The sequence below is a fragment of the Megalops cyprinoides genome, chromosome 14, assembly GCF_013368585.1.
Source record: "Megalops cyprinoides isolate fMegCyp1 chromosome 14, fMegCyp1.pri, whole genome shotgun sequence".
Taxonomy (NCBI): Eukaryota; Metazoa; Chordata; class Actinopteri; order Elopiformes; family Megalopidae; genus Megalops; species Megalops cyprinoides.
This window is the reverse complement of record NC_050596.1, coordinates 18,387,735-18,459,823: the sequence shown is the minus strand read 5'-3', so window position 1 is coordinate 18,459,823 and position 72,089 is coordinate 18,387,735. Positions and strand designations below refer to the sequence as shown.

Here is a 72,089-nt window from a genome sequence, read left to right as displayed (position 1 = left end):
CCAACAGATAAGCAAATCCAAAAGCTAAGATTATGGATTATGTACTATGGAAAAAAGGCAGATATGGCATAGTTATTTGATGAAACCCAGATGTAATTACAGATAACAAAAAATAAAGATTATTATTGGGTGGATCAGAGAGGAAATTGTGCTTTACATTATACAGCACAAGGATGGCAATTACAGAGAATGAGAGCCCATTGAAGTTCTCACCAGAGAGCACTGAAGTGCGGAAGGCCATTCAGTTTAGAAACTCAAAATCCTTTCCTCTAATCATTAATGGAGGAGAGAATGGGCATCCTTAAGCAAGAGCCATGTATGTGTTTTCTTAGTCAGTCCCCTCCAATGGCCCTGTACTAGTTTTCAACATAGTCCAGTCCAGGCAGGGCTTCTGTCTTGGACTGCATCCATGCAAGGCACATAAACTCTAACCATTTTCACAGCAGTACTGATGCAGGACAATAGTTCATTCTAGGAGCAGTTTTAAAATGATTGAACACAGTGTTTTTTGTCCTACAGCTAAAGATAGACTCTCTTATAATGGCATATCAAGCACAGTGACTTCTGCAACTGGAGTGAGATTTTCCAATTGGAGGACTGTGCAGAACATGTACCTTACTTAACAGTAGGACAGAAAAGCCAGAGAGCACAAAAATAACAAGAATCATGAATGCACTTCATCTATCATAAAATTAATATGTAATAAATTATGTGGATTTTCATTATGTGCTATGTCAGTTATTATATGACATTATGAAAATAAACACATGAACAATATTATTATTATTATATTATGTATTTTGATGTCTTGTGAAGCAGTTACACATTAATTAAGCTGTAGTACAGCATGCCTTATAACCAAACGTCCTTATTCAGAAAGTTGTGGTTTTGGGGCCTGAAAATCTCTAGATTGCTGTAAAGTTCCTTTGTGAATAATTGAATCTTGTGCATCTTCTTAGTCTGCGAACAGATGGCCTTGCTTTGAGGAGAGTTTCATAGTGTTCTCATTAATGTCACTAACAAAGTGTCACCTTTAACTCAGTTTCACTTCGTCAAATATGTGTGTGTGTGTGTGTGTATTTAGAGAGAGAGAGAGTTAGTTATTTAGTTGATATATATATACATATATATGTTTATATACAGTATATAGTTGGCATATAGGCAGTTAGTTTGTCATGCTCTCCTCAGTTTTGACCTTTGCATGGAATTTACCTTTTGTGTCAGATAAACTAAATCAGGGTTTGTTTGTCAGTGGTCCAATACAGTAAATCAGAGTACAGCATATCTAAAGAAGGAAAGATGAAGTGATGCAGCATGTGCTGAGTACAAATTTAATAGGCTGTTACTGCCTTCTCTAGCCCCTGGACCAGTTAAATGCTGAAAAAGAGTGAGTCACATTAGCACCCATCCTACCTTAGCAACCATCACAACAACGGCAACACAATTTAAGAAGAAACACGATCCAACTTTGGTTGCACATGTAACAATCTAGTTACACTGTAAATGAGTATCAAGAATGTTACAACATCACACTACACAGTAACTACATTGTAATAGTGAGTGAATAGTGAGTGAAAGTGGAACAACATTGGTAATGTAAACTTAATGTAAATGTTGTGCAAATATTTTGTATTATCTGTGTGTGGTTGTATGCATTTGATTTCAATGTCCTCCATTTATATAATCATTCAAGAGATAAATATACTGCGGAACCTATTAGGTGTCCTCAGGGGTGTGGGACAGCAGGTTTACCATAAAAAACATACTCACATACATATATATCCTTTTCTATACAACATTAAGATTGCCATAATATGTCAAAAATATGAGTTTATAAGTCACCATGGACAAGAAATGAATAATTAATGAGGTAACTGTCACATTCAACTTCCTGTAAAAAGAAAAGAATGTTCGCATGCCAGTTACATTTATTCATGAGGAATGTATTGGAAGGAACTTTCTCGAATGTTTGGAATACCAACCTGTCATTTTATCCATGGTACTATGCTATAAAGTAGTGTTGGGAGCGTGAGGCCTCACATACCCTATAATTGGTGGAGCTACCATGTGCTGTCAATCACCTACCTGTTTGAACCAATCAAAAGACTTTGCTCCTAACAGCAAAACAGTAAGATTGGTTGAAATCAGTGAGCCATGTGGCAGTTAATGATACCCCACTCTCACTGCCATGAACTTCGGAGTACGCTCACACTGCCACAACAACATAGCAGAATGTCAAATATGAGATACTGGAATGCGGCATTAGAGGAGCACTGAAGATGAGGAGTGGTCAGATCCTTGGGGGGGGCGCGGGGGGGTGGGGGGGGGGGTCACTGGGGTGAGAACATCCCAAATCAATTACTTCAGAGCCCAATGACTGTGGCTGAGTCCACGCAAGAATCACCTATTACTTAGTGAGGAGTGGTAATTAAATTTGAAATTCAATTATGTGTATGGCAATGTAGTTTCCAGTGGGAAACCTCTTAATCTATTCATTGAAGTGTTTAATTACAAGCAACTGTGTGAATGGGAGATATGGTGCAAAGCTGGATTTTGGGTTGGAAGGGGATTATTGTGTGCCTATTTGGGTATAGTCAGGCCTTTCTACACTATAAATCAGAACAAAAGCCATGGTTAATGTTACCCATTCAAGCTGAGCTTATACACTAGGATAATGCGAGTAAAGCCATTTTTGGCAAGCATGGAAGAGTCCATGTTGTCATTTTTAAATTTGCAAGAGTACATTTTGTCCATGCTTTTGGGGCCAGGTTTGTTTTTGCCTTTTTTTCTGAAGTCAAAGAAGGGAAATATATGGTTTTGTATGTCTATCCACACCTTTTCCAAACCACTGACATTATGAACATGTGCCAGTTCAGTTCATACATATGTAGGTTATGTGTTTATATTTTGTCCATTCAAAGTAAGGGAGAATGAACTGGAAAAGCAGTGCAGAGCCATGCAATAAAAGTCATTTCCAATTTGTGGTAAATTCGCTGATGTGAATGGAGTGTAATGCAATTTACAGATTTAAATATCTAAAATCAATCCATTTGCAATATGTCACAAGGGATATTGTTTTATCTGTCCTTCTGAGTACACTTTACACACATTTTAATATATCTGATAAGAATAACACAATTACACATAAGCACACAACTGCTAACAAGGCTCATGACATTTGATTACATTTCAATGAGTTCTCCAAATGTTTGTAAACTCACTTCCAAATGCAGAGAATTACAGATGTATGATGCTAAATTGCATTTGTGATTCCAAGTTGCAAATAAGCCCACTTATGTCACACTCAGTCCATATATATTTCAGTAAATTTGCTAATATTATTGGAGTTTTGAGTGTGTTCTGTTACTCTTAAAAGTGTTAAAGACCCTTCCCTCAAAAATTAGGAAATTCTAGTCCCGGGACTCAGAACTAAAGGAAAAGCCTAATTTTGAATAGCAGGTCATGTAACACTGATATCAAACACCCATTACATGGCAGAATTTGTTAATTACCTGATCAATTATTACCATGAGTGATTTTGCAGGTGTTTAAGAAATACAAGTTATAAATAAAATGTATTTTTATTTATATTATTCCGTATTTTTAATGTTTTAATTGTTAAAAAACAGTGACCCAAAGCAACACTTCTTCCATCTCTTTAATGTTGAATCGTCCCCCTTTTTCCCATGGGTATAAATAGTAAAGACACAAACACACAGCTCTCTTTATTTGGCCCTCCAAAAGAGCACAATCTGCCCTCTGTGTCTTTACTATCTGGAACGAAAGGGAGCTCTGAGAACAGGCCTCTTCCCAGATATTGCCCCTCTCCCAATTTTACAGCGTCAAGGTCACATGCTCTTGACCGCAGAAAAGCCACCAGCATGTCCCCAGTGCAGAAATAACGGTTCGGCAATTATCACACCCCTTGGGAAATGTAGGATGCAACTGTTCCAAATACAGCAGCATTGTGCAAGGGACAGAGATACACACATAGATAATCTGGCCCTCGTAATTACTAAACTAAACAATGCAAAAGGAGGCAATGGACCTCCACTGGGGTTCCATGACTCATAATGCTATACTTTACATACCCTTACAGGGAAAGGGTTGTGGGTCTTATCCTCATCTGAGCAAGCAGAGGCTAGGTTCCAAGTGACACACGTTACTTTGTGAAATAAAATTCCATTTAATGACTGTTTATCATGTGCAATGAAGAATCGCTGTTGCCTGTTTCCATATACCGGTTGTCATACAGAGGTTGGAGTCATAAACCTCCACTACAAGTTCATCATTTCTGCAACTCCCCATACTTTTTGTAATTTCATATGACTTTCTGAACAGACAGGCGAACACCAGTCATTTGCAAGACAGCAATGGAATATAAATTCTCGAATCACCATCTTAATTATCAAATTGTCATTGGAGCGTAAACTTGTCCCCAGGCAATTGTGTTGCCCCTGATCGATACATGGGTGAATTGGCTGATTATACAAAACAACTGGATAATTAGTACACCCGGCACAGTGTATATGGCACAAGTTAAATTCTTGCTATTGAATAAAGATGCAATGATTTTTGAGTGCTGCATCCTTTTAATGAAACACTTGGTTTTTGCTATTTTTAAACATGAACAGCAATGCCACCTGATTTTTTTCCTTTTCATTTTTGTGCTTGGAATGACAAGGGTCTACTGATTGTATATCCACCAAAGCCAATTCCAGCATCAGTAATACATGACCACTAAAATAACTGAACTTTTCGGCAAAGGAAAACAGACAGTTTCCCTGTTGGATGCCAAATGCAATGTTGCGTTTGGACAGTGAACCTATACACTGTTTGCTGTTTCCAAGAAATTGTCCCAGCAGCTTCTGAATACTGTGCCTGGGTATCCTTAAGGATACCCTCATGGAATTTCTCACTCCAGATGAATGTTTCATCCCGTGTGACTTATCACCTGCCAGCTAATCACTCATCAGTCATCACCAGCCACCACTTGGATTCCTTACTCCCCCATGGATCAAGTCATTAGTTAATATGAAAGGGAAAATAGATTCATGAAAAAGTGCTTGTAAAAATCTAAAAGGCATTTGCCTATAAGGCTTATGTCAGTGAAATCCAATGGCATCTCACCTAGCAATCACGCAGGGGTCCTGGTGCCCAGATGACATCAGGGATGTGATTGCTATTCCCCATACTCTTATTGCATACATACGTACATACATACTTCCATACAATGCCACTGAAAAGTGTCTGTGGTAGCCTCATAATTCTCATCATTTTTATCATGGTACAACATTGCCTATTGATGCCTGGGGATGTACAAGCTAAAACTGTGATCCTAGAGGAAAAAACTGCTTTTTCTGGGATTAGAGATGATTATTTTGATCTCCAGGCAGGCTGAAAGCTGCACACTGTGTTCCCCTGTTCCCAGAAGAGAACCCCTCACCGTGGCTGTGGCAGGGGAGAGAGGTCCCAGGGTGGTTTTATTGCACTCCCCTTCAGTCCTCCAGGTGTGTGTTGCCCCACCACGAGGAGATGACTGGCGGCTCTTTGAACCCCTCACATAGGCCATGGTGTTGGGGGTGACGGGGTGGGGGGTGCGGTGAGCTGGGGGGACGTGCAGGCTAATACTTCATCACATTTTTTCACTGTTGTTGTTTTTCTGCCTCATTAGAGCTCAGCCTTTGATCAGCGTGGAACAACTGTAAGGGCAGGTGGCACCATCTGCGGAGGCTGCTTGAAAGCCTATTACAAGAAAGGCCATGAGTCAAATTAAGCATGTCCCTTCATGTTATTGTGCGCAGACCCAGTCTCTGAGGGGAGCGGGCGCCCATAAACAAGGCGCGGCCATCCATCCTGGCATGACCTGGGTGTCAGCTGCCCTGCCCCCGTTGCAGCCTCTCTCTGTGGGTAGAGCCAGTACTGCCATGCAGTAATGATGAGGATGATGAACACAACTTATAATGTAAACATGTTATTATTATTATTATTATTATTTTAGAACTATTATATGTATATATTATTATTATATATTAGAACTGAAGAGTATACTGTATGATAACACTTATATACCTACTAGTGTGGATAAACTATCACTATGAAAAATAATGACTTTACATGAAAGGACAATTCCTGGACAGTTGTACAATACATACAAGATTCAAAAGTAAAATCACCTTCAGGATGGACTCAGTTGGAAGGAAGGGACAGGCACATCTGCAAGTGTGGTGATGCATGTTGAGAACGCACACAGGTCACTTTCCTATGCTAATCCTACATTTTCTCTTAAAAAGCCAATCTATTCCCTGCAGGTAGCCACAGCAGACCACTGCATTATGCACTCACAATGCACCCTTTTGTACAGCACTCAACACCCACACCCGGGGGCCTTTGGAGAAAAATGTTTCTGACCGCCATGCTTCATTTTCAGGAACAAATTTTTGATAGTTCACAATTACACAGTTGACAATCCTAAAATTAGCTGTCCCCCTGTAATCTAGCCTTTACTCTCTGATGTTAGAGGTGCTATGTTGTGTCCCATTTAATTAGCACCGGATATTTTGCCTCCATTAATAATAGAATGCTGTTGTAATTACAGCTGCAGAATGTGTTTGTATCTGCATGTCGTGCAGGTGAAAGACATCTGTTGTCATTGGGAATTCTTGTAGTAAAAGCAGCGCTTAGCTATTAGGACTAATTAGAGCACTGACAATGCTCTATGAGTGACACAGGCCACTCTTCACAGCTGTATAGATAGATTTTGTCCCCATGCATTGACTCTGGATTAGTGTTAGACCCTTTTTAAGAACAGTCAGGAGTGGGGTTAGTTTAACTGACTCTGAATCAGTAGTATGGGGCTCAGAGCAAAGAGAGTGTTAATTTGGTAATGTGTGGGAGAGGAACTGGGTTTCGTGGCCAGGAAAGCTAACTATCTTGTTGTAAGATCAAACGTAAACAATTCTCTGAATCCAACTGATTATGATTTCAACAATTCTGCAATGATCCACTGATGGATGCAGCAGGCAATCAACTCCCCAAATCCATGTGTGTCCTAAAAACGCATCCAAGTGCTTTTTATGGCAGATTTAAAAAATCCATTTCTATGTCCCACTTATCAGAGGCATTGGGACATTGTGAGTGTACCTGCAAATCCTCACCCCTCTTTTCATCAGGACCGCGACCGAGTAATTCCCCAAAATGAGTTTGTGATGAAAACAAGCAAACATCATAATCCCCCAGTTTAAAGTTGCCTTGTAATCTCTTTGTGGTCTGATTGCGCTGGCTTCGGTCCCTGGTGTTCTGTTTTGGAGGATCTGAGGGCCGTCCCCCCCAGTACAAGCAACAAGGGATAAAGTCAACAGCTGTGGCGTTTTCCTTACCGCAGCCTGTATCTAAAAGACCCAGCAGCATAATCTCAAACCCAGGGCAGGTGACAGAAGAACACTTTTCCAATTGGGATCTGAACCTTTAATGCTGAGGGCCAAAGACCTTGAAACACTACATCGCACGTGTCTATTCACTATTCACCGCTGGGTGGGGTAAGAAGGAGGGTGATTGTGGGTAACTGGGGTTAGTGAGAAGGGGAGAGGGTCTTCAGGGGATAGTATCAATCGACCACAGAAGAGGTTGAAGGATCACAAAAGGGCTTGGTCTGGGCCAAGATGCACACGTACAGCAGCTCTGAACAGGTTGCATACCAAGGATGCTTTCAGTCCTGTAACCAATAACCAATAACCCTTGTTCCCAATGTGTATGAGTTTCTTTTCTGTATACATTTCAAAAAGCTTTCTTTACTCCATAGAGTCGGCATGCCCCTGGAAAATGTGCAGTACACATACGTTATCCATGAGTCACATTTCACTTTTTTAGGTCAAATAGGGATTTTTTTATATATCATGTTCATATGTGTTAACATTATTGAAAATTTACATTCATTCATTACATTCAAAATGTACAGTCATTTTCTATTTTCTATTCACAAAACTTTGTTGTTTTGTGTCTCCATTCAAAAACCTAATGTCCCCTCAAGTGAATGATCCATAATTTATCAGGAAAAGAAATTTCACTTTACTTTAATATGGGGGTAGACAGATTTAAATTATTTTTTAAAATGTGTTTTTGCTAACATCTAAGAGTAATGTTTTATGAAGTATAACATTAATATATTAATAGTCCATTTTAATATAATGACTGACTAAAGTAAGAATTTAAGTCAAAGGTAAATATTTCAGCAGACCTGAGATACAATACAATTCCCGTTATCTTAAAGGCCTCTTTACCAGCGACACATGACACAATGAGGGTACACTCTTGCTGCACATCCAAAGTGCACGTGGCATAAGAGGTGTCCGTCTAACCACTAAAACATTTCAAACTTTTACCCAGGAATTTACAGAAGTATCACATTTTTTCACCTCTTACGAATCATCACAACTTTGGTGGTCAGTGACCACCAAATAAAAACAGAGGGGAGGGGGACATTACACTTGCTTAAATTACTTGTTACATGTGAAAGATAGAGTGCCATTACAGTTAGATCAAATAACTCTACTGGAAAAAAAACAGCAGAGGCACATCTGTACCAGACACGGCATATCATGTTCATACTGTGTTGTATGAGTGTTGATGTTTCTATGGTAATTCTAAGCATTCTAACATGCTCAAGGAGGTGGGTATGAGATGGCCCAGGGGCATTTTTTTACTTTCACTGTCTAAGGTCCAGCTACTTGCAGGCATAGTTGTGTTTTTTTCCTGCCCTGAAAAGAATGAGATGTGCATCAATCCCAGCTGTTCACCACGACAACTGCCTACCAACTCCAAACTTACCACTTATGTTGCCCTGACATGCACATATGTCTTCATGCATAACATTATTAACAGCACTTATTGAACAACTGGTTGAGTAAAAACACTGTTATCCTGCAAGTTGTTTGTATTGGAGATGTATTCTGATGCAGCATCCCTGGGTCTTTCTGCACTGCAGGGTTTGGACACAAGCTGATGGACTGATGGTGATGTGACTGATAGTGTGTTGAAACCGTGACACAAACAGAGCCTTTGAAACTCAGAACTCAAGCCATCATGGTGATGATCTTAATGAGGGGTGCTTTTCAGAAAAGCTTTCACAATATGTCATTTATTTGCTTGACAGATGCCTTCTTCCAGGGTTCTTTGCATAGCTTATAATTTTACATGTCACCCCTGTACAGCTGGATGTTTACTGAGGCAGGTTAAGTACCTCGCTCAAGGGCAAAACAGCACTGCTCAACCTGGGACTTGAACTCTCAACCTTTTCTAGTCCAGTTCAAAACCACATTGCCACAATGCTGAACGTTTAAATACGTGGTTTGTGTGTGGGAGCCATGAGAATGGAAAAGAACTCCTCATCAGCTTTTAGTGTTGGGCATCTGCAGTCTTCTAACATGAAAGATGCTCCATCAACAAGGCATTTGGCTCTGGAGTTCACATCAGAACTCTGTATTGAACCATGGATCATGCATCTCACATTCATTTTAATGGGATCCCTTTTATAAGTCTGTAAAATGTGGCTAGTTTGATTTAAATAACTACTCTCTTGTATGCTCTACATCACTAGAATGCAAGAAACTCTCCTTACAAATGCCCTTGACACAATGCTCCAAGTGAAACTGAATGTTTATTTTCCCGTTCATTAATATTCCAGCTGAAATGTGTTGTGGATTGATGTATAATGTCATTCTCGTCACCTCATTATCTGTGTTCTCCTACAAGAAAATAACTATTTAAATTTTCAATATTGTTAATGCATGTGAGCACATATGAAAAAAAAATCTCAATTTGACCTAAAAAAAAGGTAAACGTGACAAACTCATGTATAATGTATGTGTACTGAGTATCTCACATTGTAATGTTCATGTTGTCAACCGAATTAGTATACAATATGTTTTCATTCCTGCATATATGTCATATGCTGGTCCATACAGAAGCAGTTGAAACAATGCATAAATTTGGAAGTGAATTTGCAATTGATCGACAGCCTGTGACACTCATCACCTTGGGCTTTAAAAGGTGAAACAATCTGCGCTATCTTTCACCAAAATGGAGCAAATACAAACAGTGTCAACGTAGTCACCTTGGGGCTCTGTGAATGAAATATATCCCCCTACTTAACTCCTGTAAAAGATACTGGTGAAAGCACAGAGAAAGCTGACTCATACCAGTTGAGACAAGTCAGTGTAATTACACTGAAATCAGCACCAAGAAGAAAGCCCCCCCCCCACTTCACCCAGCCAATCAATCTCTGCTGAATGGCCTCCAGTATAGTCAGTCAGCCAATGGCAGCTTTCCACCCCAGGGCAAAGTCGATACTATCTAATATGTTACGATTTTCAGAGGCGCCTGAAAGGAGCAGATTCCAACGTTTCCGCACCACGTGGAAAATGTTTTGAGGGTTGCTTGGTGAGATTTTGACAGGCCACAGATGCCTGTCATGAGGTGACACTGATCCTACCCGTTTCAGTCATACATTCCCACCCTGTCACAGCCAGTTTTTTGGCCTATTCTTGCTTCTGAAAAACAGCTTACAGTTTCAAAGTGCAAATGCTGTATTCTAGTGGCAAATCAACTCACACACTCGTGGGACTTTGGATGCATAAGTACCATCAATCAAAGCTGGAATAACTGAGTAACAACTTCAGACAAAAATTATATCTGCCTGAGCAAAGCATTCAGATACTAAACTTTTCTTTTTCTTTTTTACTAAAATACTACTTTTCTATAAAGTTAGGCATAAATACACTGTGCCCTAAAACTCTCCAAAGATTTTTGTTCTGTTTGAGATCATTTCAACTAAGCTTTTTGATAGCAGTGATTGGTGGCATCCAGTTGGCATGCAATTACTGTCATTGGTTAGGTAATCAGGATTGTAAGGGTACATATTCTGCCATATTCTCTCAAGTGCTGATGCTGGAGCAGTATTCACCTTTTGTACAAAATGGCTGTGGCTTCAACGGGGGTGACAGTAAAATGAACCTAGAGAGCAGGAAGTACCCAGAGCATGACTGGGGTACATAAAATAGATCCTCAATCAATATCATTGTGAATGTGAGAGATTCCATATTAGTTAAAAATGCATGTATCTCCTACTGTGCAAGATATGTTTGAGCACAGCATGAAATCTTGTGTTTGTGGAAGCATCAATCAGCAATGCTCTGGGTATAAGGCCTGAATGACAAAATGTCAATGTAACTCAAACTGCTCATTTTCCAGCACATTTTGTACATCAGTTTCAGATTGTTTTGTACTTGATTGACTAATCTTGGTTCCTGAATAGGACCTTTGATTTAACTCGCTTGAGCAAAGATATTGTCTGATGGAGATAGTCTAGCTATGAAAGTGCACCGTACTGTAATGTGCTATTAATATGTCACCTAAATGCAGCAGGATCCAAATACCATAAAAATCGATAAAGGTAGTCCTAGATTGTTTTCTTGTTTTCCATTTTGATAAGAGACAAACCTGTGAGATTTTGATTGTGTCTTTGAGCAACAATACGCTGCCCTTCAATAACAAAACCATCGTTATTACGTTCTGTGGCTTTCTTTTATGGCTTTCTCGGTCAGCTAGAGAGCAATGGAATCGCTATATACATTAAGGAACCGCTCTGTTACACACATCACAAAAAATATCAGGCAGCAATACCAAAAGCGTCTGGACCAGACACTCAGGAACATCAGTGCCAGGAGAAAGGGCCCAACATTCAACCACACACCTCCACCATTGGGACCTACACCATGCCATGAAAGCCTGGGGCCCCAGAGGTGAACTGAACAACATGGTGCAACTGTGTTGTCTCATTAATTTGCCCATTCATATGAAGCCTGACCTCACACCCCACAGACTATACAATATTTCCTCTGGGCAATGCACTTCTGTGACACCCAACTCTAACACTTTCGCCAGCTCTTGTACAGATTACTTTGAACTGCTCCAAGACAAGCATGGTTGAGCTGGTAATGTCTTGCCTACAACAGAGATGAGGCACATTTCCATAAAAGCCACACATACATATTCCTCACATCAAAAGAACCATCAAACACATAAGCAATGAGCCATCTTGATACATGTAGTAATATGTAAGAGTTTTGCTGCAGGGAAGTTGGATAAAACACAAGGACATAAACATTCAGTTTGTTGCTGGGAGTTTCATAGCTCATGGCAAAGCTAAGCATACTACTGTGTTAATTCCATTAGTCAAGGATATTTTCATCTGACAGGATATTTTCTCTTTGGCATCCAAATTAGCACTTGAACAAAGGCAGCCTTGGGACCTTTCTCCTCCTGTTTGCTAATTGGCTCGTTTGGGGATTGTTGCTCAAAAAAGATTCCCCTCTCAGGAGTTGGCAGCAACGAGGAAGAAATGCACACTATAAAGAAAAGAGATCACCCACACACCAGACCAAACGGCACAGGTGCACAGAAGAATGAATATTCTGATAGAAATGAATAAAACTCTAGCAATGATAACACTTTTTGTGGTCTTTACAAGACATAAGATATAAGACATAAGAGAGCTTTATTGTCATTGTTCAGGACAACGAAATTCCATTTGCTCCCCAGTGTCAGTGCTGTGACAACATATAACAAGAATTAATTACAAATCTCTCTTCCTTTGTCTCTCTCTGGCTATACATATATACATACATATATATGAAAGCTTCACTTTCTAAAATAAGATTTACAAGACATACACTCAACCTCACCCTCCTCGTCTCTTCTGACCATTTTAATGACGTACACCTATACATACCCATACACACACACACACACACACACACACACACACACACACACATACACACATTTTGTGAAGATGTTGACCCCTGGGGCCATTCTGGATTTTAACAGCAGGTGTATTAGGACTATATTCTACCTTGATTGCAATGGTAAATTTTGTATAAGTCTAATTCCACTTATTCTTGTCCCCATAGGTCTCTATTGTCTTGTTCTTGTCCCCATTGTCTGAGGTCCCCATAAAGTTAGTGTGTGATTTAATCAATGACCAAACAAGAACAGGAATTCAAGCACATGAACATGCATGCCTGCACATACAATGTTTGGCTCACACATGCACAGATCTCCCATTGCAGACATCCAATCATTCACGAGCTACACTCCCTGCAATGTGCTGGTCTGTCTCCCTCTCCCTGTACCTGAGGACATTCACTCAGGCTGATCTGTGTAATAGTTTCTCCTTGGGGACACATCTCCGCGTGATGAATCCATCAACATGCCCTGCCAGAACCCGTCAGACTCTGTCATCATCACCTTTAGCTTTCATATCCTCACACCTCAGTTCACCGTGTGCTTCTATGAAACCTCCCCCAGGTAAACTGCAGGATTATAACAGCTGCAGTTACAAAGGAGGAAGGAGATGAGGGAAAGAGACAGGGAAGCGGGTGCTCGCAAAGTCTACTGTTTCCCTCAAAATAATTTACCTGGAGTGAATTAATCAGAATCACTAAAACGCCTCGGGATTGAAGAGCCACCAAAACGGCATTTCCACATTTCAGTTTGCGGCTAATTTTTATTTAGACTTTCTTTTTCATTACAACCTTGTCCTCTTTTATTATGCTTGTACAGCGTAGCCAGATTGCCACATCCAATAGGGTCTGTAAAATTAGCTTGTCAACATCGCTCTTGAGAGAGGGCTGCGAGTACTGGACTCTTTCAGTGTGGAAAGTCACAGTCAAGAGATCGAATACCGTTTGTTACACATGCACATTTGGGTGAGGAATCGTGCTCTGTCTAAACCCCCAAAGGCAAGTTGTCGATCTGGATTTCTCGTTACATTTGTCTTGTAAAACAAGACCTTAGATGACCTGCAAATTTCCTTGTAAGGACGGAACCAAGATAAACTATTTTAAATGGTTTCGGATAGTTTAGAATAGTTTTATACGCTAAAGCAACAAGTCCGCGTCTACATTTCTATTCACATACAATGCAGAATATAAACCGCGGAAAACGAGTGGTTAAAAATAAAAATTCTAGTGAATACACCGCCTCAAAAATAACATACAGTACTGTTTGTTAATGATACACGTTATGCTGGACCCGTGCGAAAAAAAATCCAGCAGGAATGGACATAAAATGGTAAAAATAAGAGCTAGTTTTATGAAAACAGCCTTTGTGTTTTCTTCAATCGAGCGTTAAAAGCAAAAAAGGAGGAATGCACAGAATGTATCACGAGTTCCGGGATGATTAATTGAATTTTGACACCCAGTTTGGCTTGTGCTGAATTGAAACCAAACACAATAACGCGCTTGTGCTGCCCTGAGCATTGCAAGCGCTCGAACATGTACCGCTTACCGACGCACATCGAACCGCGAGGGTGTACGTATAAGACGTACACTCTATACCTATACATATTGATCCTTTTGTGCCCCACCATCGTGAGCGGATCAGTTACGACCAAGAATACACGTCGGGTGCCTAAGACATCTCAATACTTCTAGAAACGTAATACAAGAAGTCTGTGGCAGCAGGTCGGGATGTTCTTTGGGTAGTGTAGCCACACTATTTCAAAGCAATAAAATTATCTGAGTTAGAGTTGAATAAATCGATTTCCATGACACACAAGGACAGTACCCAATTGCAACGCTCGTCCCAAGGAGTCATTGGTGACTTCTTGATACTGGTCTCCCTACGATTGATCGCTGTGGACCACTGGCCGGTAATCTGGACCCTCGCGCAGTCCTGCATCCCACTCAACCAATCAGAGCCCTATAATGACTGCTCCCTCCTCTCCTCCTCCCCTGACAAGCAGTATAGCCATGTGACCATAACCAGGCTGGAACCTGCCGCTCGCACAAGTGAAACAAATCGGCGAGATTCAGAGCAGACGACAGAGAGCGCCGTCTGATCCAGCAACTTAGAGCGCGGCAGAGCTCAGCAAATCCCGTGTCCGCAAGGCTTCTATCAGCAGTGGATCTTACAACTCTTACCTGTGGGATTTATTCTGATTTCTGCCTTTTCCCGCATTTCTTTATTTTAACGTTTTCCTCGTCTTGAAGCACCTTTGCTTGCCTGCTTTCCAACCTAACAACTGACCCTCTAAATCCCTACCTGCCACCCTCATCGTCTCCCATAACCTTAGACCTGAACCCCGTCATATTTTAATCTGTACCCGGTGAGTCGGGGGGATCCGTCGGTAGACAACAGCTCTTCATGGGGCTCACAGCCTTTCTCGGAAAATGTTACTTTCTTCGCAACTGAGCGACCCGCTGCTTTTGCTTGTGCAAGGATTGGAGTTGGCGGCACACGTCTGCAATTTCTGCTCGCGTCGCGTGTCTTTTAGGGAGCCGCTGCTAAATTGAGATGGGTTTCTCAGAGGCAGCGCTACAGGAGCTGAGACGCCCGCAGCAGTGGAGCAGGACACTGGGAGACTGGGTTTTGGTCGCGGTGGTTTCGTTTCTAGCGACTTTACCTGTGCAGCAACTTCGAGCTTTCCCCTCCTCCTTGAGCGATTGTCAAACGCCCACAGGCTGGAACTGCTCTGGTAAGAAAGCCACGGACCCGACTTCTCTTCCTCTTTAAGATGTCTTTGTAACCCGTGCGTGTGCACGTCTGTAAGATAATATGAAACTGTAATTGCTTTATTGCATAAACCGTGTGCTGACATGCCAGCAGGTGACTGATGGATCAGATTTGCATAATAGCAGGTTTAATTATACAGTAAAGTTGACAGCGTGCATAAGCAGACCACACTTTGTTTACAGAATTTGCCCTAGGTGTGTATCCGAACAGATCGCTGCAGACAAATAACGCTTTGGATTCCAAAACAGGGAGTTGGAAAATGCCAGCGGTCCGTAAAGCTAACTTGCGCCTTTACAAAGTAGAAAGCTTCAAAGACTGGTTAGGAAATTACAAGCCAGGCAATTGTGTTAGTGACGCTGCGTTTTACTGCAGATCTCGCATGTTGTAGTTAAGTGTCAATTGTTGGATCGTTTGTGTGTGTGTGTGTGTGTGTGTGTTTTTAAGGATGTGCAAAGTTGCGTTATGGTTCTGTTGACTAGTAAATGTAACTGAGGTAACATCTGCTCCCAAGCACGACGATAATCGTTTGTCTCGCTGTCTCGGTCAGAGGCTGTGTTGTCAGCGAGTGAAGTTCGGCCGGTGTTGGGTCTCTTGTCTGCTCTGAATTCGTTCCAGGTGCCTGATTTGTAGGTGTTGTTCTCTGGGATATCGTTAAAAGGGTCTCACGAGTTATGAAAAGAGATTGTGCTCAATTTTCGACTAAATAGTGAGAATCAGAACGAGCAATTTAATGCCTACATGTTCCTGGTTTTATGTTTGGAATTATTTTCTTTGCCTCCTGCATTTTAGCCGTGTAATTTCTAGGTACCACAACACACAACTCGTGACACCTTTATTGTATGCAGTGCTACCACAGAAAAGTATCTTACGTGATGCATGCTGAGAAAGATATCGTCTTTTAGAGTTACGTGGATTTTAAATTTTAAATCTTGAATTATCTAGGTCGTTTAATTTTCTCTTAGGGGCCTATAGATTTCTATTCGTCTGCCTTGCTGTCCATTCTGTCATTCGCTGGACTCATTGACTGACTGGTACCGCGTGTATGAATCTCGTTGCCTTCATAGTCGATACACTTTAAACGTGTTTTCCCTTTTCCCTGCTACACAGATAAAAAATAACAGCGTCTGGTCCGGTTCCTTAAATCATTTACCGTGCTGTATTGTATTCCCCTTGCAACAGAATATTGTCCAAGTTGTCGGAAGCAAAAAATAGCCTTTGTGAATTTAATGAGGTTTGGGGTTATTGCGCGATAGGCCAATTTTCTAGTTGTCCAAATCTGAAATAGAAATAACGGTGTATGTTTTATATATATATGTATAGCAATCAGCTTTTTGATAGTCATGTGGGTTTACAGGTCAAGAATTAACAATTGTGGGTGGATAACCTCCACAAAGGCACTACCAATATTTGTAGAAAGATGGATGTGACAAGTACGTATACTGCAACACTTCAACGTGGTGGATTCAGCCTAACTGAAAGACTCTTCTCAACAAACGTGACGTTGAAGACCACTAGCTTGTTGCAGATCTGACTTAACTATGTCAAGTTACTCTGAAACAATGTTAATTGCTCCAGTGAATGCAATGGTATAGAGTGAGTCCACCTACATTTTGCACCATTCCAAGTTTAATGAAGGATATGAGTTGTTACTAGGCTACTGTGATAATTAGGCCTACCAGACTCCATCATCCATTATGCTGCAACTTTTATTTTGTAAATAGAAACTTAGTGTCTCAACTCTGCTCCCTAGCAAGAGCTTAGAAAACAAACTTGTTACTGATCCAGCATGTTTAAAATGCCTGTCAGTTGAGCAGAGTATGAAAAGGTTTGTGTATCTGTGAGTAAGTTGTGGGCCAAAATTAAGGTTTAATCTATTTCTTTGTATGGCATATGACCTTATGGTAATTTATTCAACTTTATAAATGACAGGAACTATACAAATAGCAACAAATTAAGCCAGTGCGGCATGTTCTGTCGCATGTCTGTGATTATCAGTGCATCTCGGAGAAATCACTGAAATCTCTGTGTTGGTTGCACATTCACCTTTTCACTCTGTCATTGAAAAATGATTACTCTAAAGCTGACAAATTGATTATCTTGTAAATATCAAGTATAGGATGACCAGATAAAAATCTAATTTATTCTTGATAAATTACTTAATATGTAAATGACACAAAATCAAACCTCCTTCCAATTATGCCTTTTGTGTAGCTTGAGTAGCCAACAATATAGCCATGTGGTTAGGGGTGGTAGAATACAAATATCAATCTCCTATAATCAAATATCACCATAAACATAATGACAATGGATACCTTTTTTTTTTAGCAAGAGTCAGATTGTTAGCATGGTGATTAAATGAGAAGATGGGTCTTTTGACTGCAGTGCATTAATTAGTACCCGTTAGACATGTGTTTTTGGTTTATAATACACTGTATATTCAGTTTATAATTACTGTAATCAGAGAGATTCAACAGAAGTAAACAGTGGTCCGGCTTAAATGTCGGAAAAATAATGGCTGTTGTTAATGATAAACTAAGACGGGTTGAGTGAACTGCTATTCATATTTACTTTTGTTATTTCTGTATTTTTTCAAATCTAGAGCTGTAATATGATTTTGATTCATCTTGTACTTTAAAAAAAATCTATTTTTTCACATATATAAAGCATAATAGAAACACTAGGGATGTTTAACAGTTATTTAGTTCCTACTAGTTTTTTAGTAAGACTTTGGCTTAGCCAACTTCGATGCTTTTCTCCTCTTTAAGTGCAGTGCCTCTGTAATTATACATCTAACAGAAACATCATTCATTCCAAATGCTAATTTTAGTGTAGCCATTTCCCCTCAGCCAGTATTGTACACTGTGATCAGAATATTTCTTATTGGAGGTAATGTAAACACATGAGAATTCAATGAAAACATTCTCAACCACAAAATACTGTGCATTGAAACAAATAAACTATACTGGTGGCATACATTGAAGTAAAACATACACAAGAAAAATAGTAATTTGATTTTCTTGTCATATGAACATTTTTATTGTAATAAAAAATGGCAAGCTTTATGAAACTGACCTCTAAAATAGAATAAATACTGGCAGCACTAATGCACTGTGATAAAGCTATCAATGCTTTATATCATGACAGTCAAGCTGATTCTGCTCTGCACGTTTGCATGAAACGGTACAGTGATCACACAGATCAGACTGGCAGCTACACTAATGGGAAAACATTACAGCTCTGGGTGAAGGTACAGGCATAGAATGCTCCCTAGTAAGTCGCATGTATCCTTCCACTTAATGATTTGATTTTGGTATTGCTTGTGAAGAATGATAGTTTTGTTTTTTTCTGAAAAAAAGGCATTGAAAGGCAAATGATTCATTGATTTGTCTGGTGGAAAAATATATCCGGTATATTTAGAATTTTGAGAAAATGTGGGGCAACATTTTGATTGTGACAGGGAACTTTATTTGGTTCACTCAGGTCAAGTGCAAAGCCTTTCAGGAACATTGTGTAGCTATCAACCCAGCAGCTATGTTTTCCTGTCAAATTAATAAGATTAAAAATGAACAAACTATGTTTGTAAAACAAATACAGCTTTGCACTACTCCCTTTCAAACAATACTATATCATATATATCACAGTTTCTGCTGTCAACATTTTATGATCCTTCAAAACCATTTGCTAAGACATGCCTGTCTGTATTCACTGGATCTTCCTCTGTAGAATGGTACCAGAAGAAGAGGTACAACATTCACAATGCACTTTTTTAGTACTAGTAGTAGTCTTCTCTAGACTGTAAAACAGGAAACAACAGATTAAAAACTCACCCTGAAAATGCTGGGGTCAGAAGCTTTAAATATAATTATATAAGCTTCAGAGGACTGAACAGTGCCAGTGTTTCGAATGAGGTATAACAATATTTTCAACAGGCCTCTGTAGCTGTTTATTGTCACAAAATAAATCAATTTTATGAAGCCTTCCACATTTTGAGAATAATTTCAATCATTTCAACGATATCCTGGAGAGATGTCAAGTGCTTCAGGCAAGATGTCTTTTTTTTTTTTTTGCTAACATGTTTTTCTTGGCTAATAATTTTTGCCTGTGTTGAATATATTTTTATACCATATGTGTACCTTGCCTTTCCTGCCAGATCAGGAGGAGTTGAAATATGCTATAGACTCACTCTGCATCTTGACACGCAAGCATTGATGAACCACATAGACAGACTGTCTGCGAACTGTAAAACAACTCCTAGGCCTAACGAAAAAGATGAAAAATTGCTTAACTGCCTCCATGTATCAGGAGGCCGGTGTCCCCACACCACAAATGGTTTTGAGCGGATGGACCTCCTTATACTTTGGCGTCCTTGATTTATTTAAAGGCAGTGCCCTGCTGGCTTCGTCCAATTCGTGTTACGTATCAGATGTCTGAAATGGACTGCCCCTGTGGGTCATCTGCCATGCTTGTGTGTGGAGCAGGTAACTGGGAGACAGCACAAAGAAGGGGTTTTGAAATCCTTCATTCGGTGGCATCTGATGTTCCCCTCACTTAGGGGACTGAGAAATATATAGTTTCAAGTCTTTCTCACAGGGTACTGCAAAGTGTCAAGAGGCCTCACCCTGCCCAAAGACCATTTACTAGAAATACAAATCAGAGCCTGCTTGGTCTTGGTATGAACAATATGGTTTGATAGACATCTTGAGATTTCTCAGCAAACCCTTTTGCCTCTCATACATCGTGAGGTTAAGCCATAATGCTCAGCCATTACTTATAAAGTTCACTTTCCAACCACATGTGTATGCTAAAGTATATCTGACAGTTAGTCTAAACTGTGACAAGTTGTCTGCTGAAAAATGTTTTGGTTTTCACTTTAATGAAATTTTAAGAGGAGAGCGTTTATTGAGGATCAGTCAAAGGGACAGCAGAAGATTTGGGTTTTAAATTTGAAATAATAAATGACAAATTTGCACTAATGGACAGTGTAACTGGCAGGAAATGACATTAATAATTTGAGCTATTTTAGTGTAGTAATGTTTATTAAATGTCATGGACAGGATGCAGGCAGTCCAGCCTTAAAGTATGCAAATACACGCTTGATGCAATGAGTCACAAACATATGTACACTTGCAGTCCTTATGTTCTCAGTTCAAGCATTTAGTGTCTAAGCACCTGATAGTTATAAGTAATAATAATACAGTACAGTTTTATTAGTACAGTAGAGTAATAATAATAATAGTTGCATGTAACTAAAACCTTAAAAACACCTTACAGGGAAGGGTAGACAGCTGCCTTAGCAACCACCTGGGTGCTGCACAGCACCTGTTTCGTGACCACTCATCACACACCATGGGGTATGAGAGGTGATTAGATGGCCACACTGAGAAAGCTATAGTAGGAATTCGTACACACCCACATATATCCAAAGTTGTGTTCCTTGCATCACAGAGAGGAGACAGAGTGTTCAACTCAGTCATAACTTAGTCCATTTATCCCTCTAAACCATTCCCAGTCGGGTTTTCAGAGCATAGAATTTTTGGCTTTGAAACATTTTCTTTTAACTGAGCAGTAATTCAGTGCTTCTCTCGAGTAAGTAATTATAAACTGCTTTTGAGGAATATTTCTGAAATGTTCATGAGGTAAAATACATCCATTCACTTTTGTATTTATTTGTCTTGTTTTTAGACAATAACAGAAAGCAGGATGGGCAGAAATTGCCTGGCAACTGGTGAATCATGCCACCGCCATCTCAGACCCTGCAGCTGGGGTAGCTACTTGAGGAATTAGATATTGTGATATCATTGTGTTATTGTTTGATGTTTGCCAGCTATTTGTCTTTCATCATTCACTTCCCTTTAATCTCTGAGTCAAGTCATAGGTACAGTACCTAGCCTCTTTCTCAGTGCATATCCTCAGATGGATTTTGCTGAGTTTTAAGGGCGTTTGTCTGTGTCAGTTGGAAATATCAGCCCAATACCACCTCTCTCATAGATCAAACAATAAGAGCGGGTGCTGTGTTTTCAGCTTAACTTCCCGGGCCTCTTTGGAGCGGAAAATAAAGGACTGCTATGAAGAAATTCCCAATAGTGTTTCTTTGTGTCGGCCGCAGTTTAATTTGGACTGTCAGATTTTCCTCACCCAGTCGTGGTGCTGTATTAATGTATCTCTGTAAACCCAGATGTTCAGATCATTATGTCATATAGGATGTTGGACAATGGCTACATTGCAATCATGCAATTTGTTTGTTGCATCATGTTCCTTATTTGCATCATGAAAAATATAATTTGCAAAACAGGCTGTCACAATAGCAGAAGCCATTCCAAGAGATGATGGAAGCATTGATTCAGCTCTAGAATCTGTCTTAATGCTGTTCATATAAACACCGCGGTAAACTGTCTTGAGGTGCCTAGAAGGTTGTGGTTCAGGTTGACGCTCCCACACGTAATGTGTGATTCCAGATAATTTCCCTGTTGGCTTGTAGGGGATTAGCGACACCTCTGTCTTTGTAGCAGTAGCACTGAGGGGGTCAGTGGCGATTAACCTCTCATGCTCAGAGGTGGGGATTATTCGTCAGAGGTGGGGATTATTTGTTCTCTCTTAACCTTCATTGTGAAACAGTTGGCAGTCTGTGTGACAATTAGTGCCCTTTTTCCACTCCCTCTGATAAAGAACCAAAATGGCTCTCTTTCCTCTTGATAGGGAATAAGAAAGGCAACAATAACTCCCTGTGATTGGATTGCACCATCTGCCCTGAAAGTCTGTGAAGTGTCTCAGAATGGACTTCACCAAAAATGAAAATACGTAGCGGTCCAAAGACTTCATATCAATGGAGCACAGAAGAGGCCAGAATGGCCTGGCTTGATTGCAGGCAGCAGAGTTTCAGCTGATTAACGTTCAAGAACTCATACTAATTATCTTGTCCATTACAGTAGGCAGCAGTTCAGGCAAAATTTCATCACACAGGACAATATAGACTTATTCTGAAACATAGTGCCCCCTACAGCTCAAGACCTGCTTCTAATAGTAAATCACTCCTCAATAAGACTGTAATACAAAAATAGCTTAAATGGCTGCAGTTGGTCATTAAGAACTTTTTTGACTCAGATGGTGAAGCTGGCCCTTTTTGAGTTTTCTGTTGAGTGGGATTGACTGTTGTTTCCAATCACTGTCCATTCAATCAAGTTTAACTCCTGATTGACAATGGCCTGGGGAACCTATACTATATTACTCCTGCATGAGTAGTATATCCAAATGAGGCATCTTTGGTATCTCCATCATTTTACTTCCCAAGCTGCCACAGAGTAAAGGTTGTCACTGGTACAAATAAATGAGTTCTACCCAGACTGGAAACAAACCCAGCTCCATTGAGGGTAAACAAATAATTATACACACAGCCACCCCAATATACATAACTTTTCACTAATTAGCACAACAGCTGCATTTAACTACACCTATAACCTATAGTTTTTGATGTAACATCTGTATCAAAACACACTGGAAAAAATCCTTATTTTAAAACAAACATCATTTCTCTGTAAAAATAAGAAATATGTAGGTACATTTAGTTAAGTGTGAACTATTTTCTGAATGCCAGAATCAAATGTAGATTATGCTGTTGTGTACACATAATACAGGATATAAATTGGTAAATTAAATACATATTTATCTTTCTACACTTTCTTCCACACTCTATAACCTAAAGTATACATATGAGCTCAGACGTTAGTTAGCCCTTTTTTGCGTGATAACTGGCCCAATCAAATATTCCAGACCCAAAAAATCTGCCCACAGACACATGTTGCCTTCAGTCACGGTTCGGTCTGTTCCAGCGCGACAGCAGGCGGAGAGAGGACACCACAGACGTGCCGTCCACATTGCGTGGTCGGAGGTGAGGTGGCATGGGCTGCGGCACAGTGTGGATGGAGATGACAGTGTCACGGTTTGTGTAAGAGAGTTTGAAAATTAATGTGTCATTAGTGCTCCATCATTATGTTCAGTCCATTTTCATGCCGAAGAAAAAAATACATTTGTTGCAAGTATACATATACAGTATATACATATGAAGTATATACATCATATATGTATAACCAAAAGTAAAATATAGATATGGCATAGAAATCAATGAAATGAAATCAGAGTTAGTGCACAGATTCCATTAAGAAAAGATATCACTAATATTATAAAAATGAAAATCACCACACTCCAGTCTCTTGATGAATTGCCAAAGCCTCGCTAATAAACAATATGCAATTGAGTGGGGAGCTGTACAAATCAGTTTTGTGTATGCAGCCTCCAGTTGACTGGTTTTCTGTCGCCATTTACTCCACAGTGCTTCCTGCTACAATAGAGTATGGCAAGCTCTAAAGCTCTACACGGGGGATGGCATAAAGCTGGAGAGTCTTAATCTACTAAAACTGACATGTGATATCTCTCTCCAGATGTTTCACTCTAATGGAAATAATGAAATATTCATTAGTGCTGTTATTTATGTTTTTCTAATGTGTTGCTCTAGAGACCCTTAGAGTGACGTGGCTGCAAAGATGGGGGGGGGGGTGCTGCAGATGGTGGGGGGGGTGAGGCTTAAGTGTGTTTTGGCGGGTGTGGGTGGAACTCTGCTGCCAGTTGCATGGCACAGGTTTTGAATACAGTGGGTGTAAGTCCATCACTAATCAGAGTATGCCTGCTTTGCTCCAGGGCTTTTTCACTTCCTAAATTCCTGGGATGTCCATTAATGTTTTTTTGTGCTTTGGACAGCAGATTACACAAGAAGTTGTTTATAAGAAGGCACTACATGAGGCCACAGACCTCAGGTCCAGAAGGGCCATAGTTCAGCTGCAGAGTGGAGCTTAAGCAGTCCAGTAAAGGGAAAGGATTAGCTGAATAAGGATGAGTGCCCGTCTGGAACAAAGGCTGGGAGAGCTCAGCACCCTCCAGGACGAGGGTTCAGCCACCCTGACTTTATAGTTTTACTGCAGCTTTGTGCCATTGAAAGGAAATTTATGTGAGTTCAACTCACTTGAAATAGAATAGACTGAGTTACATAGTGGGTTTTTTATTGTTTTTTTTTTTTTTGGTCACACCACCGATGTTTGATAATTTGAAATGTTAAACATCTCTAACCATCATCAGTTCTGCTCTTTTTTGGAAATGACTGGATCGCACCATTCTGCGGAGTGTAGAACCGTAGAGGCACATTGTGTGCAAGCATTAGTCCACTGCTACGCTGACCCGTTGGGGGCCAGAGTGACGCTGATAGCTGCTGACTGAGGGGCGGGAGACAGGCTCGGTATCGATCACATCACAGAGCAGCGTAATTCAATGGCCAAAGAGAGGATCCATCATGCTCCCCGACCGTGAGCGTGTCGGGGAAGGCCTCTCTTGCCAGGCTGAGTCCGTCCTCATTACTTGTCACCAATCTCCAGTCCGCCCACGTACGGCGCACGTCAAAAATTAGCACTGATGCTGGAACCGTGCTTAGGGGACTTCCTGGGTTTGTAGCAAATCTTTCTTTTTTGGGGAACAGCTGTGAAATGGCTGGGTAAACAGTAGTCTCTCTGAAGCCTGTACTCGCCAATCTCACATGAAATGTTTTTTAACACCGTTGGAATATTAGTCTTAAAGATAGTGATTTTTGATCTGCCAGAATTTTACAGTGGGTTGGTATTGCATGATAATATTTTTTCATGCACACACTCTTAGGCAGGAAATTTTGCTTTATAAAGATATATTTGCTATGTAAATTAATTGCATTATTAGCTTTTATTTTCACGTCCATTTATTCACAAGTATATTTACTAAAGCAAAGTAGGTCAAGTTCATGGACATGACATCAATGTCCCACCTGGGAACTAAATTTGCAGCCTTTGGGTTAAAGGTCCAACTTCTTAGCCACTGCAGCATGGAACCTGACTTACCTTTTGGAATCCTTGGCTGAGCACTGTTGCTGTACCCTTGATTAAGGTACTTCATCAGTTGCATTGCGACTGCAATGCAAATTGTAAGCATCTGAATGAGGAAGCCTGCCAGGCATACCCTCAGATTGAGACATTGCTAATCTCAGTGCTAGGTTTAAACAATAGTGGAGCATAGATTGATGCATACAACAAGCAGTAGCAAACTTTCATGATATTATCAAGCTAAAAAGGTATTTATGTGATATCAGCTTGTTGTCCATCATTTTGATATTTGACAAATATTTATATTTGATATTTATCTCTGTCTCATCTGATTGCCTTGGCCTGGGGCCTGGCATTGGGTACGAGTGACACAGTGAGTGGATGCTGACATATTGTCTAATTTCATGCTTGACACATGCCACATGCCATTCTGTTTGGTATTGATATTGATATATTTACTGTAAGAGTAATTGCTCTCTAAATAAATACTGTGCGCTTTGCTTGCATGATGATGCCACAGTGTCATTTATCAGTGTGACCTGAACTCCGTTTAGGGCTTCAGGTGAGAAAATTCTCTTTTTTTGAGGTGTGGTAGTAGGGAACTTTGTTTATAACCAGAAGGTTGTACTATGGAATCCCAGGTGGGGAGCTGTTGTTGTACCCTCAGGCAAGCTCATTTGCTTAAGCTGCTGTGGCAAAAATGCAATTGTGTGTATTGTGAAAATGTAATGAAATGTAAGCTGCACAAGATGCCCTAGGTAAGGCTGTCTGCTAAACAGATGAATATTGTAATATAATTGAGTGATCTCAGACATGTTTCCTACATTACAGAACTGTTTAGTCTCAAGAATGAGCTGGCCCGTGATAGTGGCTCCTTCCGCTGTTGGTACACAGCACTGAAAAACTTTCTGCAAGTCGGAGTGGTCAGCTTTACAGCCAAACGTCTCATGACTTAAATTTCCTCTCAGAGGAGTTTAAAATAGCAGCATCAGCTCTGGTCTCCATGTGTCACTCTTACCAGCACGGCGCATTCGTTGAAATGTCTGCTGCAATTTAGCTGTCAACAGCACCAAATCATCTCGGAGGGCTTCAGCCAGGGCCTGTTCTGCAGTTGTCCCGTACAATGTTCCCAGGCAGCTGCTCAACCCAAAAGCCTTAGAGTCTTAGTCAATGATCCTGATCTGTCTCCCGTGCCTTATTAGGTTGTGCTTTGGTCTCACTTTCTGTGTGGAGAATGTCATTGGGAGGTTGCAGGTAGGAATGAGGGGTAGGAAAATCCCTGAATTCTTAGAGTGTATTCAGCTATGCACATGTGTGAAATGCAGCCTAATTAAGCTGCTCTTGGAATGTCTTGTGCTTTGTGGTAAGATATCCAATTTCCTCTTTTAGTTACATTTTTTAAATAATTGATTGTATGTATCTGGATCCATTTGAGACAGTTTTCACATAATACTTTCAGTTCATCCCTTCTTTCAGGTAGCTTATGGAATAATATCACATCACAATATCACATCAATGTTAACCTCGTTTGCCATTTCTGTATCTTGTTGGCTTCATGCAGCCAGTTTGCTATCTGCAGCCACAGAGGACGAGCAAGGTCTGTCAAACATCGAAACAGTCCAGCTATTTCAGGTCTCAGGTCAAAAGAAACCCTGGAGGCTAAAATATCTGCAGAACAGAATAAATACTTCAACTCATAATTTTATTTCAGTGTTCAGCCAATTTATTGGAACAGTTTATTTGAGGTATTGCAGAGAGGTAGCCTGAATTGGTCCAAATTGCTTTGCCATCAGGTTTAATTTCCCTTCTTTTACTTGCAATGCCCCCCTACCCTTTTGGCTAGATTGGTGCTCACCGCCAGGCACTTCTTCATGCTTATGACAAAGTAATAAAACACACTGTACTGTAAAACATTTTGTCTATCAGTATGTTGGAAAGTGAATAATAGCTGCATAATGTATTGACAGCTCATCCTAAAATATGTTTTCAGTCATATCTGGCATTTCAGTTTCAGTCATATCTGTCATTATATTCTTGCATTGCTTTAATGGCTTTCTTATGTTTTTGGTGGCAGGTTTTGATGACCGGGACACAGACCTCTTCCTCTGTGACACCAACACATGCAAGTTTGATGGGGAGTGTCTGAGAATTGGGGACACAGTAACATGCATCTGTGATTTTAAGGTAAGACTTTATTCGCTGCCATTTACTGTTGCAATGTGACCAGGTCTCATTTTCGGTAGATTTTGAAGATAATATTCGATGGGGGAGGGGAAAGAAAAGTAATTAATGCACAAATGTGGGTTTTTTAAAATGGATTTTACTCACATTTGTTGGACAGAGATGTTTGTTTGCACACATGGGCTCTCCATGAAAGAAGCCAGTTATTCTTAAAGTATGCTTTGAAATCTCCATGGAAAGGGTGCTTAAAAAGGGACCGTATCAGCTATTGATAAACATATCACAATGAGCAGAAACATATGTGAACTAGACGTATCTCTTTATGTGGCGAGGCCTACACTCTGATGTTCTAAAATTGGTTCGCATAATTACATCATGTCATTATGTGGTCTGGCGAGCATTTGCCGCACGTTGCAAGTGGTCCAAAAAAGATAAAATGTTGACCGACTGAGCTAAGCTGATAGAGTAGCGATCATTGCATTTCTTTCAGCAGACACTCTTATCCAGACTTCCAGCTGCTATCTGGACTTTAAATCACAACTTATATTGGAGAATTAAGTAGGAAAATAAAGTGCATCTAAATAAATAATGAACAGGCCACATCCGAACGTGAATGAGTCCCCCACACTGTGATGTAATAACTACTGTAACTGTAAACACATGTGACCGTAAACACATACAGTGAATTCATGACTGCTGCACATAGGTGTTAAATTCATACAGTACAACATACGCTGCAATAGGACAAAGACTACACAAATAATACAAACATTACAGAAATAAATCGGATTAGCTCAGTATGTCTGTGTCCTGTTTCTTGTGGGCAGTATTCGAAGCAGGCAAAAAACATTTTTGGGACTGTTGGTGTGTGTGTGCATGCTATCCCATTAGACACAGTTCTATATCAAATGTGATCCGCTTATTGTCTGTGTCCACTCTTCTCTCTATCTCTGGTACGCCGTGGCCCTGCTAAACAGGAAGTGGGTTTGTTGTTCGGGGAATGAATCGCTGCTACTTGGCCTTCGCTGCTTAATTTAGTCACCGGGTCGATACGGATCTGTCTTTCTCGTCATTGGCCTCCTCTGGAAGAGATGCCGTGAGAGCCTCCGCCTGCAGCGTGACTCAATCTGTCGTGCCTGGCACGCCTGCCTCGGATGTCGACTCGAACAAAGCCTCAGAGATATTAATAGGGTGTGATTATCATAGCGTCCTGGTGGTGGACCACTTCCAGCCTCTTGGTTGGGGTGTCTCCGTCCTGGCTCTGGTGGAAGGGTTGGAGGGGGGCTTTATTTATAACACCCTCTGTTTTCTCTGCTTGGCACTCGGTGCTAAAAGAGATGGATTGGGTGTGATGGACTGGCTTTCCCTGTCCAGGGGGTGTGCTTGTGTACCGAGATGCCTGAAGCTACAGAGATCAGGATTAGGCAGTGCATCCGGACCAAGCGGTTGTGAACTGTGTCAGGGCCAGCTAGATTCATGGGCTGCAAAAATGTGTCAGTGCCATCTAGACTGAGGGATCATGAAGTGTGAGAGGTTCAACACAGTATCAGGGATCAGGGGCAGTGTCAGGTGTGTTTCAGAGGCCAGAGAGTGTGTTAGAGGCAAAGGGAGGTTCAGTGATTAAAGGACTGAGGGACTTGAGCTTGAGGGTCCAGTGAGTGTGTCCAGGGCCAGAAACCGGCTATGGTGTGTGACAGAAGCCATGGCTGTCCCAGAAGCCATGGCTGGCCAGGGGAGTGTTATCGGAGTGGGGTCATTGTTATCTGTGTGTCAGCTGCTGTTTCCATCACTGTTACTGCAGGGTCATCTCTAGTGATGTGGCCCCATAGACCTACAGAGAGAGTGAACCTAGCCAAAATCAAGTGGACACCACCAAAACCAACAGTAACCACAGACAGAGCCCACAGTCATGGTTTCTGCCTCAATCCCCTCACAGAGCTGCCACAGAGCACCACTATGTCCATTCGAAGTCCAGAATTAGTTGCTCAAGAGAGTCACCTTTTTCACTTGTCGCATGACTAGGGTGTTTTTCAAAAGAGCACAACCTTGGAAGAGAGTTGTGACAGCCGCCTTTTAGGCCTCTAACCAGGATTATGACCAAAATTGTTATTATTATTACATAACATAGCAAACGCCCTCTACGAGGGAGACTTGCAGTATATGAGTTAATCCCAAAAACAAAGGAAACGTCAAACAAAACTGATTTGATTAGGAAGTGCATTTGAATGAACCAGAAACATGTTACACGCTGCACGTATGATAAAATATGCACCCCTTTCCACCCCTATTTTTGACTGCTGGCCTTCTGGTCACCCTCTCCCTCCACAACCCTTCAGCACAGGCTTGCTCACTCTCCCCACTGGCTCCAGTGTGGTGGAACAGGCTGCCGGCTGCTGTCAGAGCAGCCAAATCCCGGCTCCCCTTCCTCTATTCACGCCAGGCTGTCTTGTTCAGGGAGTATCTGGGCTTCCCCAAGCAAAACCAGCGCCGCCACATTTTCCGCTATTGACGTGGACTCTCAGCGCAGCCGGTCCTTTAGGATTTATTTTGAAGGCTTTAATGGTGTTGGTGTTGGCGCCTTGATCGTAACTACAGAATTCGCATTGATCTTGTGCCTTGCTGTATTTTGCTGTACTTTGTTAATGATTTAACTTGCAGTAGCCTTTGAATGTTTAACACTGTCTTTAGCTTTAGCTACACCATCTGTTCTGCCCACCTAGGTTCAAACAGTTTTATTATTTAGTATTTATTATTAATTTTAGGGTTTTTTTTTTATTTTATAGATGCATCTTATGATGATGTAGTAGAAAAGCCTTAGTTGAAGATACAGATTCAAATAAATTAAAGACAGAAAAAAAAAAATTCATCATCCCCAAATGTATTCAGCAATTCGAAAATAGTTAAATAGGATGCATCCCAAAAATGATCATTAATGTGCTTACTTCTTTTTTTCCTTTATTTTTCAAATCAGTAATTCAAGAGTTCAGCCTTTTTCAAGAATAAAATGCAAAGCAGTAACACACTTCTATGTAATTACAGAAGACAATGGATCTCCTTAATGATTAGGTAAAAATAGGTAAAATTAGTGAAATTAAGAAAATAAGAAAATGTTTAACTAAGAAAATGTTTAACTAAAATGTTTAACTAGGTTCATGCACACATTTTTCTTTATTTCAAAAAGTTAATATAATTAGAAAGCAGTCAGTTACCAAGAAGTCAGAATTAATCAAATACATCAAGTGGCAAAACATGATTCAAATAGACAAGAGAGAATCATATATTATTCTCTTTCCCAAGGCCAAGTAATACAATTCAAATAGTAATATGCTGATATGGTGTCTGTTGTTTTAAGATATCTTGAACGCTGCAAAAGCAAAATGAGAATGGCATGATGATGTAACCACAAAATTGCTCTGTAACTCAGAACTGGAAGTAATGGGGGGCCCACGCTGGTTCTGGGTCGTGGTGTTCTGACAGCGAATGGTTCATAAATGACGAATCGGAGCAGAGTTCATCAGGAGCCGCGGCAGACGGACGCCGTCAGCCTGTCTCTCTGCTCGCGCTTCTGCGTAAGGTCAGCGCCTCCCCAAAGCATGGAGTTAACGAGCTGACAAAACTCCCGATTTTCCGCTTGTCTCTCCCGCACTCTGGGGCCTGTCAGAAAACGGAACCAGACGTCACACGCGGCCTCCCTGCGGCTGCCGAAAAAGGAATCACCGTCCACGGGGCCACGTGATCTCCCTGGAAATGTCTATATGTGTCAGAGTACTAATGCACTTAGTGCACCCATCAGTTTTAATTAGAACCCCAAACTTCAGGCACTAACTTTGCATTCGATTCATACAGAAAGGAGCTGATTGTGGGCGTCGTGACTGATGAGTCCTTGCTAGGAAAACTCAGTGAAAATTTAGACAGTTGGCTCCAAAGAGATGAACCACTGAATTAAACTTTTGATCTGCCTGCTAATGAAGAATCACCAAGCTGTGTCTTGCTATGCCATCTTCCTCATGAGGAGCTTTCTCTGCACACTGAGAAATTAATAATACTGTTCATTACTATAATTTCAACTCAGTGTGCACCCGTGCTTTGGGCCAGTGTATGCCTTTAATTTCATTGAATTGTTTTGCTAAATCTAGTGCTGGTGTAAATACGCATATTTATGGCTGGTGTGCATGTGTGTATGTATGTATGTATGCGTATGTATGCAGGTGAGAATCTACTCAAATGTTTGTGTATATCTGTATGTGTGTTCGTGTGCTTGAATGTGTGTGTATGTATGTCTGTGAGTATACAGATGCATGTGTGTATGTATATATGTGTCTGCATGGATGTGAGTGTACGTATGCATGTGAGTGTATATGTGTATATATTTGAGTGTGTGCATGTATTTGGATGTACAGAACTCAACTTTTATTCTTTATTTTTTACTATTTTTCACATTTTAAATTAATAGTAGACATGAAATAACACAAATGGAATATGAAATAACACCAATGGAATTACCAAAAAAGTGTTAAACAGGAAACTTTTTTTTTTAGATTCTTCAAAGTAGCCTTTGAAGACAAAAAAACTTTTGGAAAGAAATTCATACATAGGCTTCAACTTCACTATTTATCTAGGAAACAAATTTCAAGCATTTAAGCACAAGTCTTAGATCAAGATGTCTTTGAATGCAGGTTTCCCATTATCTTAACCAGGTGTGTCCAAACTTTTGACTGGTTTGAGTATACATGTGTACATGTGATTATGTGTATGTAGACCCCCAGGGCTTACAATGAGGTGGAGATCTCGCACAGAAATGGCAGATCACAGACCAGAGGGGGTGAACGGCTCCCCTCCCGGTGTCATCACAGAGTGGGGATATCAGAAAAGATCTTTCGCTTCTCTCTTTTTTCCTCTTCGTGTTCTCTCTTGTTTTGAAAGCCGAACCGCCGGCACAGGCTGACAGCCCGAAAGCACTGCGTCTTATCGGCGGCGACGAGCGAGTGGAGAGTCGCTTTTCATTTTCCGCTGGCGATAAGGCCCCTGCGACTGCTCTCAGAGAGGCGCGGGAGCCTGCGGTCACGTGACTGCAGGCGTAGGCGGGGAGGATCTTATCCTCGACGTGAAAAGATGAAAGAGCCTCGGTCGCCGTTGCACCCTCTGAACTTTGGAATCCAAACTCCGAGCACGAACAAAACCGCTGATCCTTATTTACATTTACATTTGGTTTAGTTTAGCAGACACTCTTATCCAGAGAGGCTCATATAGCTTACGGTTTTTCCGTGCTGTCCAATTTATTCAGCCGTGTATTTAATGAGTGGCCCACCTGGCTATCGAAGCAACAGCCAGCAGTGATAAACTTTGATACCTTAATCACTGTGCCACCCTCCTGCCCTTATATGACCTTTCTTCACTGTCATATGCAGGGAGGCTCAGGCTAAGGCCATTTGTGTGCACTGTGCAGCCCCTTTTCTGGGGTTTCATTGGTGCAAATCCTCTGCACCTGTAGGGAAAAAAAAAACTTTTAGAATAATGACTTACCACACTCTCATTTAATTTGCAGAATAAGATATCCAATTCAACTGTTCAACAATGTCACGAACTGACTGTCCACAACATCAGTAAATTAATTCATTCCACAGGAAAGTTGCAGACAGAGTGAGTCACAGGTGAGTGGACGTGAGTCTTTCTCTCTAACAGGAATTGTACAAAGTCAAGTGTGTAGGAGAAACAAAATGAGAGAGGAGGGAGCAGTCCCTGAAACCCACAGTGGGCCCCAGTGCAGGTGCCTGGAAAGATGAACAACCAGGAGTGCTTAACATCCAGGACACATGCTCATTGGAGATGGGGCATTTCCCCCTGTCTCTTTACTCCTTTGCTGACATATTTCGCATGGAGATTCCATCAGTCAAAAGCCAGAGCAGCCCCTGCAGGCTGCTTGTAGAACTGCGGCTGGACCTGCAGCCCACAAGGCTCGAGACATGAACTAGCACGCACACACAAAAACCTCTCAGGCAAAAACCAACCCACTGCTCAACAACAGGACACTGCCACTCTTAAGACAAACCAATCCGTTGTGTCTTAAAGTGCATGAGCTAGCCTTTGGCCTTAACCAACGCGGCAGCGAAAGACCGCGCTCCAAACAGGTGTGCTGCATGTGACGGCCTGGCCCGGATGCATTTTCCGGTTCGCTTTTGTTCACCATGAAAGCCTCTGTCATTGAAAAGGTGCTGAAATTGCAACCCTGTGTGTGTGACAGCCTTTTGTGTGTTTCCCAGCGGCTCCCAGCGCTGAAACAGGGCTCCTAGGAATGCCTGCTGCCTTGCGCGAGCCATCAATCATACTTTGGATTAAATGAAACGAACGCGTCAGCTTGTTTGCCGAGCAATTAAAACCAGCCCTCAGAATTTCACAGCGCTTCAAGCACACATGGGTGAGGGAGTTGGAGGGGGGGTGTTAGTGGGTTTGAGTGGGTAGGGGGAAGAGCAAGAGGGGTGTGGGTGGCATGGCTGCATAGCACGGTCTTGTCATTCAGTGCTTCGGAGCTTTTCACTTTGCTGCTTCTGCACCATCTTCTGAGGACTTGCGCTCCCTTGAGAGGCAAATAAAGAACACCACATAAAGGGCCACTCCGCTATGTGCTTTGGTGCATGTGACCAACAGCCCAAACAGCCTAAATAGAAGAGAGATGAAGAAAGGTAGCACTCCCCTCATTTTAGTTTAAATTCCTCTGGAGTGTCATTTCAAATGCAGAAAGAGACAGGTGATTCACTAGAGCGCAGGGGCAGTTCAAGAAGACAAAAAGCCCTGAGGAAGAGGAAGAGGTCTTTCTATGAGTTACATCATATTTCTCAGATCTTCCTCAGCTTTGAAAAAAAAAATGGAAGATGAGGAAAGAGGTTAGTAAAGAGAGTCCAACAAGAGGAAGAATCACACAGCGTTGTTTGTATTCTCTCTCTCTCTCTCTCTCCCTCTGTCCCTCTCTCTCACTGTTTTCCCATTCCCTGTCTCTCTTTCTCTCTCTTTCCCTCACTTTGTTCCTGATATGTGTGGGATCGGCAGCCAGCTGGCTACCTCAGTTGCTGCCTTGCGCTGCCTCTCACAGCTGATGAAACATGGAGCCAATGGTCCTCAGGTCCAAAATCAACGGTGTGTTTATGTCTGCAACCTGCTGTGCCTTCTCATTGTTCTACTCGAGTGTGCTCAAAAGAGAGCCGATGAAATGGCAGCCACTTAATTGCACGGATCAGTGCTGGACAACTAGAGCGGCCCAGAGAAGACACCGAATTCCCACTGTGTCCCCAACTTCCCTAACGCAGAGGGAGAGACACTCATCACTCACCACAGCGTCATGCGATTATGTGTGCCAGGGCGATTGATGGCATCTCCTCTAATATCCTCCAAAAATATCTCAGCTTCTGTGCCAGTCCTGGGACAGTGAAATATGGGCCTGCCCTATTTCACTGATGCCCTCTCGCAGAGTGGGCCACCTAGTTTCCCACTGAACAGATTTGGGTTAGGATGCACAGAGGTAGACATACTGGCAACCGGTGCACTGTACATAGCACATGCATTATTTAATTCATTCATGTTATAATATTAATCAAAAACGCTTTTGATGGGTATGTTTGTGCTTTGTTTCTGTGTGTGTCCGTGTGTTTGCACACTCCTGCATGCATGTTTGTGTGTGTGTGTGTGTGTGCACGCATGTGCCTGTGTAAATATTCATAGCTATGTCTGGTAGATCCTTTTATTTGCATTTTTTGGCATGTGTGTGCAATAATGTGTTTTTGTGTGTATGTGTGTGTGATTTTGTGTATGTATGTATTCATGTGTGTATATGCTTATATTTCCATATGTTTTTTGTGTTCTCTTTGTATCTGTGGCTTGTGAACTGGTTTTATACCAGAGGTATGAGCACCCTTAGGCTTAATTACCCTTCTTTCAGTGGGATGACTGCATATTTGTCAATGTCTACTTGTGAAGCATGATCAAAGTCAACATGAACAACATATATAATCAGATTTATATAAGCATTACTCTTGTTAATACAGAAGCATGCCATGTATATGTAGTTGCGGTTGTCATGGGTAACTGCGGGGAGGTTATTAGCATGCATTTGCACACGATGCTCCATGCAGTTCAAGTGCTCTCACCGAACCAGTGAAAATAGAGGGGTTGGAAGGGGATGGGAGGGGGTGGGAGATGGAAGAGAATGAAATATAGAGGAACAGCAAAAGCAGAAACAAGGTGAGAGAGCAGTATAGTGTTTAAGGATCTGGGCTTGTATCCAGAGTGTTAGATACTCCAGTAAGATACTTAACCTCATTTGGTGGGATAAATTTCCATCTATTCAAACAGAAAATAAGAGATGTGGTACCTGTTCAAACTGCTCAACCTGCTCTGGCCTGGACAAGTGTCATAGAAGAAAATTCTTAAAAAAAAAAAAATAGACAAGTACACATAACACGCTCTGTGGTACTATTGAGGACTGATATAACATGCTGACATGCTAGTAACTGATCCGATGCAGACTGAAGACCCACCTCTTAAGACTTCATCTCGGTTCCACCTCAATCCCTGTCCCCTAACACCTGCTACTTCTAGTGCTTGCTGTTTATTTTGCATGTAGCTTCGCACTGTGTTTTTGATTCTGTGATCTAGTGGCTGATGTATGGTAGTATACCTGGCTTCCCGTTTCTAGTCAGGTTGCACAAGTTAACTTTGGATTTTGTTATCAGTGCGACTATACATAATACATTAACTGTATCTTAATAATTTGTGGCATTGTGTATCAGGAACGCATAGGCAGGACTCACATGTATCTCTGATTTGATATGATTCTCATGTCACCATCTGCATGCTCGGCATTTATTGGGTAGATGGCTGGCTTTGTGGTGAGTTAAAGAGCATTAGAAACTACACTGCAACATGCTTGTTTAATGACCTGAGTCACAGAGCTCTTGTAGGAGTGACCTTTACATTTTCTTTGCAGAAGCCCTTATGCTGGGTGACTTGAACAGCACTCTTAAAGCTGGATATGAATTGGGGCAAATAAGTCATGACTGTGTTCAAAAGTACAGCAGTTATGCCCTGCATGGGTCTGAATCTCTGATTACTCCGCCTCGCCGATAACTCAACACTGCTGAACATGTGTGCCTGTCTGTAAACAAACCCATTGTAATTACAGCTTTGATTGCGCTAATTGTCCATGCCGTGCCTGAAACCATGCCCTCTGTAATCGCAGCAAGGCGTGACACGGTAAATTCGACTTCAGTGACGGCGCCTCTTCTGTCAGCCCGGCCTCTGTGTCACTTGGCAGTGATCCGTCCTTTTTTGCATGATTAATGGCCGCAGCTCTGAACCGTAATTCGCCGTGGCGACAGAGGCTCGTGGCTCCCTGTTCCTGACCCGCTGTGAATCTCTGACTAAACTGCTGCCTCCTGACCTCAGCTTCCTTTTCCTCTGTTCCCCTGCAGTGCAACAGCGACTATGTCCCTGTGTGCGGCTCCAACAACGAGAACTACCAGAACGAGTGCTTCCTGCGCCGGGACGCCTGCAAGCAGCAGACGGAGGTGCTGGTGGTTTCTGAGGGGTCCTGCCCTGTTGGTACGTCCCAAGCTGTCGTTTCTCCCCCCCCCGTCTATGTCCTGCTGGACACAGAACACAAGGAGAGTAGAATTGCAGATACACAAAATAGGAAATTCCATCCCTTTGTCAGTTTGGTCCGCCACATCAGTAAGTATATACACAGTCATTAATGAATAATAAAATTAGTTTCCTTCATACAGGGCCTTGCAAGGACCTCAAAGCACTTTACAATGAAAGGGAAAAATGTATTTTAACCAATTAGACTGGGGAGGTAATGGCAAGATTGCGGGAGCCGGATTTGGAATTTTGACCAGAACACTTTACTAGCGGCCAAGCATTGTTTGACTGACAGAATAAAAAGCAATCATATGCCTTGCATGAAGTACAGAGAGCTGACCGCCATAGGTTAACAGCATGATCCTTTCCAGTGCAAGGTTTCTGGGCATGTGGTGTTAATGGCAATGAAGACAGCCCCTCCTCTCCCTTGTTTTAGGTCAATTTAACAACTCCATTGTGATGGGCAGTGCACAGCTACTGGCTGAAAATGTTAGACCAATGTTAGATATGAGAAAGAGATCATATCAAAATGTGACTCACAGATTCAGGTATGGGGACAAAGAAGATGGCATCAATATAGTTACTTAGTTAAGACAGCTACAGATATCTAGCTTGCCAATTAATTCAGTAAAACCCACCCATTTCTATCCAAAAAAATTGAACATTCATAGATAATGCATGCACTTTGGCTGTGTTAGTCTTGGCAGTTCCAGCTACAAAGAGCACATAATTAATCGAGAGTGTCTATTCTGCTTCACCAGACTAAGTTTTTCGCTCCTCTCCATTTGGTCTGATTTGCGTATTACGAAGACTAATATACATACAGCATTTTGAAGGGGCTTATTTGTAGTGCCTATTACCCTGTCACTTCAAACAATATGACATATATCTTTTTGCATGTAAAGTTAAAAGAATACGATATGCTTTTGTAGAAGCTTCTTTCTTGGATATTCATTTTTCATTGCATTCCCTGTGCAATCATTGGGTACAAATTATGCGTCAACTGAAAAAAATAGTTTTTATCAGTTGCATGCATTGTTAGCAGCTGTGGTATGGAACTGCCACTGCAACTGCAGTAATCTGTTTATCACAATCTCACTTCACACACTCATTACACAAAAACACATTTTGCAAAACATTTGACACGAATGCAGTCTGGAGTACAGTGTTCACAAACTTTGTAAATAGTAAATATCTGTATCTAGTAAATATCTATGCACTTTAGACAGCCTTAAATGTCTATTCATTTTACATTCAGTTTTTTTTTGTCTCATGACTAAATAATTTCAGGTCTGAAGTTATAATTTAATGTACTGTTGTGAAACATTGGTTTAGTTTTATTTTTGTGATGTTTAGTGGAGAGTTTTTTATGATAGTGTTTTCTTTTCATATCATTATGTGATTTTCACTTACTTTCAAAGTCTGCACTATTGTTTCTAACAATGCATCAAAACAATCAAGAAAAACTGTAATGTTAATATTTTGATTTTTAACATGCAGTACAGGAGTGGATGCTAGTATTGGACCCAGCCCTATCCCCTGTGTGGAAAAATGGTAGAGCCAGTGCTATGGAGATGATGTTAAATGTGTCACACCAATTCAAAATATCATTTTTATTCTTTCTGATGATATTATGTTAAATGTTCAGGTATATCCAATGATATTAAATGACATAAATTAAATGACATATAATATAATATGTATTGCATTTTCAAGTGTTGCAAACATATCTGCAGCAAGTGGCTGTATAATAAAGAAAACCACTAGATGCTTTGAGACAGAGGAGGGTAGAGTGGAGAGAGGAAGAGTGGTTCTCAACCAATGCTGAAAAGCTAAGAAACCCACACCATAGTGTTTCAGCTGTTAACTCCACATCTATACCTGCAATCATTGTTTCAGACAGTCTAGCCACCATAATCGGCTGTGTTGAAAATGTATTGCTGCTAGAATTACAGTCTGAGACTGTCCGATTCTATAGCAAATAATCATAAGCAGACAAAATAAAAATCCATGTTTACATGTGCATTGGTGACTTCAGGAGAAATCTCAAGATATTGTCGTGATGTTCTCAGTTCCACTGTCTGGGACCTAGCAGGGTAGGGTTATAAACTTTGGGTCACTCGGAGGATCACTCTCACTGTCCTCTCTAGCAATGGCCCAATCCCATGTTTTATGACCATTTTGATGACTTCACTTATCCCCGTGCCACCACAGTCAACCAGTGTCGCCTCTGTTAACGCATTGAGGTGGTCGGGCCAGTCGCCTCTGAGAGGCAGATGTGTGAGAAGACACCAGCAAGCCTGTGTATGTTCCACCTTAACGGTAAAAGGCTCTGTCCATTCCTCACACAGCTGCTGCTGTGGGAGTAAGAGTAATGAGCACTATCAGCCTCAGTCATCAGAATGATGATGATTCTTCTTCGGTGCACGACCAAAGGCTCTACGTTAGGGAAGACGCCATGTAGACACTTGCCGTAGGTTTCACAGAGCTGAAATTTACAAACGCTAGCCAATCATATGCCCCAGTCCTGTTTGCAGTCTTACACAATGTGCATATTCATCACTGTGATGGATTACTGGCCCACAGTGACTGTATACAGATAATGAGTTTTGGATAGAAGGAGGATGTGTACACAGGCACTGAGGTTACTTGTTGCACGGAGGGGATAGTGTATGAAATTTTTTTACTGCATACCTGAATTTGTACTCATTGTAATAACTGCTGTCATTGCCAGTGTTTGTGAAAAAGGGATATGGAACAATTTTGAAATGTGACACCCTGAGTATGCCTGGCCAAGTCTTCGTTGAGCCATGTGCCCTTAATGATATCATCAAACCCAGTTTTATGTTCAGTCACAAGTGATGTCATTTTGGCCTTTCATTAACACTTTCATAATGCCAGTCCCAGGGTTATTGGCTGAATGCTTTATTCACTTCTTGCCATCACTAATATGTTGAAGAAATCCCATTTATGCTTTATCTTTATCTACTACTCTTTTATCTACTGAATTTTCTGTTAAATGCCTACATTGGCTGCATAAATGATCCACAGAGTGTGTGTGACAGTAGAGTGGAAACGCATATAATATGGTTAAGAAATAGGAATGAATAGGTATTCACACATGAATTTCACCCTTTCTTTATTAAAAAGTCACATGCAACCATAAAGGTCTTCATTTGGGTTGAGTTTAATTTATGCGTCTGAATAATCTGAATATATGATGATACTCCCACGAAAACCTGTTGCTTGCTGTCAAACAGTGGGCAACAATGGATTTATTTGCCCTTCTGATGAAAACATCTCAGGAAAGCTACACATTAACCTGTTCCCACACTGTGCATTGTGTACAGTGGCTCACCAGTATTTACAAGTGTGAATTACTCCAAACAGGAAACAGACTAGTTCTGACCCGTACTCACAGTTGAGGTTATTCCTAGCAGTACAGACCAGCTCTGACATTGAGATTGAAATGCTGGCATTTTACATTCAAATTCAATTCTCCCTGATCAAATGTTGCAAAATGTTTTGAGTGTCTCTTTTTTTTTTCAGTGGATATATTTATTGATAAACATCTCCATTGCTTAGCAGATGCCCTTATAAAGACCAGCTTTCATAGCTTAGAGTTTTCACATGTTATCCATTTATATAGCTGGATATTTACTAAGAAAATTTGAGTTAATAGCAGAAATTGAACTAGTAACCTAGTGTACCACTACACCACATTGCTGCGCAGTGCAAAGCCCAGCCACTTTAAAAACTGTCCTTTGTCGTTACCTCTTATCTTGTATAGTTTCACATCGTCTGTGTTTTGAACTATGCTGACACCAGGGTTAGAAAAGTCTCAATTTCACTCCTTTCCACCTACTTTCATTTGACATTGTTTTGCCCCATAAGGACTGGATCATTCCTGCCCATCTCCTCTCCTGTTGGCTAACCCCTCTAGCAGTATGTCCGTGTCTGTTTACCGGTGTAAACATGTCTGACAGCGGTGACAGTGCATCTCAGATTTGTGTCACAGAGAGGGAGCCGAAAGATTTCAAACGGTCCCCCTTACTCCACTGGAAGCCACTCTGCACTTTTGTAAACAAAAAGCAATAGAGTGGTCTCCTGTGACATCGCCAGTCAAACCAACCAAGCCAGTATTTACCCATGAAAGCAGAGCCACCTTACGGCTGAACATGTTGTAAGAATGGATGCCATGATATGAAGTTTACTGACCTCTTTGGTTGCACATTTTGAATATTCACTGTTGTTTTTTTTGTTTTTTTTTTTTCTGGGAAACCTGTTCAAACAGTCCCTTTTCAAACAAGAACAAACGCATTGCGTCTCTCTGAGGTCCTTGCACCACATAATCCCTTTTTATATTCAGACTGAAAAAGAGAGAGAAAAAAAAGAAAAACACTTTCAGCCAAGCATTAAACAAACTCTCTCCTTCAAAGGAGCAAACCTTGAGCCATACAACAAATCGTCTCTCAGGAGACCAAATCCGCTGAACCAAAAGACCTCCTGTCAGTCCATAATGTGCTGAACCCTTTTAAAGACACCTTAATTGGTTTCATTACTTGCAGGTCTGTGTAATGGCCAGTGTTAATGGCAGAGTGCATTTTGGCCAGTGTATTTAATTCATTGATATTTTTGAAAGGATCGCCTTCATGGAATTGCAGGCCATTATCCTGCCCCTGGTAGGATTACCACTATCTTACACCTCTCTGTCTCTCTTGAATGACATTACCCCTTGGTGTACTACATAGCGCATAGCATTTTGCTAACCTTATGACCTTATGTGTGATTTGATAAAAATCCTCCTTTCACAACAACTAAAAAAATGAAAGAAAAGGCTCTATTAGAGTGGTATTTTTTTCTACCACTAATAGCAGGATTATTTCTCTAACTCTAGTTAAAGGTTCATTCCAGGTTCAGTGTGGTGGGCTGGTTAACTCTAATGTAGATTAACACTAATGTAGATGAGTAATTACCTCTTGATAAAGTGTATAGTTTGCTGTTGCACTGCACTGTTCTAATATACCGAATAAAGGTTACAGTGTGGAGGAGAAGTCAGGGCATAGCACTGTTGAGCAGCAATGAGTGGGGCTGTGCTGTGATACATTTGAGAGAGGTACTTGATCTGAACCTCTGGCACCAGAGCCCCGCTGAATAAATGGGTCAGAAAATGAATGGGTGTGATGGAAAACAAAAGGAACCCAAGGCACAATGTTGTCCTGCAGGCAGGTTTAATATAGGGCAGCAGTACTGCAAAGTGGGAAGGAGCAGGGCTTGTAGCCAAAAGGTTGCTGGTTCGATTCTCAGCTAGGGCACTGCTGCTGTACCCTTGGGCAATACGAAGTAAATACAAACCTGTATAAATGAATAAAACTTTAACCTATGCAAGTCGCTTTGGATAAAAGCATCCACATCGGGAGGATGTGTGCAGATACATGCAGTCAAAAATTGGCCAATGACTGAAATGCGTTGCTGTGCACAGGTTGGAGGGGGAGAGGGGGTGGCGCTAGGGGGCTCAGCAATTTGCAGAACTTTCCAGTGAATTCACCTGTACTCACTGTCTCTCACAAACCTCATGGGAGTTACAGAGTGACATACAGGACAATGACAAGGGTATGAAGACAGATAGTCAGCATAGAGGCACAGGCACACAGTCTGAAGGGACTCTGGTTTATCTCTTTCTGATCCCATTGTAAACATTCATATCAGCACTCTAAACTCTGCACTCTTAAAATCCTCTGACCCAAAATCAAGCCATTGATTTTATACTTCCATGTCCTAAATATCCTTAAAAGGTACTTTCCTCCCATATCTATATAAAGGAATATATATCCTATAGTCATTACTGCTTGTACAAACTACAGGAACAGTTTAATGGCACAAGTTAGCTAAAACTAAATTACGGGGCTAATTTTTCTACCTTACATTATTTGGCCATTCCCAAAACCCCACAGGCAGCAGCGCATCGAATTAAAAGAAAAATGTTGTAATTAGAATTATAGCCGGTGTTAAGTGAAGAATAATTTTCAATTTTCCTTGCATTGACTTCCCATTGAAATGCCAAGGCATGCTCAGGGTAAAAGGAGTTTATTGTTTAAAGTGGAGGCAACTGACTGCTGAAATAATTCACCCACATCTAGACCAAGGATTCTCTGCTCCAATCCTGTAGGGCCACAATCCAGCTCTCTTTAAAACCATTAACCCTCTCAAAACATGATTGGGAAGGTTAATTGGTTCAGTCAAGACAATCAATCAACACATTTAATATCAAAAGGCTCTTTTAGCTACAGTAAGTATCTAATGAATTTAATTAACTGCACAAAGCAAAACCTAAACTCAGCTTTGGCACAGCGTTGAAACACAATGGATTCATAGCCATTGTGTGTGTTTGTGTTTGTGTGTGTGTTTCCCTGATCGTTTTCAGCAGCAAATACTAAGCTATCACGCACACCATTAGGAAGACTACATCATCTTCAGAGGGTAAAAGGAGAAACCACAGTGACCTGAAATAACAGTAGAAACAGTGGGTAGCATTTATGTTGAATATTGTCTCTTCTCTTGTGTTTGAACATAGACAATAGGGTGAGCCTCTCTGAACTGACATATGTCATGTATATGGGTGAATATATCATTTGTATACATCATTTTTGTTGAAATAATGTTGAAATAACTTTTGGTAGAGATTATTATTTCTGTCATGAATACAGAAACAGTTAATATTCTTCTGCAGGAAACACAGAGATGGCTTGCTGTATATAATGAATGAGAATGGAATGCTGTTTGAACCTGCAGAGAACAGCTGCAATGATTGCTATGCATGTTTTAACCACGCAGAAGGAAGTATAGGTAGCAAAAGAAAAACAAAAGTGTGTTTTGTGCTCTGCAATATGCAAAGCCATAATGTACACGTGATCTGTAATGTTATGCACCTATGCCCATGTGACAGACCAGGTCTGTAATTCACCAGGTCTGTTCAGACTGCACAACTGTGGGGGCAACAATATATCATCTCTGAGGTATGATGAAAGGCCGCTCCAAAGAGCTGGCTGAGTGCTGGTAAAGTGAAAAAAGGCAGATCCAGTACTGCAACAAGCCAACACAAAGGTTGGCTTTACTCCTTTAAGACTGAATGAGGTCCAAAATTAGTTGAATGACGGGCCTAGGTGCCTGGCTGGAACGAATTTCCACCAAAATCCCGGGCCCTCCAGGACATGGGCTGAGTCACCCTGTAGGTACTGCGGCAGTCTAGGGCTCTTTATTGCTCTCTATTGCACAGGCCCAGAGCAGTGCACTTTGCCTGATTGCTCTGGTTAAAATCCAGGTGTGTAAACGGAGGCCCCTGTGGAACACAGCACTCAAAAACATATTGCTTTTTATAGGCATGGAGATGCAGGCCTCTCTAAATGTGGTTTTAATACTTTGGGCTGGGGCCAGTTCCTCTCTCTCCGGGTGATCCATCTTCCCTGAGCTCCTCTCTCTCTCACACGGCCCCAGGTGTGCAGGGCGCAGGGAGGTTAATAACTCCCCAACTGTGTCTCTGGCCCCCCTCTCGACCCCAATCTCTGCCACGTCTGAGCGGGGCGCCGTCTGCAGCGGCTCTGAACTTCTGACCGCCCCCCCTGCTGTGCCCGGCCTCGGGGGAGATGGACGGAGGTACAAGGATGGAGCTGTAGGGACAGTAAGACACAGTCAGGGGGGACGGCTGAATTGTAGAGATTGACAGTCATCACCGCTATACCCCGTCCCCCTTCCCCCCACACACCCCACCACACCTCCCAGGCAGAAATGTGCTTCCCCGGGGATGCTGTCCTGCTGGGCTTCTGGCTCCCTTTTAGCCTGTGACACACAGAGCTGGACACAGATTACAGCTTGTCTCAGTCATACTGATGCCACTATGTGACATAAAAACCTGCAGGTATGGTAGCCCTCAATGAGTGTCCCTCAATGAATACAGGGAGGCAGCACGGCATAGTAGTTAAACAGCTGAGCTTGTAGCCTAAAGGCTGCCGGGTTGCTTCCCAAATTGTGTACTGCTGTTGTACCCTTGAGCAAGGAAATTCTTCAGTAAATATCCACCTGTATAAATGGATTATATGTTTAGAGAGGAAGCTGTGCAAGTTTCCCTGGAGGAGGGTGTTGGCAAAACAAATAAATAATAGTGATGTTGCTTCTTTGATCTGTTATTTTCCTGCCATTGAGCTTCCCATCACCACTGTGTGCTAAAGTACTGTAAACATACAATCTGGCATTTCAAAGTGTCATCACTGATTTCATTCTATAATTTTACTCTGCTTTCTTAAACTCATTATGTTTTTATATTTTCATTTTCAAAAAAAGGATGATTTCTTCAGCAGGCGTCAACAATGCACTATCAACAGAGGCACCAGAGCTTACTGACCCTCCAGGAGTGAAAGGGTTAAGGCCCAGCCTTCACTTCTGGTCTTTGACTTTCCGTCCTACGGTTTTGCTTAGAACACTTCTCTGCGGCTGGAGTCCGTGGGGTGTAACATCCCCGCGTTTCGCTGACAGGTTCTGCGCAGGGCAGGCAGGAAGGCTCCCGCAGCCTCATTACTGTGCCGCCTCCTCTGAGGAGAGGTGTAATGGCACCGCTCGCCCGTGTAACAGCGCAACGCTCGATCGTCAGGCGCTAATTGATCCCCGCGGAAGCGGAGAGTAATGTAACAGGGGCACGCGAACCTTGTTTGTTTTCGTCTCGATTGCCTTCGGGCTGCTGGCTTCAGGAGTCGGGCAGGAAACAGGCTACGGTCGTGACATGTAGCTGTTCCCTCAGGCATGCTGCTGAGCATTCCCAGGCTCCCCGGGCCTCAGGTTGTGTCCATCTTCATTCTCGTCAGAGGAATGGAACTGCCCCAAGCCCACCGTGCAATCACTCACTCATCTAACTACCTTTCTCATACCGGAGCAGGCACAAAGCTTCAGTGCAGACATATATTAATTTCATGATCCTTATCACCAGTCTTCTGAAGAATTGTCTGACAACAAGAAAAACAAAAGAAAAAGAGACATTTAAACAGAAAAACTTTGTTTTGGGTTTTTTTCTAAATGTTTTATTTATTAATAAAAATGAATCCTGTGTCCTTTTACTTTAAGAAAAAATTTTAAAGGAGAATGTTTTCTTAAAAGAAGAACTTTTGTTCTTTTGTTGGCCTGTATGTCCATGCCTCACCCCCTCACCTAGACCTCTAACCCACACTCACATACACCCACACCGACACACTCACGCACACACACACACACACACACCCATCCACGCATGCTCCCTGTCACACACATTCCTCGTTAATGCTTATCTTTGTCTCTCTTGCAGACGCGGGATCGGGCTCCGGAGACGACGGTAAGGCTGAGCCGCGACGCTCCTGCTCTTCCCATACTGCACGCATGTTGCCCGCCCACCTCCTCATCTCCCTCTCGCCACATGAGGCTGATGAACAAGGAGAACACCATTACCTCTCAAAGGAATAAATCACAGGACAGGGCCCTTGTATTAGCACTTCAGCATGAGGAAAACTGTGTACTCCACGTCTCCAGCCCCTTCCTGAAAGGGAGTTTCAATTTCAAACGTGTCATTTATTTTACGTGTACGCCTGGAGACAATTTCAGCTAGTGGCAAATTCATTGCATGTTCACCAGCGCGTTTTTTATCTGGGGAAATTCTTCACTTTTTAGTAGAGATGTGACGAGATCACAGAAGCCACAGATGTGTGTCTTGATGGTTGTTTTGCTGCAGGAGAGAGGGCAAGAGGCAGCGTTGGGATTGGGTCAGAGGAAGGGGGCAGAGCAAAAAGAGTGATACCAGAAGAGAGTTGGAAACGGAGAACCCGAGAATGGTGGGACAGGCCGCGAATGCAATCACCGGGGGGAGGAAGGCAGAGATTTCCAAGATGAAGGGGATGGAAATAGATTCCGCCCTGGGAAGTGCAGAGATAGCAGGCTGTTGAGTGAGGTGGTGTTGGCGATGGAGGGGGGTGGGGGGGGGGGCATCCGAAGAGATGGAGAGAGAGATAAGTGGCAGCTGCAGACAGACGGCGATAAGCAAAGGAGGAAGGAAAGTGATAAGGAAAAAGAGGGGGAGCTTGAGAGATAGCAGATAAGGACGAAGATTGGGTGAGGTTATTTAGACACACATATAGTAATTGCTGTAAATTAAATTGCTGTGAAATGTATTAGAACTGATGTTCTAGAACACACAAGTATAATATGTGAAACTGACACAATATAAATACCATTGTTTTGCCATTTTCCATTATTCTAGCAGTATTTATCATTGGGTGCAGTGCATGCCAGTATTTATTTTACCTCAGGTATTTGTTGTCTGATTGAAGGTGTGATTACATTATGAACTCAACGCACTTGATTGAACCACTAAGATGCTAAGTGAAAGTGAAATCTGAAATCTCAAATTTCCTAAGGCTGATATCAGACCTGTACCCTGCTTTGTAGCACAATTGCTTACATTGCAGGAGGTGACAGGACTATATATTTCAACATATATTACTTTTTGCCCATTATTACATTTGGACTGTTGCCCACACTGTACAGAAGCTATATGAAATGCTTGTCTGTTTCCATAGTGTGCTTTTAGGAGGATTACAGGCTGGAAGATGAATTTATCTGATTTATGTGGTGTGAAGTGAATATCTGTGCAAGAGTTGATCATGAGAGACAGGTGTAAAAATGCTCAATTGCGCACAGTGAAAATGTCATAGGGACGTCGCCCCCTGCAGATAGTAATGTTCTTTTTTTTTTTTTGCTTTTTTTCCTGAGCATTTTGGCCTGAACATACCTACTGAAGGCAACTGAGTTCTACCACACAGCTCCTCTAGTAACACAGGCAAGCAAATTCGAATGGTTGACCAGCGATGTACACAACTCGCAGGATAAAGAATAGGTGGGCCAGTTGAGGCTACAGAGTTTTGAAGTGTCTGTGCCTCTCATTATAAGGGACCCACTTTAACTGTGATGACAGGAGAGTGATCAGAAGCGAGAGGTGTGTTTGCAACTGGGTGACACTCTTACATTACATTGATCTTCAAAGAGCTGGTCCCCTCTTCGCTTTGATCCTGTTGTTTGGATTTTGAACTATATTCAGTGCAAAAGTTGAAGGACTCCATTTTCATGCCTCTGTGCTTTCTTCTTTAAGGCCGTGATTGCACTTCTATTCCGGCTCAGCACCCAAACCAGCTTAAAAGCAGTCACATTATTCAGTAATCCAGCTGCACTTTCGGGGCTTCTATCGATCCCACTTAATTTCACTGGTAATTGTGTGCTCGAGCTGCCTTTTAATCAATACGTTTGTACATAAAGAAGTACTTAATTCCCATCTCCGCTCCTTACAAGGTGCAGTGGTCCAGGAACTAATTATCAGCATTGATAAGCAATCCTCCTCATCTATGCGTATCTGGTTTTAAAGGCAGCAGCACTCTGAAGCATGCATGGTGTGTGTTCTGTGTTTGGGAGAGCACACCTTCACTCTTCCATGTTGCTCCGCATAGTACTGTGTGCCAGGCCGTCATGTCAGGAGAGCTGTTTCAGTGACACCCCCTAGCAGTGAACCTGAGCTGCGCCCTCCCTTCTTCTCACTGTGAGTGTGTGTGCGTGCGTGTGTGTGTGTGTGTCTGTGTGTGCGTGTGTGTGTTGTTTAATTGGGGTTGTAAAAATTTGTCACTATGATTGATGAATCGATTTGCCCTCTTGAGACATGTCTTGATCGATACACAAACACAAAAATCATTACACGAGTATGTATTGGCAAACAAAAATTGATGTAAAGGTTGCATACTGGTCTCTTTTGCCCTACAGAAGCAATGGCAGTTTTGTTGCTTTCACTTGTTGCAACTAACCAACCTTTGAGAGGGTATTTTCACTCACTGACTCACTGTCTCCTATTTTTCTCTCTGTCTCTCTTTCTGTCTTCTTTCTCTCTGTCTCTGTTTGGCTTTTTTTCCTCTCTTTTTCTGCCCCCCCCCAAACATCACCATGGTTATAAAGTTAGAATTTATGGAGCAGGAAAATCAAATCACCTAATGTTTTTAAAAGCTGCCAGGGTTGGTGTCACATGACATAGACTGGCCGACTCAGAGTCTTTATAATGACAAACATGAAGATGCTTTTCATGGGTGCTTTGCTTCTCCAGTCGCAGATGAAACCACACTCCTGTCCTCTCTCTATTTTATGCCATGTCTGTACAACACACAGAAGAGCATGGTGTTTGCAGTGTGGTGTGACACACAACACAACCAAACTTGTCAACCAAAAATGAACAATGGAATGTTGCAGATACAGTGTAGGTAATTTAAACTTGCAATAGCACTTCTCATCTACAGTATCATCAGACTCAGAATACTCACTCCTCACTCAGAATACTCACTCCTCCGAAAAAGTCTAGATGCTTTTGGATTTGCGCGATCTGTACATCAGTGTGTGAATGTGTGTAGTTTCTCATTCTCATTCTGAGGAGTTTCTGGTGGTCATGTGATGCAGAAGCGCCCGTGCTACAGCGTGTGCCCCTGGATGCTGCTCACGGTCAAAGGACGTTGGGGGGGGTCAGGGGGTCGACGGGGAGGAACGTTTCTGAGAGACGTGAAAGGCATTTGCAATGAGCTCCCCACAGGAGGGGAACAAATGTGTGGTAGTGCACGCACAGATGGACGTAAGGAGTCTTGAGCAAAATAAAGAGTTTGCGTGTTTGTGTTTGAGAGAAAGAGGGTTGTACCTAGAGCTGTTCAGGGATGTCTGCAGGAGATTCTGGGTACTTTCACGCACATCATTTCTGCACAAGCACCTTTGTGGATTTATTGATTTTTATATTATATGGATGGGGAGAGACAGGGTATAGTGAGATGGCCCGATGCATATAACAGCAGTAAAGTCTGTGCAGGTCCTAGGCAGAATTTTTCTGCATAAGAGGCAAAATGAAGGTTAGTGAGTGTGGGTGTGTTTTGTTGTGTGTAAGTAAGTGTGTGTGTGTGTGTGTGTGTGTGTGTGAAAGAGGGAAAGTGTGTGTGTGTGGGTGTGTGAGTGTGTGTGTGTGTGTGTGTGCGTGTGTGTGTGTGTTTGTGTGTGTGTGTGTGTGTGTGTGTGTGTTTGTGTGTGTGTGTGTGTGTGTGTGTGTGAAAGAGAGTATACTCATGTCCATAATTATCAGTGAACAAATCCAAATGAGAGGAAAATGCACAAGACTCAACAAACAAACCCTCTGGCACATTGCATCCTGTCTTTCACTAACCTGATATCGCGCGTTATGCCTCTCAGGAATGGAAGGACTGAAAAAAAATGAGAGGCCTGTATTGCTGCATTGCAAAAGAAAAAAAGGAATATTCTTTTTTTTTCGTTAAGGCGCTTATCTTTCTGGCTGGCCCCCTTTGCTGCAGGGACCAGAGACACGAGGCGCACGCACTGGAGGGCTATTACAGGAACGCTGCCGTACACCTCTGTGGAGCGGTGGGATGGCAACCGCCAAAGGCGCCGTTTAGGAGAGAGACGGAGGAAGTACAAGTGGAGACAAAGTTATTCGATTTTCCCGTTTGCTTATCATGTCCTCCCCTGGCGTATCAAATTCCCTCTGAAATTATTAATGTTGTGGGCGGCAGGCGTTGATAAAACGTAAACCTTCAATAAACACGAGGAGGGACCAAAATGAAATGAAACAACACATTATGCTGCTGGGCCCCTGGGGAATGTGCGGATAAGATGTCTGTTTGGACACAATAACTTTGTGTGTTACGATTGGTTGCGCCTGAACGGAATGGGAAAAAAAAGTTGATTTCGCAAAGGCGGAGTTGAAGGGTGGGAAGTAATATGCAGAGAGGCATGGGTAGAATTTAAGGGCGGAATCCCACCCTGTGACTGCAGGATTAGACTGGGGATTATGGTGGCAGTGGCATCACATATAGGCTAAACTGTCAGTTTGGTTTGTCAGTGAGAGAGGAGGAAAAGAGGAAATGTAAACAGAGGGGGAGAGAGACGAAGAACACACAGTGTTTCTCTTCTCCCAGTCCTTTGGACTTGGTCAGGCATAGGCTACAGCAGGATTGCTTATCCACAGTCCTTGTTGTTCTGTAGTGTGCGTGTAACCACTTGATTCATCAAATCTTGTTTGAGATAGTCAACCCATCCCCAATTCAGAGTGTGTCAGTGCTTTTAAACAGAGTAAAAAACATGTTGAACCATGTACCAAAATACCAATACCAAAATATCACTTCTATCTTATACAGGCTATAACAGTGCTACTCCTTGCTTACATTTTCTTACACTACAGATACGTCTCTAAAGAAACACAAGTGTTGTTTCAAAAGTGTCTCACGCGGTGTATCAGGAACCTGCTGCAATGAAACCAGCTCTGTAAGCAGTTCTACTGCAGAGGCACTTTATGTTTTAGGGATCAGCGAAAGCGCCCTTGGGTCGCCGGATGAAAGGGAAAGGGAAGAGAGAGAGGATGAGAGACGGGGACGGGAGCCGTCGCACGCCGCGCCGCTCAGCGAGTGCGGAAACTTCAAAGCGCATAGGATTTGATCACACCGCGTGCGTCCTGGAGGTGTACGGGAGGATCGATCTCGAGGAGGAAGAGGAGAAAGAAAAGAGAAAAGACAAAAGGGAGGAAAAAAGATGAGCGCAACACTAGTCATCAGACGAAGTTCGGCTACCCTTATCGACTCTGGCCCCCCGCTGGCCTTGGCCGCCGCAAGAGCAGCTCTGCGATGCAGGTCAGGGCTGAAAAAGCAATGGCTGCCTGATGAAGGCTGAGCTGAGAGAAGGAGCTCAAGGCCGGTGAAGGAACACGGGGCCCATGTGCTCAGTGGAATATCTCTGCCTTTCGGAATTTGCATATCTGCAGGGATGTTCTGTGTCTTGGCGGAGATAAGACCTCTCCCCTTGTCCCTCGTTGCTCTGAGCTGCTGGCGACATAATGTGATTGTCTGCGCTGTGACAGAGAGGGAATGCAGGTCGTTTGGAAGAGAGGAGGCTGGGCTGAGAGGCACATATTTTGATTGGGGGGGTGGAGCGATGCCAGTGATAATCAAGGTGAACTGTGGCCGGATTGGCTTGGCAAGCCGCACATGTTCGGGATTATGCTGGCCACTTCTGCGTCCTTGTGTCTATTTTAGGCAGGCTTTCTGCCCCCTCATCACTGACAGCCGCTGAGATGCCTTCACAGGCCACAGACAAAGGCAGGATAGCAGTAGTGCAGAGGAAGGCTTAGGGCATCTGACCAGGCCATATATCACAGCAAGCGTAACACATTTTTCGTCATATTTTATAATGGATTTGTAAGGCTCTTAAAACGATAATCCGTGGTCAGACACTCTGTTGTTAATGGGGTCAGAGCAAAGTAAACCAGCTCTGCAGATCTTGTGATGTCCTCAGAAAGGTTTGCACAGAAGGTTTATCCCACGCTGGCCATCCATGTCCTTCATGGCCTGATCAGACAGAAGATTGGGGCGGCTCGTTTGCCTGCCTAAATGCAGAATGAACTATATGGTCCAAATAGCACTAACGCACGCTATTACCTCTTTGGTCATAAACGCTCAGCAGGCAGAAGAGGCTTGAGCCAAAGCCTGGGGTGACCCTTTTCAGGTCAGATCAGAAGACAGTGGACTGAAACCATTTTTCCCTCTTAAGCTTATTTACAGTATTCTTCCTCATCTGTTCCTGCTTGCATGTGAACTTGAGAGGAGTTGTATTTTTTAAACCAACTATTAATAAATGATATCATGTAAAAAAATGAAAAAAAAAACATCTTGTTTGTTCACAGCTTCGCCTCGTCTTGCAGTGAAGACACGGTGAACCCTTGATCCTGTCCCGTGTAGCTCCCAAAAGGACAGATTTGCCGCAAGCTCATTTGGGGGACGGTCGTGCCAGAAATTACTGAGCTCCGTCAAACCCGTTCCCTTTCTTTCCAAAGACAAAGAAAGAATGCACAGCTCTGCAGTCTTGGGGATTATAGCCCCCTCGACAGGAGAGCTGGGCACCGCTCCCTCTGGAACAGCGCGTTTCCTTTGCGCGCTGACACCCACCGCGGGTGTGCGTCGGGGGAGGAGGGGCGTCGGGCGCAGGCGCTTGTGATCAAGATGTCTGTGGGGCAGACTTAACGGGCCGTGAGAGGGACTTTGGGTCTGCGTGACAGTGTGGCAGAGTTACAGTGGGGGGGGGGGGGGGGTGTGGGCGGTATGGGCAGGTGGAGGTGCCGGATTTTGGATGATTCAACACGCTCCCTCATCCCCACCCCCTCACGGGGAAAGGAGGGATGATCAATTGCATTACCCCTCAAATTCAGACCCTGCTTTCCGCAGAAGCTCACTGGAATCTGTTTCTTTGGCTGCTCGTTCATGTTGGCAATGCCATGTCTGCTGTTTTACTTGACAGTGTAGAGTATGCCTTTTTAAGTCTGTCTATATTTTACAAACCCCTGTTCCTACTCTGCATTTTACCAAAGGGCCCAGCTGTGTACAGACCAGAGGGTGGAGGTGAGGCATGTTTGTCGTGGAGATGGAGTCTCAGGTCATATGCTCAGTATGTGGGCAGAAAAACAGTCTCCTCAGAACATGTTGTTCTTTTCTGTTTAAACCCCCAGCAAGCCCAGCAGGCATGGAGCAGCCTGTTCACCAAAAAGTTTCTGTAGTTTAAGCCCCATTCGCCTCAGCTGGGTAGCGGAGAGCGTCGCCCAGTCAAGGCTTGAAAAATTGAAGTTTTGAGTGCCGATTCCCTCTTCGGGTTCGCTTAGAGCGGGGTGACCCACTTTGGGCTGGTTGTGCTTACTCTGTCCATTTCTTGGCTATTCTTCTCCCTTTTGCGACAAGTGCCAGCGCCCCGCCGAGTTGCTCTTTTGTTTTTGCTTTCATGAGAGTCCTTTAGAATGCAGTCAAACTGAGCCGCACTGCATGCTGAAATTGCAGAAGGGGCTCCTTTGTTTTCAGCTGCATTTTGGAGTGACTTCTGAAGGATTTGATCAAAAGCAAGATTAAATATATTATTTTAATGCTAATGGATTCACTCATTCATGTTTAATTTCTTACACAAAGTTGGTTAGTTATCCATCAGAGTCACATAACTTGCCCTTTTACTGAAATCAAGTAAGACACTAATTGTACATTTAGGTTTGTATATAGTGTTAGTTATCATATTTTGCGATTTTAGACCATTTTGGACATGTGGTGCTATTTACACTATGGGGATGCAGAGGAGATGGAGCCCTGTGGGCGTGGTTTAATTCAGGCAGGCCCTGTGGGTGTGGCTTCAGTCCAGGCTTGTCCCATCTGCCCTTTCTGCCCGTCTCCATTTCAGTTCATATGCAAATATTCCTTAAGAATGACAATATCCCAAACCATCATAGCAGTTCAGTTTAAGGAAGATTTTAAATTATTTTACAGAATGTGTGTGTGTGTGTGTGTGTAATCACTGTTTCTCCCTCTCAATCACACTTGCCTCTTCTTTACTCATCAAAAACCAGTCACATGGACAAGGTTAATACCCCACTTTTCCTCTCTTCACTAACAACCATCTAATACAGTAGGAAATAGGTTCTTATGTTCAGGAACATGTATGCTCTCTCTCTCTTGTTCTCGTTTGTTCTCAAACTTTCCCCCTCTCTCTCCCTCCTTCAGCTCTTCTTTCACAAGGTGCCAACAGAGGACACACTGCTATTAACACCATTAGAAGAGTCAGAAAGGTGTGCAATATTAGCAGGGCCTGTTTTTGTTTGGCTCAACTCCGGGCTGTTTACTGGTGCGGAAACACAAGAACGCATTTACAAGAGACAGCGACGGGGCGAGCCAATGCCTTCAGTCCGTTTGCAGCTATCAATGTGACAAATGAGATGTGTTGAGTGTAATCCAGCGTGACTACATTTGGGTGAAGCCGCGCATTGAAAACTGTGAGTCCGACAGTGATCCTGGATCAGCTTACCCAACCCTTTCCTTGTAGAAGCCATCTATACTGGACTGAATAGACCATGTAAGTCAAGCAGTGGTCAGGATCTTTTTGGAGTGGTTAAAGCAAGAAGCCGTTTGAAGAGTTTGGTCAGATTTTGTCTCGACACCTTGCGGCTCTTTATAGAGGAAGGTTTACCTTTGACCCATTTCAGCCAGTAGTCTGTGTAATGTCTGCTTGTGTTAAAACTTTCAGAGGATCTGGGAGCTCAAACCTCACTCGCCCACCTGAATGTCTGTGTGGGAGGATGTCTTTCATCTCATTTGTCTGAGAGCTGTCATCCCGATACACAGACCTCTGACATCCTTCCACACTCTGATCCATCAAACACGAAAGGACCTCTGTCTCACATACTGTGTCCTGCGTCACACCTATAGATTATATGCTAGAAAATCAGCACAGTGGTAAGCCAGCAGGGAGAGGCATAGAGGAAGTATCATAGTATGAGGAAGAGGTGGGCAGAGAAAGGGGAGAGTGAGACAAACAGCTGCTTTCTCTTCATGATTTGAATCAGTACACATAAAGAGTGACCTTCAATCCATGCAGTCTGTTCAGTCATGCCATCGAGACTAATTAAACGGTGGGCTGGAATAAAATGCAGTTAGGAGCATGAACTCCAATGGAAAGCTGCTTCATCAGCGGTTTAGTGGATGTTTTTTTTTTCTTTGCGTTTGTCTACAGTTGCCGTGGTGCACTGGCACTCAGTTGCATGTAGTCTGTAAGACAGAAGTCTGATCATTATAGTGTGTGTATGGCCTGGGTTCAATCAACATTTGTCCTTAACTTTCATTCAGACTTAAATGCAAGTATTTCTCTATTTCTTTCACAAATGCAAATGGGTGACTTTGAATGAAAAAAAAACATATTTTTGTTCTGAAAAACAGTAACAGTTGCATTCAATTTGTATATAGATTTAACAAGAGGATACTGAATCCAGACCTAAAACTGATCCCTACCTGAGATGGCCACAGTAAGCAATCTGGACGGATGATTGGTATTGAGAGGTGGCCACAGACAGTGAAAATGTGGTACAGATAATCTTGGGATTCTCAAAAATGCCTCTACAGACCGCTGTATATTATGCCAGAACAAAAGTTCAGTTCACATCAGTTTCAAACAGTCAGAGGACAAGAAAAGAATTTCAGGAACTCAAATTCCAGATCATTAAGTGAGACAGGGGGCCCCACATTTTGAGGTAAAATGATGTATGTCTGCTTTTTGACAATTAGATGTTCTTGTTCTCCTACATCATATTTGTCATCATATAATAATCATTATCATAATTACAACTAATTACAAACCATGAATGCATCTAATCAGCATAACATATATGAAATGAAAAAGGTGCCAGGATGGAGGTTCTCCCTGGCTTCTCAGACTTCAGACAGGACTGTGCCTGGATCTTCACCCTACCCAAGTTTGGTAGGAATTACTAAGATGCCTCAGGGCTACTTCCCCACCAGCACTGACTGCAGAGTCACTGGGATGCAAGTCCAGACAACCGCAATGCAGTCACTCTGCATTTGTGGGCTTGTGAGGTTGTGTAATGTTTACAGTGATGGTGAAGGCTGGGTGAACTGGTTTGACACCGCTAAACCAGAAACCAGTGAAACCAGCTGTGAAATCATCTGTGAGCTGTCACTATTGATCTGCTCCTTCGTCACAGGAGTCTGCCACATTCGATAAGAACATAAACAGTTTAATGAAAACAAGCCATTCAGCTCTTTCAGGCTAATCATTTTGCTTATATTCTAAGGTGTGCCTAGCACTGTGTCACATCTGGTATTAAAGGGTCTCTGTTTCTGCACTGGCTCTCTCTCATGCTAGTGTGGTGCAACCTTGGGGCCATAGCTGACATCTGCACAGCTACAGGCCAGATGATATTTGTTTTGTGGAAGTGATTTCATGTGTATTTATATTAGACGGTGTGAGTACCTTAGCCAGGCAGCTGGCAATGGTGTCCTAATGGATGCCCTGTCTCTCCTGTGTCATCATCTCTCTGCATGTCTCCCTGTTCATGCATTTTTGCTTCTGTCTTATATATGTATTTATGTGTTTGGATATTGGTATACCGCATTCCATGGCTAGTGACATTCCTCTCTGTCTCGTGTGTCTGCAGGGGGGGAGGGCTCAGCGGAGACGAGTCAGAAGGAGACATCCACTTGTGACATCTGCCAGTTTGGGGCGGAGTGTGATGAGGACGCTGAAGATGTGTGGTGAGTTGCGGGGGTTGGCCATTGTCAAGGAGTGGGTGAATTGACCCTTTCCTTGTGAAGAATTGGTGTGAAGAATTCCTCAGTCACTGTATTGTGACAGATGCAGCCGGATAGCATTTGAAACTATGACCTAGCCTCCTTATACTGCTCCACCAGTGAGCCTCTCAGCCTCCACAATGCCCATGTTTGGGTTAACGCTCCAGGACGTGGGGCCAGCCATGATGCAAACGGCTCAGCTCAGTTTCATGCCACAAGGCAGCAAAACTTCAACTGAGAGACGAGGCTGTCGGTGATAGTGTAACGTTAGCTTTTTTTTTGTTTGTTTAGTAAAAGCGGAAAACCGCACTCCTTTTTGGGATTCCTTTGTGTCTAGCTCAAATTTATCACCGAGTTCTGGTTTCACTAAAACACTGCTCCTCTTATGAGCTTGAAAGGGCTGCCGAATTGGGCCCAGATTTTCCCCAGAGTCGGTGCTGAGTCTGTCGCAGGAGATGATAGATTACGGTGGTGAGCGAGACTCAGGGGTGTCGGGACATCAGACACACGCGGTCTCAGCAGGTCCATCTTTGTTTAATAGATTCCAAAGCGGATGGGTCAGAACCACAAGAGCAGAGGCTGTTACAAGAAATTACTATTAAAATTGCTTGTCCAAGGCCAAAGCATGCCTCAGACCATGCTGAGTGTCCGGAACACGGGGGAAAGAGTTCAGATAAACATGCGGGGAGTCCTTAGTGCCTTAGTGGGGTGGAACGAAGTGCAGATTGAGTTCAGTGCAGCTGGTGCGCGGCTCATAGCCGCACAATGAAGTGGCGAATGGCGGGGACAGCGAAAATGAATGGGGCTGTTTCACAGACACCTCTCCCCCCCACAGCTCCTAACCCCCGGGGGCTGCGCAATGGGGCCTGACCGAAGCACACTTTAAAAGGAGGGAAGTGGGTTTGTACATAAAGCACAATGCCGAAATGGAACGATTGAACTCAATCAAAACACAAAAAAATGAAATTGTTTTGCCCTTACCGACCACCCCTACTCCTAAGTCTGATATTCACATTTGATCTGAAACAGAGTCCGAGGCTGTGTACACCCCCACCCCCCACCTCCCACAGACACAGGATTATTTTGAGCTAAAAAGGACGGATTAATAAATCAGAACCATATTCCAGGGCAATAACTTTAGACTCTTTAGCCTGGCGCTTTACATAACATCGAGCAGTGGGGCCCAGGGACTGATCAGGCTACATGTGCAGCTGCGTGGTTCCTGAACTGGGGGTGGTTGGGGGGGGTGTCAGGATCGGCAAGCAGGGCAGGTGCAGATGATTAGGGGTGGTTTCCGGGGGTCATGATTGCCTGTCGGATCGTGGGGCTTAGAGGCAAGCTCAGCACAGAGGGCTGCACAAACATCGCAGCCATACGCTCGATCGATTTCCCATCCGTGGATTTCCCGTCCGCTGAGACGGTGCGCCAGCGAGCACCGCGGCAGCCGGCACAAAGGCAGAAGAATGTTGATTATTGTGTGTTGTGTCTCTGTTATTTTCCTTTAGATGATTCCTTTGGTGGGCTTTGTCTTCCCTGTACTGCCACGACAGTTTCATAGCGAGCCCTCAGACATTAATTGCTGCTGCATCTGTTAGGTACCGCGAGTCATGAAATCGACCAAATGGAAGATTGTGCAGATTGCCCAGCTGACAAGTTGTCCTACAGTGATTGGGTTTTTAAACTCTCAGCGCAGCGGTGTAGGAGACTATGTATGTCTACACTGCAGTATGGGGGACTGGGAGTCTCTGCACCACAGTGGACAGGGCTGTACCTCTGCCTTGTGATTGATAGAACTGTGACTCTCTCTCAGTACTGCAGTTAAGTGGACTGTGACTTCTCTCAGTTCTCCAATGGAGGGGACTATGGCTGTGTCTTCCCTGTAGGGCAGGGGACTTTAACTGTCCCCTCTGCTGTGAAGGGGGAGGCAGACTGCAGCAGGAGAGATACACAGAAAGTGTTACAAGCAGTCAACAACTTTTAAATAAATAAGCACAAATGCTTAGCTAGGAGATATTACTACAGTATGTCATATCCTGCTAATAGCCTCCCCACTCTCAGAGTAATGAAACACACACGCGCTAATGGATAACAGTAAATACAGTCAGAGATTAAATGAAAGCTCGCGGCTAAGGGTGCGTTCCCCAGAGGTTTACAGTTTAGCGTCCTCCTTACTGGTAGTATCTCATGCAATGGCTTGTGCCTTGGACTGAGGCCCTCTTTACCACCTGGGGATCCAGCAGGACAGGTCCAAACTCAGCACAAACCTCAGACTCACATTTCCTCATCCTATGTAACCCCGGATCCAATCTCACTTTCAGTAAATGTCCGCTTTTGGTTTCTTACACAATGGTATGAGTTTGTTGGCTGTCCAAATGAGCCATTAATGTTACTGAATTCAGTTGTCAGCTTTCAAAAGAATAATAATTGCATTTTAAAAATGTAATATCATGGTAATGCAATGTAAATTACATTAATGTGAGATGTAACACCTGGTTAAATGTATCTGTCAATGTTGGGTCTTGTGGTTTGATTATACCTGGTCCAATGTATTGTCTGGAGTGTAGACTTGGTGTTTCAGCATGTACAGATGTGTGAGATGGGGATTCTATATGACCTGTGTGAGAGTTTTGAAAGGGGTGGCAATGCAATATTAGATTTGCCTACGTGTGTGTGTGTGCATGTAGCTGTATTTTTGTGTATGTGCATGTGTGTTACTCAGTGTCCATACGTGTCCCAGTGTCACCTTGTCGCTGCGTTAGTGGTGTGTCGCGGCCGCTGAGCCTGACGCAGTGCAGCGCGGTCTGAGTTGGCGGCAGCATAGGGGGTGCAGAGTGCTGTAAAGCAGAGGGCAGGGGAATGTGAGAAGCCCCATTAAAAATGCATGGCTTCCAGACACATTATCCTTTATGTCCACCAATGGGCAGCCGCCTGGGAGAACAAGCCTCTTAATGCATCTCTGCGCCTTTCCCGTTGATCGCTCCCTTCACCCTCTGTGTGTGTGTGCGTATCTGTCTGCGCCTGCCCGCCCGCCTGTGTGTCTGTGTGTTTGTGTCGTCTAATTTCTCCCAGGGTCCTACGTGCTTTTGGCAAGCAAACCCGAGGCTTTATCGGGCGGCAGAGAGAGCCGTGATCCGGCTAAGTGGGAACAGGCCCGATATTTGCGCTCGTCCCGCTCTCTCATTGTCCCTGCCCACAAGAGAGGCGGACGGGGGTTCAGGGTACGCTCGAGCGAGGCGCCCCCCCCCAGTCTGTGTTAGCCTGTCAGACTCGGAATCGGAATCTCTGCCTTTGTTTGTCGAAGTCCCAGGCATGAGTCAGTCGCTGACTAACGTGTGGCAGCACCACACAGTTCTTGGTTCTTGGTTCCAGCTATGCCCTCACACCTCATTAAATCTTCACCTGAGCTATCTCTGTCCCGAACAGCTTGACAGTAATTCCCCAGGGAAATGGTGACTGTACACTTAATGCACTTTATGTAAATTCACCCACAGAAAGTTAATAAAACAGCTGAAAAAGGTTTCTCGAGTAAGTGCTTCGCCCTAGAAAGGGGCCAGCATACTTTTGGAGTGATGATCACCTCCTTTCGGAGCTCAACGGAGCTGAATAAGAACGCCATAATGTTCTTTGATGTTTATTGTTGGTGGCAGGCATTTACCATACTCACTTTAAAGCTGTGGTTCAGCAAAAGGTGAAGCTCACTGATCAGTCATTACTGAGGCTTGGCACACACACACACACACACACACACACACACATACACACACAAACTCCTCCAGGACAGCTAAATCCAGCCCAGTCTGACGTTATGGTATGACATCTCCTGCAGTCTCACAGACTGCATGTGCAAAGTCTTCTAACAAATAAAGAAACGAGTATAAAACAGAGGGATGGTTATGGATGACCCTCGCTCAGAAGGAGAAAGCACCGCGGGCATAATGAATACCAGCTGTGGGCGAGCACTTCAGCTCCCTCTCCTAAACATTCATCACATGGGGAATTCATTCCAGCCTTTTAGTGCTTATAAACTACTGCAGAGCGCAGATGGGGTGGCATGCTAAAGTGGCTACTTATTTCAGACAGAACCGTGCCGTAACCCCCTGAGAAAGGACCCAGTCTTTGAGTGGTTTGGAAGAGGTCAGGCTGGATGCTGGGCCATGATAACTGAGGATTTGAAGGCAAAATTACTGCAGTCACAATTGCACCTGGAAACTGGTACTTGAATGCAACCATATGCAGCAGTATGTTTCAAATGAGTAACCGATACCTCTGTCTGGGGAATATAGTTACGACAGTCCCAGCAGTACTGCTGTGGGGAATGGCTTTGTGGACTAAGAGAAGTCACACTGGACTGGGTGCATTCACCAAGTTGTGTCACCTTCACCTTCCTGACCAGGTGTGTGTGTAACATCGACTGCTCCCACATCAGCTTTAACCCCGTGTGCGCCTCAGACGGCCGGTCCTACGACAACCCCTGCCAGGTGAAGGAGGCATCCTGTCAGAAGCAAGAGAGGATCGAGGTCAAGTACCTGGGCCACTGCCAAGGTGAGATTCTCAGCTCCCCATTCTGCTGCCACGTCCAGTGACCGTTCTTCCTTGTCCCCCCTGGTCACAAGGGCCTCTGTCCCCGAGTCCCTGACTCCTCATTTTGTCTCATGTTTTGACCATGAATGCGTCATGAGGCTGCCCATCTTGGACTGTGGTGTCTGCATTCAGAGGCAGTGGAGCTTTTCTTCATCTTTCCCTCTCCTTTTCTCTCTTTTCCTCCCCCGTCCTTCATCTGTTCACTCCATCTCAGTCAGGTAAAGACACTGACCCTGACTGTAATGGACTGGAGAAGATATGAGGAAATACTAAAAATCTGTTTTACAAAAGTGCTTCGATTAAGCGTTTACAACTAAACGACTAAACAAGACAGACAAATCCTGTGTGCAGCCAAATTCACAAGGTTGCGAACTGACCGTTCTGTACATACCCTTCACTGCATTTTATGTTCTTCATGAAGGCACACTGGTAGGAAGTAAGTGAAGCTTCCTCTTCTGCAGCTCTCAAAATTGCCCACGAGTGGCATTTACTTATTCCGCATTTAGCAGCATGATCAATTTCACATTCAGAGAGAACAGAAAGAAATGCAATCTCCCAGAGTGATAATAGGCACACCAGCTTAAAGAGTCAGGGAGGACCAGCTACCTGCAAATCATGATGAGCTGAGGCCTGTAGACAACAGACTGAAATGCTAAATGCAGCATTGTTTAGCGCACACAGTGTTAGACACAGCTTAGCGTAGTTAGCACGGTTAAGCGGGAGTACAGATCTCTCTGGCCATTCTGAAGAACCCTAGCCTGCTCCTGGGACGCCATAACAATGTCAGCGCAGCGGTGTGGACGTGGACAAACCGCAGGCGTTTTTGCCATGGGCACAAGGGAGTTATCAGAGGGGTGCAATGACTCCAGCTGACAGCTGCCTCACGGGCATGGCGTCAGTCAGTGGTGTTTTGCGGTGTATTCTGGGAAAGGGGAACAAACAGTGTCTGCTCTAACTGCTCCTTTCTTTGTTCCTTTGTCCTTGTGCCCGGCCAACAAACTTCACAGGTGATATGACCATGGGGACCAAGCCAGAAGACGGGCACTTTGCTAGGACAGATTACACTGGTAAGGGGCTTACAGAGAGAGGCTGAGCGAGAGCTGATTTTTATCATAAAGCATATGTACATCTCAGCATTTTTAACACACAAATGCCATTCCCCCACGCACCCAGTTAAGCATTATATATGCATTTCAACAAGCCATTACAACTGAAAAGTATGTGTCCATCTTTCAAAGCTCTATAAGCACGTAGATAAAAAGAGAACTCACAAGAAATAATGTGAGCAACTTCAGTCCACACAAATCAAACACGGTCTATTCTAAAGAAATGCCACCCAGGGAAAAGTGCTCTTTCAAGCATAGTGGGTCACTTCAAAGTGACAAATGCCAAAGAGAGTCAGCAGAAAGGGCCTGCTGTTCAACACCCCCACTCATCTGTGGGAGCCCATCTGTCTACATTTCAAGTGAGACACTGTCTGGTTCAATAATTGATTACAATTACTTTTCTGGTGAGTTTTTTATCTTTTTCAATCTTTTTTTAATCTCCTTCAATCGTATCTATTTTTGTAATATGCGCTGAATACTTCTAATTAATTAGCATCTGAGCATTGACTTTGTATTGCCATGCCATGTTTGCTGATGACACTGTGATAGTGTTCACCAAGCACACTGGAAATGTCATTACCCAGCTAGGCACTGTTCATATTTGGGTGCGGCAGAGGTTTCCCATCTCCTGTGAGAGGTATCTCATCTCAAATGCTGACACATTGGTATCTTGGAATCCATATGGTAGCTTGGTAGAAAGAGATAAAAATGCTCTACACTGAATATAATTCTTGACTTGAACCAGTATTATAGTAGGTACACTCCTTTTCTTGCTTTGAGACTGCTTGTGAATGGGGAAGTATCATGTTAGCTAGGCAGTCCAGGCATCCAGCTCAGCCATATCCTTATCTTCCCAGCAGAGGACAAACCAGACAAGATGGGCGAAGTTGCCCGGGGTCTCTACATACCCTGTCCTGAGCATTACAAGAACTACTGTGTCCACGGAGAGTGCGAGTATCCCAGCAGCCTGTCACCCCCGTCCTGCAGGTAAACCCCCCCCATCCCCCTCCCAAATCTGGACAGCATGCAGCCTGAAAGTTACAGCACAAATCTCAGGCTTTGGAACTGTTTTTGTAGCCTTGAGCAGGACACGGTACCTTAGCCGCTCCATGGGAAACCGAGCAGTATCACTGGGTTACTTAACACAAACCTACATTTGGAGGCATCATAAATAAACAAACAGATGCTAATGACACAGTACAACATAACAGGGGCTTCTGAGAGTGGAGACTGCTCCATTAACGCTTTTGGCTCACATTTTGGATAATTTTTTTTACCCCTTTTGCATAATCTAACTGTTCAGAATCCATCTTTATCCAGTATTGAATGCATGATGGTTTCCACCAGCCTGACTGATGGTACAACAGCAGTTTTCACCTGGTTTAAGAATTTTAAATATTATACAACATACATAATTGCTTGTATGAAGGTAGACATGTATTTTTAAAAATATGCAATGTATTCAAAATCTATGTTATATATATTTTTACAACATTTTATATTGAAATATATATACCTGTAAGAGGGCAAAGCTGTACAACCGACCTAGACGTTAACAAGCAGCCTGACACCCTGCCTAGTGCAATTAGCAGCTGTCACTCAGGATTAATATTGTGATGTAATGTTTGACCCCGCCCCTTGCCCCATTAGCAGCTGTCACTCAGAATTTCATATTGTGATGTAATTTCTGACCCCCTGGCCCCTTCCTGTTGCAGTTGTCACACAGGATTAATAATGAAGTCCAGTGTTTGACCCACCGCTCCCTCCCCTGTCCCACATGCAGCTGTCATTCAGGGTTCAGCGGGCCCCAGTGTGACACCAAGGAGTACAACGTCCTGTACGTGGTGCCGGGCTCGGGCAAGCTGCGCTACGTCCTCATCGCCTCCGTCATCGGGGCCTTGCAGGTGGCCATCATCTGCGTGGTGGTGCTGTGTATCACGCGGTGAGTGACGTCGCCCTCGTCACCATTATCACCTTCATCGGCTTCGTTAATGTCATTATCACCTCCGTGCTGATGTCGAGTTATGTGGAGTCCCACAGTCCCGGTCACATGTTTCAGTGCTGTTTACCAAACTGATTTTTCTTCGCATGGGCACACGGGCGCTTCAGCATGGAGCTCATACCCACACATTATCACGCCTCCAGAGGCTTTGAGGGCCTGACAAAGATGAACAATGATTTGAGCTTAAAACAACAGACCATTCAATAGCAACGCATGGCCCGCGGTGCTGACAGTCCTGGACTAACCTCGCGAGTCTGTCGCTTTGCTACTGACAGCTGTGCACCTAAGGTATCTCCGGTCACTTTCTGAGTGTCCATTTTGACAAGGCACTGTAATTAGCCTGGTGCTGGGGACTGTTAGGGACAGCCCGGGAGAGAGGGGAAGCGGCCAGCTTCCGTTTCTCCGAGCGACATCCAGCCCAGAAAGGATCATTTCTAATCCATTTTAGTCCTTTTGTGATGTTCCGGCAAAAAGAGAGAAGGCTTTTGAAGGTTGCAGTGCCCTCCTCTCCCTAAAATCAGCTCAGCGGGTTTCTATGACAACCCCAGGCCTGTCCCTTGCCGTCCTGATGTCCAGAGAACACTTCCCCATCTCCAAGGTGTAAAGCTTGGGCTACCTTCTGCCAACGCTCCACATTAGCATTTTGTTTGCAGAGTTGTTTTTGATGTCTTGACCAGTCTTGTTGTCAAAATGGTTCTCTTTCAGAGACATAAAGATGTGTCATGATAGCAGGGCCTATTTGTTCAGGATATAAGTGACAGATACTGGCCTAAACTGTGTGTAGGGGGAGGTGCCCACTTCTAATACTCTTGTATTGTGAATTGTTATGGGTCATGAATGTATGCATTTGCTGTCACATACATATATAAATTCACATGAAAAAGAAACTCACGGAGACTCATTTACACATATATAGACACTCATGTAATAGCCTTCCACCACAAAGTTTCAAACAGATGCCCAACACATACACACACACACATTCATAGAAACACAAAAGCAGTCCCACACATGTTCACTAACGTACACTCAGATACACATTCCCACACTCAGACTATCATGCACTTAAAGTCAGACACAACCCGTACCTGTAAATAGACTTTTACTAAATACAGAAATAGAGATACAAACATTCACCCGCATAATCACACCCACCTACATGAAACACCTCCGAGCATCACTCCCCACCTCCCTACACACACACACACACACACACACACACACACACACACACACACACACACACACACACACACACACACACACTCACACATACACACACACACACACACACACACACACACACACACACACACACACACACACACACACACACAGGTGCAGTGACTGTGACCGTGCAGGCGGCTTGTCTGGCACAGAGAGAGCTGGGGATGGAGACGTCCCGGCAGGGTAATCAGCATGTCTGCTCCAGACGGATGACCTTTCCCTGAATGTTAAGAGCCCCCCGGCCAGCCGCCCCCATCTCTCTATTTATCTCCTGTTGTCACCCATTACCATGCCCTCGCCGGGCTCCTCTCCTGACGACAAGCCCAGGGAGGTAGAGGGCCGCTGATGTCAGGGGAGCTTCACGAGAGGTCGTCACCACAGAGCCGTGTCCCACGGGGAGAGCAATGTCAGCTCTCTCCTTGTAAAGACCCTGCACAGGCTAGGTGACTCATATCTGCTTAAATGCAGGTCGCTCTTCCAGCCACCTACGTCACACGCAGACGTCACCCCTGGCACCTGCCCTACTTGGAAAGAGCCACTTGTGGCCTGATTTTTTACTTACAATGTTAAAATTATATGTTCAGAGGTTGCTGACCAAAAAGCCTTGCATGCCAACCATGAAAAAGCATTCTTAAATACTAAATATTGAACACCATAAATATTCTAAAAAGAATACCTATTTGCTGAATTCATTATTGAGTCTGAAGGATAAACTCATTGGTTAGACTGAGTCATGCCCTTAGTGTCAGATGATGTTGTCAGAACGAGGATGATGGTGTGTCAAGGATACCTCCTAAGGGTGGTTTTCGAGTGCCCTTAATGCCTTCCCCGAAGATTACAGAGCTGCAAGTCTGTGCGGTAACCTTGGTGAGCTCTTATTTCTGCTCCGTGAATTATCTGTTGAAGCAGGGGACCAGGTCCCTCCTGTGGCTGACGCTTTTGGAGCAGAGATGAAGTGGGAGGGTCTTTCAACAGAAGCAGATTTTCAACTGGGTGGCATAGTGACCTTTGCTTTGACCTGGTCTCCTCCTCAGTTTTCCACGAATGTGTCCTGCTCATAATCATAAATGCAACTCAGTCACAGAATGCTGGAGAAGGACTGAAGTTGTCTGAACACAGAAGCAGCAGAATTGTGACTGTTGGGAGAGGCATACGAGTTGTCTGGGCAGAAATATAAGAGGACATAGTGGTCTAGACAAACAAGGGCTACTGTATTGAGACAGAGTCTAGACTGAGAGTGCATTGGTCAGAGCAGCAGCAGCTATTTCTGTCTCCTGCAGCGGCATCGGACTCTAGCTAGGTACATGTGATCACAGCAAAGCGGTATCACTGCTGTAGATTCACCACGTGTGTCCGTCCCTCTGGACTCGCCCATAAAGTGGACCCACAGAGAGGCTCCGGGCACTCGCTGATGTATGCAAAACACGGCATTTAATAAAAGTTTCAGTGGTAAAAAATGATGAAGACAAAGCATCTCCCTGCAGAAGAACTTAATGAAAGGTTAGGGAGCTTTAAGCTAACTCATTCCATAGTCTCGGAGACCCAGGCTCCCTGCGTAAGGGAGAGAAATCGTAGGCTTTTCTTCTTTAACATTTATGCTCTCTGGAACTCTATCTGAAAATGAAAGGGTGCCATTAATTGAATAGTTCACCCCTCCCCGTACCCCCTTAAAGAATTAAGGCTCTAGGAAGAGCGACTCCAATTACAACACACAGTTTATCAGCCGTTTAATGGAAAGCATTCCCGCGAATGAGCAAATGAAGAGAAAAACGTGACTCGTGCTTCGTAAAGGGAAATTCATAAAGACCTTAAAGTAGATGGCTCTGTCTTAAATCAGTTTGGTTGCAATGACATGCCAGAACTGCACCTCAAAGAGCTCTTTACTGTGCGCTAGCCTATGAACTGTTTGCACTGTATTATGCGCTGTGGGCTGTTGAAGGTTGTGGTTAAATTCTTAAGAGTAACTGAGAATTATGGTGTTATTTGCCTTAATTTGTCTCTCTTAAAATGTATTTTGCACTATATGCTTATTATTATTAGTATAGTAGCAGTAGTAGTACATAATAAATTTGATAAAAATTATAACAATGATGAACAATTATTTTTAAAATCATTTTTATGATTCATTTTGTGTTACTTATGATGTGCAGTTGATGATGAAAGACTGTTTTTTGCTCTTCCAACAGGAAGTGCCCAAGGACCAATAGAATAACTAGGCAGAAGCAGAACGCCACACACTACAGCTCAGAGAATACACTGCGCGCCTCCACCAGACTGATCTGAGAAAATGGGACAGTGGCCACACCCCCACCACAACCCCTCACCAACCCCAGCCCAGAACGTAACAGACTGACCAATCAGGGGGCAGGGGAGGAGGGAGGGCGGGATGTGTTATGAGAGGGGAGGTATAGGAGCTCCACACGTTGCCTTGCGTTGATGGTATACGACACCAATGAGGACATGATAACACTATATTTGGTTATGTATGGATATATTTCAAATAGTTCTACATTGTCTTGATGTTTTTTTCTGTAATGTAAATAAATAATTTATATCACAAAAAGGTGTTGTTGCCTTTGTAAAAAATATTTTGATGACACTGGTAACCTGGCACCCTGTTTTGGTTACATTGTGTTGAGGCAAGTGTTCATGAACTCTTTCATGAATTCTGCTGAAAAAAACAAGAATGATGTGTATCTTTTTGGCAGTCTGGAGAAAGCCTGTCACTTGTTACCCAGTCCATCTGAGGATGTGGGTTGTAATGGGGTTCTGTGGGATTTGGGGAATACTCTCCTTCCCTGATGTGTTGATGAAGACAGTGAAGAGTGGGTCAGATCCCAGTGGGAAACACCCAAATCCCTTGAGTTTTCTGAGAGAACTAGTAGCTTTTGAGGGGAGGACATTTGAGGAGACTAGAACAGTGTCAGGCCTGCAAGACCTCAGTATACTCATAACCCAAAAATCAATGACCAGTTGTGTTGTGGATGCTCCACGCCAATAGTACACTGAACCATCCTAAATTATCAACCGTGGGAAAAGCATTAATGAGGTGGCTGCAGTTGACAAAGGTACATGAGTGGAGGATGGTTCCCTTGGAGATGGAGAAGAGTATCAAATTGCCAGCATGCTGGGGGAATCTTTCCATTTTTTTTTCCAAAAGTATTCCATTTCAGTTTTAGAACACATTCATTGTCATGGTTACCTGCAAGAGAGGCATGTGGTAGCGTATAAGACTTGTCAGTCTGTGCCTTCAGTCATGCCCAGGATTTGGGCGAGGGAGATCAAGCTCAGTACCAATCGATACCATAATACCCCCTAGCCCCTGTCCCCATTAACCAGCAATCATTGCCACCCCGCTCCCGGAAAGAAGAGAACCCATAATAAGCCTGAGGAGGGCCTTGCTTCCGAGCCCGAGTGATCTGTCAGATGGAATCAGGGATAACAACATCCGAGGATCTCTGCTGGCCGCACAGTTTCTAAGGCTGACACCAACCACAGTTTCGTCCAACAGGGGACATGGCGGGTCACCCCGTAAATGAGACTGGCAAAAGCTGCATGGCTCATACGTTAGAGCAGCAGTGGAGTGCTGAATAGTGATTAGAGCACCGGGCTCTGGACCTGACGGTCTTGATTTCAAAACCAATATGGGACACTGTCATGGCTTTGAATGACAGAATCTCCCTCATGCTCTCGCTGTCCAGATGTACAAATGTGTTTCAGGGTCCTTAGGTTTAGAAAATAATCGTTACAATTGGAGTTCTTGAAAAAAGACATCTTGTAAATAAATGCGTAATGCAATGTTAATTGACTAGAACCCAGTGTTGGAAGGACAGTGAGGCCTTTTTAAAAGAAGTTGAACCTGTCCCTATGTCATCCATATTTAAGATATGAGGTCCATACAAGCATTAGTGTATGTGGCTATTGTAAAACTTGCCTAATCCATCACACAAACTAGACTTAAGAGGACTGGGTGGTTTTGCTGCAGAATCAGCTACAATGGCAAAGAAGATGAACACTGAATCCAGAACAGAAAGACTCTTGCTCAGTAGGGTCATTTTGAATTTAGAAAGACTCCTGCCTCAGCTCTGAGTGATGCACGATCACGTATGTGTGGAACTGCAACCCCCCTAGAGAATGTCACTGTAATACAAGGTAATGTCAGCAATAAAAACACAGAATAAAGAGTTTCCTGTTTTATGAATCAGAAGCGCATTCTGCTTCCATGGCTAACTGCTGGGACAATGAAATTCAGTGTGTTTTGAGCCAAAGTGTGATATAGCTCATTTTTTAAAAGACCAAACCTTCTAACCTTAGATAAACTGTGGCCACAGCCACTAAAATGTACACTTTGTCTCAGCACTGGTCCACAGACTGGGAGGTTCTGGAGTAAATTAGGAAGAATGGCATGTTCAGTGTAATGGCCATTGTTAAAAGGTTGCAATTTAATACAATCTTATAGCAGAATCAATTTGACTATGAGAAATGTTGCAGCTCTCTCCTGCCTGATGCCTGAAGCTAAGCAGAGCTGGGCTACATTTACAATCAGACTCTTTCAATCTGGCCATCTAATCTCTTTAGTAAATTAAAAATTTACCCCCAAACAATTCCCACTCCTGTGTTGTTAGTGTCAGAATTGGTTCTCAATTATCCCTACCTGGAGAAATAAATAAGCAATAATAATATTGCAGCAACAGTAGCTGTCTGCCTATAAAATTCACTGGTTTACAGTGTATTTCTGGATATTTCCTTCACAATGTTATCTATGTAGATGATCAAGTAGAACAACAGCACACACTTTAGATTTCAGACAGGGTACAAACCACGGTCGGGTTGTGGCTACCAGTTCATCCCACATAACATTTCATCTATGGTGTACATCATTTGTTTTCTGACAGATGGGACAAATACAACACAAATACAATTCCTGAATGACCCACAAGGAAGCCACACATTTTGTAACATCAAATACTTAAAAAGAATTTGAATGGTGGTAGAAGTCCATTTAAAGCAGATTGGAGACAGGTGTTACATCACATTTTAGTGAAAGATGTCTTCATAAAAAGCCATTGACACAGCAAATTAGATCTGTTTACTCATGCTGCTGACCGATTGCATCATTTACAACATGTTTTTTGTTACCTTGTGTATCACTGTTCACAGACTAGTGAGAGGAAAAGACACGAAGAAGTCAAAGTTCTTGGCAGTAACGTTATGGCTGAATCACTTGTCAAATGAAAAGTCCCTGTCAAACCACAAGAATGTAGAGCATGACATAACCCTTATTACAAGAGTCACACATGTCTAGGAAAGCACACACACTGAATGAAATGAAATGAAATGAAATGAAAGACACTGCAATTTAAAGCACAGCAAGCTCAGGAGACGAACCCTGATATGTGCCCACTCAGTCAACTGATTTTAGAGTGCACTAATATAGCAAATCTTGTTAATAAATGTAAATGTAAAATGTAAAATGTTAACATACACCATGCTCAGATGAGGCTTGCTTCTTAACAACAGATCTAACAGCTCAGAATCAACCAAATTATGAAACAATCTAAAAAGTCATACTTTGAACATGGGTACATTGAGACAAATTTATAAAGCAAACTTAAGTGTAATCAGGTCAAATCAGAGACAGATCCTGGCAGGTTCAGTGACTATTAAGCCTGGCCATGGAGAAAGGTCTCTCAGACCT

The 72,089-nt window shown here is 43.0% G+C and overlaps 1 protein-coding gene across 2 annotated transcripts; it reads left to right on the top strand.

Annotated features, from left to right (window-relative positions):
* Positions 1 to 14,860: 14,860 nt before the first annotated feature.
* Positions 14,861 to 68,845, top strand: LOC118788909 (tomoregulin-2-like). Of its 2 annotated transcripts, none has more exons than XM_036545110.1 (10): positions 14,861 to 15,535; positions 27,541 to 27,650; positions 37,109 to 37,238; positions 46,606 to 46,632; positions 57,343 to 57,439; positions 61,869 to 62,017; positions 63,064 to 63,123; positions 64,023 to 64,149; positions 64,946 to 65,104; positions 68,578 to 68,845. In XM_036545110.1, the coding sequence occupies exons 1-10, from the start codon at positions 15,355 to 15,357 to the stop codon at positions 68,672 to 68,674; spliced, it is 1,137 nt and encodes a 378-aa protein (XP_036401003.1). In that variant the 5' UTR covers positions 14,861 to 15,354; the 3' UTR covers positions 68,675 to 68,845. The 2 variants fall into 2 exon arrangements, with proteins under 2 accessions (XP_036401003.1, XP_036401002.1); XM_036545109.1 differs by having other exon boundaries at positions 64,020 to 64,149.
* Positions 68,846 to 72,089: the final 3,244 nt, after the last annotated feature.

Bases quoted from the DNA above. Each gene is read 5' to 3' on its own strand.
- LOC118788909 (XM_036545109.1), top strand. From the start codon at position 15,355: ATGGGTTTCTCAGAGGCAGCGCTACAGGAGCTGAGACGCCCGCAGCAG. The intron at 37,239-46,605 runs GTACGTCCCAAG...TCTCTCTTGCAG, and splicing joins TGAGGGGTCCTGCCCTGTTG to ACGCGGGATCGGGCTCCGGA. The intron at 64,150-64,945 runs GTAAACCCCCCC...TCCCACATGCAG, and splicing joins CTGTCACCCCCGTCCTGCAG to CTGTCATTCAGGGTTCAGCG.